Consider the following 72,089-nt stretch of genomic DNA (forward strand, 5'->3'; position numbering starts at 1 on the left):
TCTCTCTGGGGCCGCAATTGCCCCCTTCCGGCTCTGGCTGCCTGTCACTGGAGGGGGATGGTCTGCGGCCGGCCAACTGTGTTCAGTCCTTTGTTCTGTGAGCGGCCCTGATGGTGTCTTAGGTTAGGGTTTTTTGCATGGTAGCTATCCCACAGTCTGGTTTGCTAGCTCAAGTTAGTTCCTTCAGATTGCCCTTGGGGCATTCAGGCCCATCCTTACTCTAAGCAATGCAGCCCATGCCTCCCTGCCCAGCCCGCGCTTGCTAGTGGCAAATGCAGGCATCTGCGCTGCTTCTCCGCTGGGGGAGTTACCATTGGGCACGTAATCTATGGGTTTTAATTATTTATTTTTCCTCCCGGTTATGTTGCCCTCTGTGGTTCCAAGGCTTGCCACAGACTCAGCAGTGAGAGTGTTTCCTGGATTTTGGAAACTTCTTTCTCTTTTAAGACTCCCTTCCCAGGACGGATCTCCATCCCTACCTCTTTTGTCTCTCTTTTTGTCTTATATTTTTTTCCTACTTCCTTTCGAAGACAATGGGCTGCTTTTCTGGGTACCTGATGTCCTCTGCCGGCATTCAGAAGTTGTTTTGTGGAATTTCCTCAGTGTTCAAACGTTCTTTTGATGAATTTGTGAGGGAGAAAGTGATTTCCCTGTCCTATTCCTCTGCCATCTTAGGACCACCCCTGGAGAAGACTCTTGAGAGTCCCTTGGACAGCAAGGAGATCCAACCAGTCCATCCTAAAGGAGATCAGTCCTGGGTGTTCATTGGAAGGACTGATGTTGAAGCTGAAACTCCAATACTTTGGCCACCTGATGCAGAGAGCTAACTCATTTGAAAAGACCCTGATGCTGGGAAAGACTGAAGGCAGGATGAGAAGGGGACGACAGAGGATGAGATGGTTGGATGGCATCACTGACTCAATGGACATGGGTTTGGGTGGACTCTGGGAGTTAGTGATGGACAGGGAGGCCTGGCATGCTGTGGTTCATGGGGTTGCAAAAGAGTCGGACACGACTGAGCGACTGAACTGAACTGAACTGAATCTGACTTTATTTTACTTATATTTCCCTTTGAACTGTGGTGTTGGAGAAGACTCCTGAGAGTCCCTTGGACTGCAAGGAGATCCAACCAGTCCATTCTGAAGGAGATCAGCCCTGGGATTTCTTTGGAAGGAATGATGCTAAAGCTGAAGCTCCAGTACTTTGGCCACCTCATGTGAAGAGTTGACTCATTGGAAAAGACTCTGATGCTGGGAGGGATTGGGGGCAGGAGGAGAAGGGGACAACCGAGGATGAGATGGCTGGATGGCATCACTGACTCGATGGACATGAGTTTGGGTGAAATCCGAGAGTTGGTGATGGACAGGGAGGCCTGGCGTGCTGCGATTCATGGGGTTGCAAAGAGTCAGACACGACTGAGCGACTGAACTGAACTGAACTGAATCATCAGGGAGTCTAACCATCTTTTCACATGTGAATTGACTATTTGTGTTTTCTCTTCTGCAAATTGCAGTTTTTATTGTTAGTTTATTTCTCTAGGATAGCTTCTTTTTTCTCTCAATATGTATGATTCTTGATGTTCATTTTTTGTTATATATTACAAGTATTTTCTCCTAAGCTATCAATTGTCTTTTTTAATTTGTGGTGTAGTTTGATGTAATCACATTGGTCTTTCCTTTATATCTTGGGCTTTGTGTCTTTTGGTCCTGTTTAAGGTCATAAATATATATGCTTTATCTTTTTGCAATGCCTTTACAGTTTTACTTTTTATGTTTAATTTTTGAATCCATCTGCAACATGTTTGGGGATCCAGGTTTTGGGATTTTCCCCCCTCAAATTACTAGCTAATTATTCAAACACCAGTCATTTCTTTTCCCACTGATTTGAAACAGCATGTTTTCTTTTTATTTTTAAAGAACACCTATTAAAATGCCTTTTCTCCTTTTGATGTGTTAATGGGTCTGCTCCAAGAAGCTCATCTGTACAAATCACAAAGGAAACCAGTGAATGGTCCCACTTTCCTCAAGTGGGGCCACACCTGGAGAGTGTATTTTGGAGGCTGCTGGAAAATGGAAAGAGCAACTGGACTTCTCCTGAATTGGATACAAGCATCTAAACTGTGAAGGTATTCAGGAGGGAATGAAAAACCAAGAGAAAAGCAATTCTCAGATCACTTAGGCCAGAAGGCACAACCTCTTTATGATGGTCTTTCCAGACCCTGCTTATGAAAGCACTGGCCACCCAGGCACCATTGCACTGATACCCTCAAATCTTTGATATGTAGCCACCAAGAATTGAATGACAGTCCCATGCTCTTCACTAGATTCCTGTTTTTAGATTTGATGTGCAGCGACCAAGAGTCTCAGCTTAAAGAAGGATAGTGAATGGATCTTTCCCTGAGCACCTACCATATTCATCAGAGCAATACAAATCATGATTGAAGGTGCTATCACTCAGCTTTGCTTCCTGAAAAACTTTCCTCCTGTCTGTGAGGTCTTGAAACCATGTGTTATAAATGCACCATATCAATTTATTCCTAAGAAGTGAAGACTTCAGTTTGAATCTTATTTCAGATATAAATTTCAGATGAACTGTCTAATAAAGCATTAATAGCCCATTGCTTAGCATCAGATTTTTTCCTAGAGAAAGAAAATCTTTGTGTTTTGTAGGGAGAGATGAAAACTTTTTGATTATGCTTAAATTTTACTGCTTCTCTTACTGCTGCCAAGCAGAGGTGGGCTGAGGAACACTGTGGAGTCCTGAATTATATCCAAATTGAAATCCACCTCTGGGTTATATGAACAACCTTGTCCAAAGCTAAAGTGAAGGAATGTTTCTTCCCATGGTTTCTCCAAGCCCCCACTTCCCCACCATTGCCTTTTGCCTTAATCTAATGCCTCATAGAGTCAGACACGACTGAAGCGACTTAGCAGCAGCAGCAATGCAATATTTAATGGATTTTCTAATACTGAATCATTCTTGAAATTTGGAGTTAAGCCTGATTTTGTCCTGATGTATATCTTTGTTTTATATTTCTGGATTTGTTCGTGAATATTTCACTAGGCATTTTTGGCCTCCAGGTCTATATACATATATAGTAACTCTAGGAAAAGTAAACAGATTTCTGATGCATATGCCACCCATCCCTATCATAACACAATTTGGACAAATGAAGTCATTAACCAGTGTACTCGGGTTAGGATCTAGAATAGATTAAAGTATTTCCCCAAAAAATTAAAAAGGAAAAGTTACAAGGCTGAGAAAACTAGGTATTAATTTTTAAATATGAACTCCACTTAGTATGTGACTTGGTCAACAGGTGACCACATTTTTCCATTCAAGTAGTTATTGGTCATCCAAATCATTGCTCCTAAAAATGGGTTGACTTTGACCTGATGTATCTTTGTTTGCTTGATCCAAAATTTTACAATTTAATAGCCATGAAATTTATAACTCAAAGCCTATCCACAATAAGACAAAAACTTTTAAGAAATTAAGTCACCATTTAAATATCTATAATGTATATATTTATATGCATTAAATATATATATTTATAAGTATATATGAAATAACTATATAGTAAATATATGCATCTATTTTATAAGAAAGGAAATTAATCACTATAGGATTAAGACATTAGGTTCAAATTCTCAGCCAAGACAAATTCTTAACTGACCTCTGTACTTTTTGCCCACAAGGGATAGCTGCTGATTACTTGAGCTGATAAATAACAACACTATTTACCACTGTTCATGACAGAAGACAAATCACAGTTGTTCTTTTCATATGCAGGTTTTATTTTCAGCCCTTTACACTGAGCACAAACTCGCCTCTGGTTTCTAGACCTGTCGTGAGCAGTGGGCTGCTGCTCTTCTGCACATAATTCAGTGGATTTACCTTTTGTTTCTCATCACCAGCATTCACTCACTTATTCATCTAGGGTCCCTAACAAAGCACATACAAAGAGAAGAGGGCTTGTGGGTCAGACTCACTACCTGCCTGCCTGATTTTTCTGCACACAGATGAGATATTCCTGTACATCTTCCGGGGACCCTAGAATGAGGGGGACTCGTTGGTGAATGGCTTCAGGCTTCACGTCCAGCACGGGTTGGGTGCCTGTGGTCGCCAGGCCTCCCGCCTGCTCGATGATGTAGGCCACAGGATTGCACTCATACAGGAGCCGGAGCTGAGGAGAAACAGAGTCAGGTGGACAAGTGTTCCAAGTTGCCAAGATCCTCAAACCATGCACCTGAAGCTCCAGGAGGAATTCCAACTGCTGAGCCTCTGTCTCATTAGTGCGAGTACATTTGCCCTTCTCAGGGGAGCCGGCTGCCAGAGACCAACACTGTCCAGAAGGCTGGGTGCCCCAGCTGATGCTGATCACATATGTCTTTGGGGACACCTCCGGTCGACAGCTACCTGACCTTGGTGCTTATGAGAGACTTGGGAGTATCAGATCTTAGTGTTCACTCCTCACTAGTTCGTCAATGAGGTGAAGTGATTCTGGGTCCAGGTTAGGAGTCTCTACATGCCAGACCTTAAGGCCAATAGAGTCAAGCTTGGATGGGATCGGAGGGTCACCTAGAGAGTGCTAGGTGGTCTCTTAAGGTAACCACAATGTCCAGGATGGGAGGGAGGAACAGCTCAAGTGTCAACTTGGCTGAAGAGTTTTCTGGTGTTTAGATGACCTTTTCTTTTGACCCCTTAGACTGAGTTGCCTAGTCTCTTGTTGCTTGCTCTCCCACAGCATCCTGTACTTCCCCTTTCATGATAATCCTGACTGTGAGGTTTGTTTAACATCTGCCTTCCTCCTTGGATGCCCTCCCTTGAGGGCAGGGGAGGCATCTCTTAAGGTCGGTGTTTGTGGCATCTCATTCCTAGTACTGCCTGACATGTAGGAAGTGTCCAAACAGGGCTACAGTGTATGCTGCACAAGGGCTCCCAGTGGAGGGCAGAAATGGGGGGAAATCAGTTGTACCATTTTTTGCCAAGCCGGGTACATGGATCCAGTGCCTGTTCTGAGAAAGAAATGCCCTGCTAAAGGGCACTATGAGATGACTAGGTGTCAGTCCTGTGTCCAGTTAGTATATGGTGAGTTGAATTGAAATGGGCTGATTGAATGTCCTTTCTGGGTCTTTTTCTGTCATTATGTTTTGACTTCTTCCTCATCCCCTGACCCACAGCAGACACACGCACACACATCACATAGATTCAGGTGACGTTCTTGCTGCATGCTCTGACTCTATATCACACTATCCTCTCCTTCCTTCCCTCATAGGTATGAAATCTGTAACTTAAATTTCTTTTTCTGTAATCAGCTTTCAAAGTGATTGATCCCGCTCTGCACAACTTCTTTCCATTCTTTTCTTCATAGTTACATCTTGTGATGATTTTTAAATTATTATTATTTCAAAGAGAGGAACAAACTATTTCCAATCTGAATTGGAGAGCCAGGCACTGAGCAGAAAGTAAGTTGAAACTGTAGGGGGCATTTATTCCCATTTTGGGGAAACAGAATAGGATGCTTTTATTTGTACCATGTACTATAAAAAAATAGATAGATAGATAAGGACATGGATACTTACATCAAACTTACCTTGGAACCAAGTTTTGTTCTGACCTTAAGATACTGTTGTAGTAAACTCATTTTAAAACAGTGTCCAGATCTTCATGGTGCCTTTACCTGCAGGCTATGTAATCTATTTTTCCCCCACAATTAAAATCTACATTACTCTACAAGGACAATAGGAGGAGAAGTAGTCACACCCCACTACCCACCCACTCACACAAACATGGTCACAGAGACCATGAGAGCTAAAACATGGAGATCAGAACTCAGTGATACCTAGAGCCTGTTATATAGACTGAAGTAAATCAGAAAGAGAAAAACAAGTATCATGTATTAGCACATATATATGGAACCTAGAAAACTGGTACTGATGACCCTATTTGCAGGGCAGGAATAGAGACGCAGACACAGAGGACAGACTTGTGGACACAGCAGGGGCAGGAGAGGGTGGGACGAATTGAGAGAGTAGCATTGAAACATATGTATTACCATATGTAAAATAGATAATGGTAAGTCTCTGTGTAACACAGAGAGCTCAAACCAGTGCTATGTTGGGATGGGATGGGGTGGGGAGTGGGAGGGAGGTTCAAGAGGGAGGGGATATATGTATACTTATGGCTGATTCACGTTGTCATATGGCAGAAACCAACACAACACTGTAAAGCAATTATCCTCCAAATAAAATTTTAAAAAAGAAACCAATGGTACTTTGAATATGGTACTATGAATGTAGATCTATATATGCAGTTATATATTTTATGGAAATATTTTTGTAATTATATGTAGATATTTTCTGACTAATTTTAAATATCTTAATAATAGCTAGTAGTCTTAATGTTCTCCTTGTTAGAACTGAGTAGATGGCAAATGTGGTTCTACCTGAGAATTTCCACATCTTCTACTTGATCTCATGTAATACTCTTTAGCACTGTTCTGCTCATTAGATTTATCTGTCCAACAAGCTGATATACAAGAGCTAAACCATCACAGGAAGAGAAATGCCTCTCCAGTTTCACATGCTATGTTAGACTTCTTATCGTGGCTTTGAATCTGGCATTCCAATAATTCATATCGGATCGCCCACACTGAGAGATGCATATATGTGTGGCTAGTTGTTAGTGTGTCAGAGAATATGCAGACATTTATTTGAATTTGTCTTCTATACCTATGATTCTATGACTGCCTAAAAATCAGACACCTTTCCATGGCAGGGTCTATTCAAGATGGACGCATTAGGATCATAGGATTCCCACTTGATAACACAGGTATTTTAGGTTTTGTTTCATAAAGTTGCAATGAGATCTTCCCAGAGCTACCTTTACTGGTAGTTCAAAAGTTCTTAGCCTGAACTTCTGGGAACTCTCTAGGAAATTCTTGGGTCATCCTCAGGTTATTGTGAACCCCCTGACAACATATGTAATGTGTATGTTTACATGTAATAAGTTTCATGTAAGTTTCATAAGTTTCATTAAGTTCTCAAAAGGATCTATGATCCAAATCAGCTGGTAATGAAGCAAAAAGACACAGCATGTGGAAAGTGGGGGGATGAACACAGCTGATTCACCGTCAATTGAGGAGTGTGAGAGCCGCAGAAGTGATGGCCAGTGACAATCACCAACAACTTCAGCCTCCTCCTCCTCTAGACCTTCTACCACAACCTTAGAACTCTATTAATGGGATATATACTTCGTTTCTCTTCCACCTGCCCACTCACAGACAGATGGTAGCCAAAAACAGGCATGATGAGAAAGAGAATTGTGACCGGCTCCCTGAGCAGATTCAGCCAGCGGACAGAGGAGAGTTACCTTGCCCTTCGGACTTTTCTGGTTCGCTGGGTACAGGAAGATCCCTCCATAGACAAGGGTGCGGTGCACATCAGCCACCATGGAGCCCACGTACCTGGCCCCATAGGGAGCACTGCCGTCCTGGAGGATGGAGAGGGGAGAGGCAAGATGCAGTGGGTTTAGCAAGCAGTCAGCACCTACTTCAGGTGACTCATCCGGTGGGTGTGAGCTCTACATTCCAGGTCCTCTTTCCTCTACCCACCAGCTTAGGAATTGAAATTATTATGTAGCTGACCATTAGGAGTTCCCAAACCTCAACTAGTAATTGGACTCATTAAATGCTGGACTACTTAAAGTGAGAGACAATATGTGTCCTAACACAGAAGCTAATGGGGGGGGGGGGGGGGGGGGGGACCCACTGGAAAAAGAAGTATAAACAAACACCAACTGTTGGGCTCCTCTTTGAATCTCCTCCTTGGCCCTTACAGTTCAGAACACTTTTTAGCTTCTTGAAAACCAGATCCCCTTGAACCATGACAACTTTTGCACTTAGTGTAAGCAGCGTTTATCCACTGGTAAAATTATTTTAAATACTTTTAGAAATCACTCAAAGAAATAAAACAGCTTCCATGTAAACGTCAGTTTCATTAGTCTTATAATAAAAAGAAGATTTGCTCTGAAAGAAATAAGTCAAAGTTCATGATTTCCCTTACGTAGGGCATATCAGTAAGGCATGACTATCTCATGGAAGGGCTCCTTCAGGCAGGTTTGCTTTTTCCTCATTCAGTGACCCATGTGAGATTTCTGTGTCTAATCTAATAATTTTCTGACAGTACAAGGAAGCGCCAAAAATTTTCAGAGCAAATATCCAATGCTTTGGTGGAATCAGCCACTATAAAGTGCATTGATTTTATAGTCATTTATAAGCCAGACATCTCCAGTGTGTGACATCCTTGTGGAAAAGACTGTCTGCTTGATCTTGGCATCATACCCTGAGTTCATCCTGGTGTGGGGCAAAAAGTAGCTGCTGGGGAAATACTTTCTGAAGTGCATACACATGCAATATCTTGAAAGCACTATTCAAGTTGTATGTTAAAAATTACATGGAAGATTTTGCCTCCTCCATTTTATTTACATAATGATATTAAGTATACAAAACACCTTCAGATGCCAATTAAGAGATTTCTCAATAGGTAAAAGAATGCAGGTCTGAATTTAGGATAAAGAAAATGGACCAACTTGAGTAGCTCACAGGGTAAAGAGTCTGCCTGCATTTCAGGAGACCCAGATTCGATCCCTGGGTTGGAAAGATCCCCTGGAGAAGGAAATGGAAACTCACTTCAGTATTCTTGCCTGGAGAATCCCCATAGACAGCAGAACCTGGTTGGCTACAGTCCACGGGGTCGCAAAGAGTTGGACACAACTGAGTGACTTCACTTTCACTTTTTGAGGAATATTTAGAAAATAGAGTTGGTAACGTCCAGTAAATGATTAGTCATGAGCATAAGAAAGAGGTAATCCTCTGGATTCCCCAAACTTTGTTGGGAATGAATATGATGGTAGAGGCAGTATAGGTCCAGAGAAGAAAATCAGAAAGTAGTAAACTTGGGAGACGGTGTGTGTGTGTAGGTGGGGAGGTGTGTGTGTTTGTTTGTGTGTGTGTAAAGTGGTGGGGGGGTGGGGAATAGGAGGGTCAGAGTTGGATATGTAGAGTTCTAGGTGTCTGGAGGAGCAGGCAGATCTGAATCCTATGAGAAGAGACTAGATGAGATCACCCTGGGGGGACAAGTGTGAGCCGAAAGGTTTTTTGGGAATAGCGTACTATATGTACCAAGACAGAAGTGTAGGCAGAGCTATGGGAACTAATAAAAGAAGAAGATGGTTAGTCAGATAGATGGAAAACCAGACACAAGGCTAAAGAAGACAAGTTTCATGAAGGACAGGGTTGCTGTTGTTGTTTAGCCACCAAACTGTGTCCGACTCTTTTGCAATCCCATGGACTATAGCCCACCAGGCTCCTCTGTCCATGGGATTTCCCAGGCAAGAATACTGGAGTGGGTTGCCATTTCTTTCTCTTGGGGATCTTCCAGACTCAGGGATTGAATCTGTTTCTCCCACATTAACAGATGAATTCTTTACCACTGAGCCACCAGAGAAGCTGGAAAGGAAGAGTAAACAACCCTAAATGCCATGAGAGGTCAAGTAACATAAGGTGGAAACATGATGCTGGATTGTGTAAAAGAGGATTACAAAGGGCTGATATTGGAGCAAAGAGGGTTAAAGAGGGAATGAAAGGAAAGAAAAACTTTCAAAAAATGAAAACTTTCTTCCCACTTCTGGGTATTTATCCAAAAGAATTGGAAACAGAATCTCAAAGAGATATCAGCATATCCATGTTCATCAAAGCATTATTCACAATAGCCAAGAAGTGGAAGCAACCTAAGTGTCCATTGAGAGATGGATGGATAAGGAAAATGTGGTATATACACACAGTAGGATATTATTTGGACTTTGAAAAAAAAGTCTTGTCACTTGCTCAACTGATATCAAGCAGGGCCCTTTAGGGCTCCTGGGCACAAAGACCTTCTGTGTCCCCCATTTCTTTGATTATAGAAAGCAGCCTTCATTCAGCCTTCATGACCGTCCCTGAGTTACAAAGGGCAGATTCAAGCAGTTGTTAATCAGAAAAGGGAGGGGATGGAAGATCAAGGAGAAACAGTCAAGAGCAGCCTTGGGACAAGGTCCTGTTTTCCCCATTAAAGGATATGCACAACAATATCTTTGAACTATTTTGCAGATTCTGAAACCCCCACAGGTGAAAGAAGATAACAATTAATGATGGTATGCCACCCACAAGCATGTAGACCCCAGACCAGTTGGACCTGAAGGTTGATGATGCTGACTCCAACTTAGCCCACCACCAACCCCTCAGAAAAATGTCCACAAGCTGATCACGTCCTCTTTGGACAATTACTATGAAACTTCTCACTATCTTTTCCAAGAGGGGACACATGATTTTGACGGTATGAGCCTGCTGTGTCCCCCTTTGCTGGAAAGGCAATAAAACTATTCTTTTCTACTTCATGCCAAATTCTGTCTCCAAGGTTCAATTCAGCACCAGTGTACAGAGAAGCTGAGCTTTCAGCATCACAACATGGATGAAATTTGAGGACATTGTGCCAAGTGAAATAAGCCAGTCAAAAAAATGACAAATACAACATTATTTAACTTATATGAGGTATCTAAAGTAGTCAAATATATAGAAACACAAAGTAGGGGGGGGGTAGCGGTGGGGCAGCTATAGCTCATGAGGTTGCAAAGAGTCAGACATAACTGAGCAACTAACACACACAGAGAGAAATAAAAAGTTGCAGAACAGAGAATAACATTTGTCTTGTTGGAGTTTTATAGGAACATCACATCCTGATCTACCTGGGCAACTGCAAGAATAAAGGATCCTGACACAAAAAGTTTGCAACAAACAACCACATCCTCTCCCTTTCTAGTATAAAAGAGGCCTGAATTCTAACTCAGGCAAGATGGTGAAGAACATAAGCCACCCCATTTTGTTAAAAAAGACTCCATTTTAGAGTTCTGAGGAAAGAGTCTTTGGAAATCCCCCTGACCTCACCCCACCACCTGCGAGCCAATCAGATCCCAGATCAGGATCTCCTGACTTTACGTTCAGGACTTATGACCTGCCCGGGAAATTCGAATTAAGCCCAGGAAATGGGAATCAATCAGAACCCATCGCCAGCCCGGGAAATGAAAACCAATCAGAACCCAACACCTAACCCTTCCACAGAAGGTAACCAATTAGACGTCTCCCAACCCGGAAACTCCCATTTTTCAAATTTTTTGCGAGAGAATACCCTATATAAGCAATGTAACCCAGAGTTCAGGGCTCCTCTCCTTAGCCGCTGCATCGGTGATAGTGGGAGGCCCAGCTCAAGCTTGGTAATAAAAACTCTCTTGCTTTTGCATCGGATACCGGCTCCCTGGTGGTCATTGGGAGATTTCGCGACTTGGGCATAACATTTGGGAGCTCGTCCGGGATCTCCCATCGGCCCCGCAGAGAAACTGATCCGGAGAGTTATCTGCAGCTGGTAAGCTCTTCTCTGTCTCTTTGTTTCTGATAAGGCCTATTTTCTGAAGCCGGTATATGACTCAGGCGGACACGCTGGCAGGTCACCGGTGCAGGTCGTTGGGAGACGTCCCCGGCCCCTTCGGAGGGGATGGAGTACCCCTGTTCTCCATAGACGATAGTGGGTCGCTCCCGCTGAACGGCTGGAGGCTGTCGTCTTACTTTCAGTTTTGCCTCCGGACTCCCAGAGGTCTGTATCTTGTCTCTCTGTCTGTCTGTGTGGCTATCTGTACTGTCTGTGTTAATTTACCAACATCTGACTGATCTAGGAACGACGGGGCAAAGTCAATCTAGCCCTACCCCTCTATCCCTGATCACTGACCGTTTTAAGGAGGTCAAGATGTGCACACGTGACCTCGGTGTGGAAATTAAGAAAGATAAATTAATCACTTTTTGCAGCACGGAATGGCCAACCTTCCACGTGGGATGGCCCCCAGAGGGCACCTTTGACTTGGAAACCGTGCACTGAGTCCAAGACATCATCTTTCGACCACGGAGCGGACACCCTGACCAAGTTTCCTATGTCATAGTGTGGGAAGATCTCATATTGCACCCCCCTCCATGGGTAAAACCTTTCTTGCCTCAACAGGGATTCTCCACTGCGCAGGTGCTGGTGACATTTATAGGAAAGAACCTGAAAGATCCCAAGCAACCTGAACCAACGGCGCCACTGTACCCCATTTTACAAGGGGGAACGGAGGAAGAACTTCTCTTCCCACCCCCTTACCAACCTCTCGAGCCACCGCGGGCCCCTGCTATCCCTCCACCCAGGGCTGACGCACCAGAAGGGGGGCCCACATAAAATACTCGCCATAGGCCAGCCATGTCTCCAGCGGGGCCGGTAGACTCAACTGTTGCCCTCCCTTTACGAGTGGCCAGTCCCCCTGACGAGGAAGGGAACCAACCTCATCAATACTGGCCCTTCTCTACCAGTGACTTATATAACTGGAGATCACAGAATGCTAAGTTCTCAGATAACCCTAGAGATCTAACTAATCTAGAAACTGTGCTTTTTACTCATCAACCCACCTGGGACTGTCAACAGCTGCTCCCGATTCTCTTCACTACGGAAGAGAGAGAGAGAATACAGAATGAGGCCCGTAAATGGGTCCCAGGGGCAAATGGAGAACCCACCACTAATACAGATGAAATTGACACCTCCTTTCCTTTATCGCGACCTGACTGGGATTACAATACGGCACAAGGTAAGGAGAGGCTCTGGGTCTACCGCCAGACTCTACTGGGGGGCTCAAGGCAGCTGCACAGAAACCCACTAACCTAGCTAGAGTAGGAGATGTTCAACAAGGCCCCACTGAGAGTCCAGCTGCTTATCTGGAAAGGCTGATGGAGGCCTTTAGACAATACACGCCCATGGACCCAGAAGCAGAAGGCACTCAGGCTGCTTTGATAATGCATTTTGTCAACCAGGCAGCTCCAGACATCAGGAAAAAGTTACAAAAACTAGAACGCCTGGTGAAAAGAGTATCTAGGATTTAATAACAGTGGCAGAAAGGGTCTACAATACTCGAGAGACCCCCGAGGAAAAACAAGCTAAGGCAGCAGACTGCCAGACCCGCAATATGGCGCGCATCCTGCTAGTGGCAACAGTTCCTGATTTGGGAGAAAGGGAGCGCCAGCTGCACCACCTAGCGGCTGAAGGTAAGAGCCGCCCCCGTACGCAACCAGCATTAGGAAAGAACCAATGCTATGAAAAACAAGGAGTAGCAAAAGGGGTGCTGATGCAACACTTGGGACCTTGGAAACGGCCAGTGGCCTACTTGTCTAAACGCCTAGACCCCGTAGCATCAGTCTGGCCCCCATGCCTCCGCATGATTGCGGCAGTGGCCCTAATGGTCAAAGATGCAGACAAACTGACACTAGGGCAGGAGTTACATATTACCGCCCCCCATGCCATTGAGGGCATACTGAAACAACCCCCAGATAGATGGATCAGCAACGCTCTGCTGACCCACTACCAGGGACTACAGCTAAACCCCTCCAGGATCATCTTTCTACCGCCTACTGCTCTCAATCCAGCTACGTTGTTTCCTAACCCAGACTTGGAAGCCCTGATCCATGACTGCAGCGACATACTAGCCCAGGTGCATGGGACGCGAGAGGACTTGCAAGATTGCCCTCTGGCGGATGCTGAGGTCACCTGGTATACAGGCGGGAGCAGTTTCACTGGAGATGGACTCAGGTATGCAGGGGCGGCCATAACCACGGAAACCCAAATTGTGTGGCCGGAAGCACTACCTCCGGGTACTTCAGCTCAAAGGGCTGAACTAATCGCCCTAACCAAAGCCCTTCGGTTGGGAAAGCACAAAAAACTTAGCATCATTACTGATAGCCGATATGCCTTTGCTATTGCCCATATACACGGGGCCATCTACAGAGAAAGGGGACTCCTCACAGCCGAGAGTAAGACAATTAAAAACAAAGAAGAAATAAAAGCTCTCCTCTCAGTTTTATGGCTTCCTAAAAAACTAGCCATAATACACTGCCCGGGGCCCCAGAAGCCAGGCACCCTGATCTCAAGGGGAAACAACTTGGCGGACAGGGCAGCCAGGGATGCAGCCCAGAATACCGTGATGGAGGCCACTCTTCAGCTGCCTGGCCCTGGGAGCCCTCCTCTGCCAGCTTTGCCCAATTACTCAACAAGGGACTTAGACTGGATAAAAAGCCCGCCTATGGCCCAACAGCTGGCCAGGTGGGAGAGAGCAGCAGACAGCTCTCTAATCCTCCCAGAAGAACCCGGAAAGCAAGTATTACTAGGAATGCATCGTGCCACTCACCTGGGAACCTGCAAGATGCAAGACCTGATTAGACATGCCAAGATTACCACAAAAGATGTCAGGACGACAATAGAAGACAGCGTATCAAACTGCAAAGCATGCCAGCTCACGAACGCTGTCCCTCATCCGGCCAACCAAGGAATTAGAGAACGGGGGACAAGACCGGAGCTTACTGGGAAGGGGACTTCACTGAGGTAAAACCGGGTAAATATGGATACAAATACCTGTTGGTGTTCACAGATACCTTCTCAGGGTGGGTAGAAGTGTTCCCCACCAAGAGAGAAACAGCACAGGTGGTGGCCAAAAAGCTGATTGAAGATATCTTGCCACGGTTCGGGTTTCTGGCACAGGTGGGGTCAGATAATGGGCCAGCCTTCTTGTCTCAGGTAAGCCAGGGGGTAGCCCGGGCTTTGGGGGCTATATGGAAGCTGCACTGTGCCTATAGGCCCCAGAGCTCAGGACAAGTAGAAAGGATGAATAGGACACTTAAAGAGACATTAACAAAACTAGTTGCTGAGACTGGCAGGAACTGGGTGGCTCTCCTCCCCTTTGCCCTGTACCGGGTGTGGAACTCACCCTACCAACTGGGACTCACCCGTTTTGAAATCATGTATGGGATACCTCCCCCAATAATCCCTAACCTAAAGGCAGAAGTGTTAAAAGAAACAGATGATCAGAAGATGCTTTTTTGTCTCCGGTCCTTACAATATAACCTGGAAACTACGAAATGGAGAGACATATGAGGTGCTGAACCAGTCGACTGCCACGCACCCCATAAATACATGGTGGCCCGACTTATACTTCCACCTAAAAGAATTGATGGAGACCTCCTCAGCACGTGCTTATCTGCAAAAAGTGGGTTTCTATGCATGTCCTGGGCACAAAAAGGACCGGAGAAAGACTTGTGGTGGCATGCAGAGTCGTCACTGTAAGGCATGGGAATGTGTGACTTCAAATGATGGCTGGTGGAAATGGAGTGTGGCCAGGCTGTCGGACCTGGTCACGATGACTTTTGTAAATCCTATCACCTCAGACATGTGGAACAAGCGATTTACCGGTAGTTGCCCTGACTGCGACCTCGTCAAGGTCTCCTTCACTTCTGAAGGACAGAGGGACGTAAGATGGACATCAGGACTCGTCTGGGGTATACAGGGCCTCTGATTATCTTACTTTTGCTACTCACCTTCGGGCCGTGTTTATTGAACAAGTTAATGACCTTCATCAAGAGCCGCATCAATACGGCACAGCTTATGGTGCTCAGGTCCCAATATATGGCCGTACCAACACCCCCTTTAGCAGAAGAAAACATAGAGCTGGTCACAGACCCATGATTGGGTCTGTCCTGGGACCTTGAGAAGGGAATGAAGAACCTAAGAAATGGGAATCAATCAGAACCCATCGCCAGCCCGGGAAATGAAAACCAATCAGAACCCAACACCTAACCCTTCCACAGAAGGTAACCAATTAGACGTCTGCCAAACCGGAAACTCCCATTTTTCAAATTTTTCGCACGAGAATACCCTATATAAGCAATGTAACCCAGAGTTCGTGGCTCCTCTCCTTAGCTCCTGCGTCGGTAACAGTGGGAGCCCCAGCTCGAGCTTGGTAATAAAAACTCTCTTGCTTTTGCATTGGATACCAGCTCCCTGGTGGTCATTGGCAGATTTCGCAACTTGGGCATAACAATGGTTCTTTGGGACACTAGTCCACCATCTTCTTGGTCTGCTGACTTTCCTAATAAAGTCCTTATTCCTTGCCCTAACAACTAGTCTCTCGATTTATTGGCTTGTCATGTGGCAAGCAGTAACAGCTTGCACTCCTTAACATTACTTGGCTGTTCTGGGCCTCAGTTCCTTTATTTGTAAAATGAGGGTTGTGGTATTAATACTTATCTTGTAATCTGTTGGAGAACTGAATGAGTTAGTACATGATAAGCACTTGGAACAGACACAGGACACACAGCTAGAAGAGTGCAGTCAGGGATAGGAGAAACTGCCACTGGCAAGAGACAGAAATAGCAAAGGAGGACTGCTCTTTCCACAATGCTGGATGGTATAGAAAAGTGCTGGTCCACTTCCCATCTCCTTGGGGTGCGGCATGTGGAAGCAGAGCAGCCAGAACATAAAGACCCTGCCAGAAAGCAATGGCCTCCGGAAGAATGAGGAGTGGGAGGGACACTGCCTGCACACCCTGGAGATGGGCTTCTCAGGGCAAACCTATAGGACAGCAAGGGCACTTCTTTTCAAAACAGAATAGTCTATTTTCTCTCCTTTTTTTTAAGTGTAAGAGCAAACACTTCTTATTTAAACACTTATTATTTAAAATAAGGGAGAAGGAATCACAACATATTACACATTTTTAAAAGCTGACTCTTACTATACTAAACATAAAATCCAGAAAAAGAATATAGCATTTTTATTAATTAACTACTTGATATGCTTTTTCCCTTTCAATTTTCTTGGTTGCATACTCTTTGATTGCCTCTGCAAATGACAATGGTTTTTGTAATAATTTCTAGAAAGAGTTACAATGATCTCTTTTCAATGACATATTGCACATATTCATACATCAGAGAAAGTCAAGAGCTCTATAATATCAACTTCTAGAAACCTCTATTAACAAGATGGCACATTTTGAAGACATTTTATGCATATACACATCCTATATATACATACGTGTGTGCAGAAATACATTCACATGTATTTAATGGTGTAATCCATTTCATTGACTGCCTATCTTGTGGACGTGTCTCATTACCAATATATAAAACAGGACTTAAATTTCTAATGGATGAATAGCTGTGTGGCACAACACTTCACCTGAATATTATGAATATCCCAACCAGCCCTTCCTGTTGGATACTTCAGTTGTTCCTTCGTTGTTGTTATAAAGCAATGCTGCAGTGACATATCCTTGTTCATTTATCTCTGTTTCTATTTGATCAATTGGTTTTTTAGGATCATTTTCTGGGGGAAATTTAGGATTAACTGAGCCAAAAGATATGAATATTTAATATTGGAAATCATACTGTCAGATTGCCCCAGCCAGAAAAGTTGGGGGGTGAGGGGGACATTTAAGTTTCCTTTAACATTTTATAAGAGTACTTATTTTCCCACACCACTGAGCACTATTCATCTGTTGAATCTGTGCTAATCTCAAATGTGGAAATGATGTATTTTAATTTGCCTTTCTTTTTTATTAGCATCTCCCATGCTTTGCATGATCGTGCCCTTTGTCTGGTTTTCTGTTTGGGTGTTCATCCTTGTATTTGGGTCCTCGTGCAGTCAGACTCTTCACCTGTTGTTGGTTATACATGGGATGACTCCTTTGTTTCTCAGTTTGAAACTTCTCCTTCAAAGGGATTTATGGCTTTTTGTGTGTGTGTGTGCCTAAGAGTCTGGTTTTCCAGTGGTAAAATAAGTATCTTCCTTTATGGGTTTTGGAAGAGGTACCTTTTACCTTAGAATAGGAACCACTGTGAAATTATCACCAAGACTGGGAACTTGTAAATAAATAATTTTGACTTTATCAACCTCACAATCCATATCCTATTACTTCTGCCCTTAAGATACCTGATGGGTTTGTGTGTGATGACAAAGGAAAGATACCAGAAACTGCGCTTCAAAGATTTTTGCTTCAAGAACAAACAAGACAGAAAGAAGAAAACTTCAGTCTGAGGCAGCAGAGGTAGGTCCAGCACCCTGCTAGCTGAGTGCTCTGGACTCCATGGAATTCTGAGCACTTTTCTGCCTAGAGTTTGTGAAGGGCTTCCAGGGACAGCCAGGCTGGCACCTCACACCACTGTCCTTCCAGTCACTTCCAGTGTGGGTCAGACTTCACACTCTTGACCTGCAAACACTGTGACTCCCTCCCACACTTGTCTTAATAGGGCTTTTTGTATGGCAGACATACTTATTGGCTTGTTTGGGCTGTCTTAATAGCCACATGAAGTCCAGGACTCGGTGTTCACCCTTAGAGCTGAAGACCTTTCTAAAACTTGGAGTAAACACCCAGGTCCTGATTTTAAACCATGGGAAAGGGACCTTCACTTAAATATAACCGAGTGACCAGAATCTACACACATGGTAGCTCGGCAAAAAAATGAGATGCTCTGGCCTGAAACTCTGGATTTTGAAAAATTGGTCTCTGCCTTCTTCATAGATAATTTCTCCTGGATAAACTAACCTAGAGAGTAATACCTTTAGTAGGTAAATCTTAGCTATGAAAGAAAGATATTGATTGCTAATGAAGAAAGTCAGAGTCTGCCATGCTCACACTGGTCAAAGCCACAAACAGGGGCAACAACCTCTTTCAGCCAGCCCCCCACAGCCGTTTCCCAAACAGGAACCCACTGAGACAGTATTCTCCCTGCTTCTGTTTCAGGCTTTCTTCACTCACCTCAGGAAACTTCTTTTTCTGCACATATTCTGTGGTGGCAGCATCAAAATACTTGGCATAGCCCTCGTTGAGGCTGTAAATCTTTCCTTTCTTTTTAATCTTGACATCTTTTTCCACCAAGACAAATTCACCAAGAGCCTAGAAAGATGAAGGGAAATACCAGGAAGAAGAGAGATATCAGGAAACAGAAGTCAACAGCACACACTCCAATAACCAGAGAACAATAACTGAGGTGGGCCTGCTGAAAGGACCTAGGGGGTAGCAAGGTCCTCCTGTAGCCTGTCCAGTGATGTTTTTATGAGACTTACAAATAACAGGGACAATGCAGAGCCTGCACAGGTAGAACAAGCTGTAATATAACAAAAAATAAAATAATTCAAAGGAATAAGAAGGAAAGTTTCCCTTGTAACTCTCATTTGTAAAGAACCTAGCTGTATCTATCCCCTCAAGTTCTCATCCCCAGTTAATCCCTAATGTTTTCAGGAAGATTTGGGCCATCAACAATGAGAGAAAGAAGTTACACAGAAGGGATTTGTCATGAAAGTGGGGATGTAATTAGACCACTAATTTGTGGTCCAGTTATTTTATCTTAATGACTCAATCTTGGAAGCCATTCAAATTTTCTTGCATTCCTAGGGACTTCCCTGGTGGTCCAGTAGTTAAGACTTCATGTTTACAATTCAGGGGGCATTGGTTCAATCCCTGGTGGGGATCCTGAAAGCTGCGTGTCATAGCAAAAAAAAAAAAAAAAAGAACAAAATAGAGCAAAGTTCCTTTTACCCCAAGTATTCTTATACAGGGTAAAGAGGAAATCCCTTCAATCAGAAACTGTATTCACTTGGCATGAGGAATCATTGATAAAATTTATTTTAATCCTCAGAATTACTTATAAAAGTGCCCAGTCTCCCTATAGCCACCTGGTGCCTTTCTGCAGGGCATCCCTCAGGTATCTCTTTACCTGAGTGCTGGTGGTCTCATCTCTAGGGCTGCAATTAGCTAGCTGAAAATTCACTTTGAAAGGCTCAACGTCTCACTAAGTCATTAGGAAGGAAATCAAGACCTCGAAATCTAATCAGTTCTGATTAAACTTTGAAGGCTGAGAAAGGAAAAATCCCCCAAGATGACAGCTCACAGCTAGATGATTCCTAATGAACACTGACAACACTCCAACAAAGAGAAAAGGCTATGCTCACCATGTCTGAAATAAAACAATGACAAGGATATTAAACTGTAAAAATAACCAAACATGCTTCTTTTCTGTGAAATGTGAGTACTGACTGCTTTTTTACCAATGAATCATCACCCTCACTTTAACTTTCCCGCCTCCCAGATAAAAACTGAGATACAAAATCATTAATTGTACCCACATCTAGACAATACCCAATCCAGAATTGACCCTCTCTTTCTCAAACCTTCCTTAGAATCATCAAGCAAAAGCCCACGTTCTATATATAATAAGACCATGCCAACTTCCTCTCTCATCTGAATGAGACAGTTGAATGGCATCACCAACTTGATGGACATGAATTTGAGCAAGCTCTGGGAGTTGGTGATGGACAGGGGGCTTGGCATGCTGCAGTCCATGGGATCACAGATTTGGACAAGACTGAGCAACTGAACTGAACTGAACCCCCTCTCAGCATGAGGCCTCAGGGTTCTTCTAGAATGCCTTCTCCCAAGCTTAGTAAACCCAGCTTCTTAGGGAAGTTCTCGACAGTCTCTGGATCATGAACTTTAATAACCTGCTCTAGACATTTGTTGCTTTAGAGTAGCCCAGTGTGGAGTTCCACTTTTTAAAAGCACCTGAACTTCCTTTGAATAATTAACTCTTCCTATTGGATGCCAGTCTAGAAAGACTCTAAGCTGGACCTCCCCTAGCCCAAGGTCAAATACTTGACTTAGCTTGGCAAAATAATTACTCCTTCCTGGCATTTGAAACCTGAGTGAGAGACACAGCATCATGGGTGGTGTCCAGACCAGAGGCTGTGCTGTGGGACTGGTCCTGTGAATCCTCCCTCCTAGACCTGCCCATCTCTAACCTGGGGCCTCAGCTTTTCCGTTAATGCACTAACACCCTTTACTTAGTTATCCAAGATCCTTGACTCTTTTAGTTCAGTCACTCAGTCGTGTCTGATGCTTTGCAACCCCTTGGACTGCAGCATGCCAGGTTTCCCTGTCCATCACCATCTCCTGGAGCCTGCTTAAACTCATGTCCATTGAGTCAGTGATGCCATCCAACCTTCTCATCCTTTATCATCCCCTTCTCCTCCTGTCATCAGTCTTTCTCAGCATCAGGGTCTTTTCTAATAAGTTGGCTCTTTCCATTAGGTGGCCAAAGTATTGGAGCTTCAGCTTCATCATCAGTCCTTCTAATGAATATTCAGGGTTGATTTTCTTCAGGATTGACTGTTTGTACTCCTTGCTGTCCAAGGGGCTCTCAAGGGTATTCTCCAGCACCATGAAGATCAAGACAGATACACAACTGTTGTCTAAATAATGTCTTCACTTGTTTATCCACCCCAGGGCTGGGAATGTGGACACTCAGGCCCCTGGTGAGGTGTTCTCTATTGTGGGGTAAAGATGGTTGTGGAGCCTTACTCCAACCTGGAAAATACATACCTTTGTTCTGACTGGGATCACTAGCACCCACTGTGTATACAAATGGCCTTCCACAACTTGGACAAGAAGGCACCTGATGATCAGGCACCATATCCCTGCCATTTCAAAATTATATCTGTCATATGTAAACAAATACCTCTCATTGTGGCTTAGACCACAGTTGAGTGTTTGGTTAAGTGAGGTAGTCCCTCTGTACCTGAACAAAATCTGTGCTCTGACAAAATCAAATTACCAGCCCTTCACACTAGCAGATTAGAGAGGCTCTGGTTGCCCCACCAAGGAACTTTGTCCTGTGAGGCCCTGCCTGAGTAACATGCAGGCCACCCTCCATGGTTTTCTATCTGTAACAAGTGCCATATGCTGCTTCAACCTCTCAGACAGGTCCTAAGCTTCATACATAGGGTCCTTGTTCAAGTGTCCTTTGTGGGTTTTCAGGCTAATGAAGAAAGCTCAGCAGAGAGCATGTGACAATTGATACAGGAGGGAAGTGGACAGGGTACAGTCTTTAAAAGAATGACATAATACAAGGACACAAAATAAACTAACTAGAATCAAACAGGTCCAAGATGGCAGACAGAGTCAACTTTCACTAGACTTTGAGCCTCAGTGCACATTAGCAAACTAAATGATACACCCACAGGCACCATGACCAGAGCTGTGTGCATTCGCGTGCATCAGCATGTAAACTCCTGACAGATAATTTCTGTTTGACCAGTGCATTATCTCCCTCCACTGCCTAGAATGGTATCTGAGGGCTCACTGGATGCTCAATCAGTTCAGTTGCTCAGTCGTGTCTGACTCTGCCACCCCATGGACTGCAGCACACCAGGCCTCCCTGTCTATAGACAACTCCCGGAGTCCACTCAAACTCATGTCCATTGAGTCGGTGATGCCATCCAACCATCTCCCCCTCTGTCGTCCCCTTCTCCTCTTGCTTTTAATCTTTCCCAGCATCAGGGTCTTTTCAAATGAGTCAGTTCTTCGCATCAGGTGGCCAGAGTATTAGAGTTTCAGCTTCAACATCAGTCCTTGCAATGAACACTCAGGACTGATCTCCTTCAGGATGGACTGGTTGGATCTCCTTGCAGTCCAAGGGACTCTCAAGAGTCTTCTCCAACACCACAGTTCAAAAGCATCAATTCTTCAGCACTCAGCTTTCTTTATATTCCAACTCTCACATCCATATGTGACTACTGGAAAAACCATAGCCTTGACTAGACAGACCTTTGTTGGCAAAGTACTGTCTCTGCTTTTTAAAACACTGTCTAGGTTGATCATAACTTTTCTTCCAAGGAGTAAGCATCTTTTCATTTCATGGCTGCAGTTAGCATCTGCAATGATTTCGGAGCCCCCCAAAATAAAGTCAGCCACTGCTTCCACTGTTTCCCCATCTGTTTGCCATGAAGTGATGGGACCAGATGCCAAAATCTTCGTTTTCTGAATGTTGAGTTTTAAGCCAACTTTTTCACTCTCCTCTTTCACTTTCATCAAGAGGCTCTTTAGTTCCTCTTCGCTTTCTGCCATAAGGGTGATGTCATCTTCATATCTGAAGTTCTATTGATATTTCTCCTGGCAATCTTGATTCTAGCTTGTGCTTCATCAAGCCGAGCATTTCTCATGCTGTATTCTGCGTAAAAGTTAAATAAGCAGGGCAAACTAAGGAGCCTCTTGATAAAAGCAAAAGGGGAGAGTGAAAAAGTTGGCTTAAAACTCAACATTCATAAAACTAAGATCATAGCATCCAGTCCCATCACTTTATGGCAAATAGATGGGGAAACAATGGAAACAGTGGGAGATTTTATTTTGGGGGCTCCAAAATCACTGCAGATGGTGACTGCAGCCATGAAATTAAAAGATGCTTGCTCACTGGAAGAAAAGCTATGACCAACCTAGACAGCATATTAAAAGCAGAGACATTACTTTGCCAACAAAGGTCCATCTAAAGCTATAGTTTTTCCAGTAGTCACATATGGATGTGAGAGTTGGACTATAAAGAAAGCTGAGTGCTGAAGAATTGATGCTTTTGAACTGTGGTGTTGGAGAAGACTCTTGAGAGTCCCTTGGACTGCAAGGAAATCCAACCAGTCCATCCTAAAGGAGATCAGTCCTGAATATTCATTGGAAGGACTGATGCTGAAGCCGTACTCCAATACTTTGGCCACCTGATGTGAAGAACTGACTCATTGGAAAACACCCTGATGCTGGGAAAGATCGAAGGCAAGAGGAGAAGGGGACAACAGAGGATGAGATGGTTGGATGGCATCACCAGCTTGATGGACATGAGTTTGAGAAAGTTCCAGGAGTTGTTGATGGACAGGGAAGCCTGACGTGCTGCAGTCCATGGGGTCACAAAGAGTCAGACACGACTGAGCAACTGAACTGAACTGTACTGAATCGTTCATTCTAGAGGGCCCCCCAAATCATTAATTCTCAGAATAGATACCTTGCTTCTATGAAATGATGGATTAGCTTGATCATAGCATTACAAAAGAGTTTCATAGTTAGCAAGTAAAAGTATGTGTAGTAAATTTATTGTTTATTGTTTTTAATATTTTCCATTGACATGAAAAATTTTAAGAACAGTTGATCTCCTGAACATTTTTAATGTACATTTGCCATGAAGGCTCAATCTTTGTTTTTGAACTCTGTGTCTTTATCCAATTACTTCTTCCAAACAGCACTGTGTTATATTTTTCATCTACCCAGAGGTGGTGCTTCTTCTTCTTCTGCTACTGCTATTTTATCATTGTGAAAAGTGTGGAGAATAACACAGTATCTGATAAAACAGCTTTCTACCAGTGACTCATCCTTTTGGGAAAAACATGTATATTAGGGGACATCGTCCAAACTGGTGTCCAATAGGGTACCAGTAGTCCAATAGTCACATGTAGTTATTTAAATTAATTAAAATGAAATAAAATGTAAAAACCCAGTTTCTCAGTCACACTAACTCACTGCAAATGTTCAATGGTCACAGAAGGCTAGTGGCCACCATACCAGACAGCATAGATTACAGAACATAACCATTATCACAGAAAATTCTATTGGATGGTGCTACTGTAAAGAATCCATGTTTGGGACTTCCTTGGTGGTTCAGAGGTTAAGATTCTACACTTCCGATGCAGGGTCACCAGCTGGATCCCTGGTCAGGGAACTAAGACCCTGCATGTTGCACAAAGCGGCCAAAAAACAAACAAACAAACAAAAAGAATCTATGTTTCTGTCTGTAAATTGGCAGCATTGGGATTCTTAAGTCATTGTATTTCCACAAACCACAGAAGCTGAATATATTTTTTTGATAATAAATTCTTTACAAACAGGGCCTGAGTGATACATTTGACCATGTAGAACCCCTCAAATACCCTCCCATGAACAGAGATCTTAATGTTTTTAGATGATGCTGTTGGTCCCCCAAACTAGACTCCCTGACCCCCAAAGCAAGTATTAGGAATAACCAGTAAATTATCCCAGGGGACAGAATTAAAGCACAAAGGCTCATACTTCATCACTAGGTACCTACTGGGTCAAGCATGAAGAGGTCCACTCCTTGCCCTGTGGAAAGAGCCACCAGGGTTGCACTTCCATAGAGTGCATAGCCAGCAGCCACAATGTTGCGACCTGGCTGCAGGGCGTCCTTTTCAGAAGGCTCATCCTCTGAGGTCTGCAAAAGAAAAAGAGAAACATTACTGTCTCTGGATAGAGCCCTTTGCCAGAGGCAGCATCACCAACTCGATGGACATGAGTTTGAGCAAGCTCTGGGCATTGGTGATGGACAGGGGCGCTTGGTGTGCTGCAGTCCATGGGACTGCAAAGAGTCAGACACCACTGAGCACCTGAACTGAACTGCACTGCACTTCAGATCTACTTGAATCATGGAAGAAAGTGTGGTTATCAGATTTTCAAGCTGCAGTAAAGGTAGCTGGAGGAAACAAGTTGCCATGTTAATGACTAGGTCTAGCTGAGCCATTGCAAAGGCCATTCTTGGACTTCTCCATTTCCTGAACATAGTTGTCTCCATCCTGCCAAGAACAGCATGCCAAGGTGTTAAAATCACAACCTCTCTTAAAAATCATGAGCCATGCTCTATAATGATTAAAATGACCAAGGTCATTGAGCTCTGATTTTGTGCAATATCTCATTCTACATACACAACAGCACTCTGAGATAGGTATCTTTATGGTCTCCATCATCCAGATGAAAAACTCAGAGCCTGTGTGATTGGATAATTCACCCAACATCAAGCGGAGCTGGAATCAACCCAGGCTGTTGCCTCTTCAAGGCCCTGCCCCTGCCTGTTCCCACCCCCAGGGCCCAAGTCTACCAATCTGGACATTTTCTTGATGAAGCCTCTTTTGTTAGCTAACAGTGTGCATGGAAGTGGGAATTCAGTGAGACAGGATGAGGCAGGCATCCAAGGAAGAAGCAGTGAAGGTTCTTGATGGAAGGGGAGAGCCACGTGGATTTCACAACCTGCTTTTCCAAGGATCTCTTGAAGGGCTTGTCCTTCCCTATCTTCTTATGCTCAAAAAAACAAGGAATCAAATCTTATGAATTTGGAAAAAAGGAGAGTGAACTTCTTGCCCCCACTGTAAGGAGCTGATTGGATGGGGGAAGGAGAGGCAGGAATATGGCCACTGGGGTTGCTCAGTTCTTTTTCCACCATCGTCTAAGATTCTGACTACACTGCACACACTTTGGAAGCAGTGGGGGAGAGGGGAATGTTTGCAGGAACACTCGGGCTCTGGTTCTACACCTTAACATCATTATGGATGGCAAGTGTGAGAGGAGCTTTGAAAGAAAAGTGAATGGGCAGATCTGAATGAACTGTTTTCAGAGCAACAGATCCAACTAGCTTCAGCTTCAAACACTGAGCAAATAAGTATGACATATGTGACAAGTTGAAGCTCCAAACTTGCTTCCCAAAGATCACCATACCCAAAGACTGTGGTGCTTCCTATGCAAGGATCAAATCAAAAATTGTTGGCCTTACTCTTTTTGTCATTCGATTTTCTCCCATCTGTTTACTAGAGTAACTACCACAGATATTCAGCTGGAGGCTGTGTTCTCTCTAGACACCAGTGAGTTTTGGCTAAAATGTTAGGGGAAACACTGACTGAAACCACCCACATTGGTCAGGCACAATAGTAACCACTTGCATGAGTTATTTAAGCCAGGAAGTCCTAAAGGAACACAGAACTAACAAGCCACTACCAACTGGAAGAGTTGGGAAAAGGTCAAAAGGAGATACCACATGTCCTATCAGCCTCTCAAAATCTTCCTTGCTGGAATCCATCTTGGCTGAGCAATGTGTGCACCAGTAGGCCAAAGTCAGAATGATTGGCCAGAGATGACCAGAAAATTAATCCCATCCCCATAAAACCCAAGACTGAGGCTGGGAGCTATGTGGCAGAGCAGCCCTGGGTTCCTCCTCCCTCTTGCTCATAACCGGGGCATCCCTTCCCAGTAAAGTCTCTTGCTCTGTCAGCACGTGTGTCTCCTTGGACAATTCACTTCCGAGTGTTAGACAAGAACCCACTCTTGAGCCCCGAAGGGATCTCCCTTCCTGCAACAAAAAGACAGATCCAGAAATACTACATAGAGATTTCTTCAGGAGTAGAAAATTCCAGAGAACTGGAAACTGATGGAGGTGAAAGATAACACATTTAAAGTTAGAAAGACAGACTTGGTGATTATGTTCATAGGAAAGAGAATGATAGTGAGCTTGAATATTACACACACATTGGAAACATGTCCATTATGATAATTAACTCCTGAAAAAAAAAAATTTGGTGGTGGGGGTGGTGGTGGGGGGGGGGGGGGGCCATGCCATGTGGCTTGTAGGATCTTAGTTCCCCAACCAGGGATTTTAACCTGGGCCCCCAGGAGTGAAATCATGGAGCCCTAACTACTGAACCATCAGGAAGCTTCTTAAAAAAAATTTCAAGGTAAAAAAATAGGTTGTAATTATATGAGATTTTATATCTTTCAAAGTACTGTCAGGGAGAAAGAAATTTTCCTCTACCCTTTTAAGTTCTTCAGGCTTTTCTAAGAATTATATTGATATGAGAAAAATTAACAGGGAAAAAAAAGGTTTAGTAATATGTAGACATGGGAGAGACCCAGGAAAACTGTAACTCGCCAAAATGTCTAAAGCCCTCATCATCAGTTAAAGACCAAAGAGGATGTTGGAGGTAGTGGCTTGGGACTTCAGAGGTGAGGAAGGCACACGGAGATGGAGAAGCAAATGTTTGGTAAACAAATGTTCCCTGGACCCTGAGGAGACAATCGGATACAGAGTGCAATTCTAACAAACAGATTCTGCTAAGTTCCTCCCAGTCTACAAGCCTAGTTTCATACTATGATATTGATAGTAATAGCTCCCTTCCAGAAACAAGATCTTACTATCCACATTGTTTTAGGCAACTGGGGTGTAGATTAAAGGTTCTTCCTGAGTCTTTCAGGCCTTAAAAATAATCAGCCTAAATGAATTTTCATGCCATGGAGACAATTTCTGGGGTGGAAAATTTTGCTTCCCTATGGCACAGCACTTTCTCATTATGTTTTATGAAACAATGAAGAGGCTCTATAAAATTTTTTTGAAAGAGAACTTTTGTTTTTCAAGGAGAATTTTTCTCTTCTTCTGAAAGAGAAGAGACGGAGGTCAGAAAGGTACACAGCATCTTGAAACCAGACAGTGATAAAGCTGGGGCTTGACCTAAGTCTCTTAGTGGGAAGCCAGCGTTCTTTTCAACAGCACTTGGAATATGGGACCAAGTTTGCTGTCTGCTAGTAAAATCACAATGACTTTTCTTTTTTTGGCCATGCTGTGCAGCTTCTGAGATCTTAGTTCCCCTCTCAGGGATTGAACCCCCATGCTTGGCAGTGAAAGCACAGAGTCCTAACCACTGGATGATCAGGGATTCCCTTAAGGCCTTTATTTTTACACCAAATTTTATCCTTCTTTTTAAAGATGCCACATTCCTTTTAATATTTTTGTTATTTTCATATTTTCTCAGGACTACAAGAACCACTAAAAATTAAAACAGTATATTCCCTTTAATATTTTTCCTTACTTTAACAATCTTGCATTCTTTCTAACCCTTTTTTTTTCTTGCAGCTAGATACATTTTCATCCAACTTGCACATGTACTCTATAAATTCGCTTTATTTCCAGATTCCCAGGCCACATACAGATTCTGAGAACCAGGATCTAGAGAAATGATTCTCAATGTGGCCAAGCAGCAGCATTATCACCTGGGATCTTGGAAATGCAAATTCTTGAACCTCACCTCAGGCCTACAGAAATAGAAACCCTGGGCCACCAGAATCAACCTGTGACACTAAAGTGTGGGAGCTACTGCTGTACAGCATGATCTCTTAAGAACTTTCAGCAAAGTGGAAGTCAAAGGCAGAATTGGATTTTTTATTAAAATCTTTAGTTTTCCCCATTGAAGTTTATGAAATATCTTCATTTTAGTCATCAGAAGGATTACATTTTCTGTGTATGAAACCAGAGTTCTGTTTTCTGATTTCTCCCAAACTAGAGCCTATTCTTTCTCAGAGCTGTGATCCTGCAGCCTCTGCTTGGCATCACACCTTGTCCTTGGTCCTCTAGACTCTGCACTGGGGCTTGAAAGGAACCACCCCTCCCTCTTTGGCTTCTCTGGCTTTGAATTACAAATAGACCTCACTGGCCTTCAGTTCAGTTCAGTCTCTCAGTCATGTCCAACTCTTCGTGACACCATGGACTGCAGCATACCAGGCCTCCCTGTCCATCAACAACTCCCAGAGCTTGCTTAAACTCATGTCCATGGGTCGGTGGTGCCATCCAACCATCTCATCCTCTGTCGTCCCCTTCTCCTTCTGCCCTCAATCTTTCCCAGCTTCAGGGTCTTTTCAAATGAGTCAGTTCTTCACATCAGGTGGCCAAAGTATTAGAGTACAGCTTCAGCATCAGTCCTTCCAATGAATATTCAGGACTGATCTCCTTTAGGATGGAGTGGTTGGATCTCCCTGCAGTCCAAGGGACTCTCAAGAGTCTTCTCCAACACCACAGTTCAAAAGCATCAATTCTTTGGTGCTCAGCTTGTTTTATATTCCAACTCTCATATCCACACATGACTACTGGAAAAACCATAGCTTTGACTAGATGGACCTTTGTTGGCAAAGTAACGTCTCTGCTTTTTAATACTCTGTCTAGGTTGCTCATAGTTTTTCTTGCGATGAACAAGCATCTTTTAATTTCATGGCTGTAGTCAGCATCTGCAATGATTTTGGAGCCCCCCCAAATAAAATCTCTCACTGTTTCCATTGTTTCCCCATCTATTTGCCCTAAAGTGATGGGACTGGATGCCATGATCTTAGTTTTCTGAATGTGGAGTTTTAAGCCAACTTTTTCACTCTCCTCTTTCATTTTCATCAAGAGGCTCTTTAGTTCACTGGCCTTAGAAAAATTTAAACAATACTTTCTAGACCCAAGGCTTCCCTCCAGCTATTGCCCCATCTCTGTCTTCATCTAGGTTCTGGAATGGAAAACATCTGTCTACACTGGTTATCTCCCTTCTCCTGTCCTCACTGCAGGCTGCCACTAAATTGGGCATACATTTTCCAGTCTTCCTCTTACTCTGCCTCTTGGCAGCAATGGATCCAGTGACTGCTATCTCATTCATGAGATGTGTCTCTCCTGAGCTTCTGCCCACTTCCCTCTTTTCTGAATTTCTTTCTAAGACTCTCCATGTGCCTCTCATTTGCTTTTGCCAACGCCCGTTCTTTTGACCTTTTAAATGTCAGTGCTCCTCCTGGTTCTTCCCCGCACTCAGAATATCCAGCCAGAACATCTAAAGAACTTTCTTCATTGCCACCTTGTGGAATGTGGTGACTCCAACTGGCCCACTCTGCTCCATAAATCTGTTTGGGACTACAGCATTCTGGTGAATATCCACATAGAAGTTATTGGGTGACCATCTTTCCTCCATCACTGGCTAGAGAACAAGAGAAAACTGGGAAGGTGAGATGAGAGACTTCAAGGGAAAAAACTCTCCTGGCCTGACCTTCTCTGGTCCAGTCCCTCTCTGAAGCTTTGGGGTCTCCTGACTCATCCCTGACATTTATAACAGAATCCTAACTAATAAAGCTCTTTTCTCTTTATATTCTACACACTTCTTGGCCATTTCACCTGCAGCCAAAATTCTAAGCCCCACACAGATGCTGTCTCCCAGACCTACCGCTCCATCTCCCCTGAGAGCCCAGCCTTGGAGCCACCTGCCCACCAGACATTCCTGCTCAGGTATTCCATAGACGCTTCAATCTTAACATGTCTGAGATCGACTTCTCTGCCCCTTCTCACCCACTCCCCCCCAAATTCCTGATCTTCTCCTACTGCTGCCCATCTTGACAAATGGTTCCTGGAGCAACTTGAGTGTCACCCTCCCCACCATCTCCTGACCATCCTCCTCGCCCTCATCTATAGCCTTTCAATCATTCAGTCCAGTCAGTCCTGCTAGCTGTCTCTGCAGGACCATGCCTTCCTCTCTATCCACCCCCACCACTACTTGGTCTGAACAAACCATCACCTTCTGCCTGGTCTCCTGACTTCATCCTCACCCTGCCCTCACCTATGGCCCTTCTCTTCTAGAAACATTTCACTGACTTCCCACTGCCTTGGCGTCCAATATTCCTAACTCCTTTTACCAGGTCTTCCAAGACCTGGCCCCTGCTGGCTGACCAGCCTTGTCAAACACCATCCTCTGCCCCTCTAAACCCAGGCCCTGTGCTACAGCAACACCAAGCTTATTTTCTCTTCTTGGACACTCCATCCTGCATGTGAACTCCGGGACTCTGCCTGTGCATTTGTTTCTAGTCAGAATGGCTCTCTTCTTTCTCCCATACCCTTTGCCTGAGGAACTCATAGTCAGCCTTCAAGTTTCAGGTAAAGCATCAGCTTCCCCATGGAAGCCTTCCCGGACTTCAACGTTTGGTCTTCTGGGTACTCAATGCTTTTCCTCTGACACTCCCAACATAACTCATTAGCATGATTGCTGTCTGGCTTCCTAAATAGACTGTTAGCTCCATGCTGGCAGTTTGACTGTCTTGTTTACATCTGCTTTCCTACCTCCTAGTGCAATCTGGCCCATGGTTGTTGCATTTAGGTCATACACACATGCTGCTGCTAAGTCGCTTCAGTCGTGTCTGACTCTTCACGACCCCATGGACTGCAGCCTACCAGGCTCCTCCACCATGGGATTTTCCAGGCAAGAGTACTGGAGTGGGGTGCCATTGCCTTCTCCATCATACACACATATACACACATATACATATGCAAATTTATTCACACTCATATATACTTTTTCACCAGTATTCTGAATAGTCTATTGTATGGACACCCCAAATTTAATCATTCTCTGTCACTTAAAGTTTAGGTTTTTCCTAAATTTAAAAAACATTTTTGGACTCCCTGGTGATCCAGTGGTTAAGAGTCTGCCTGCCAATCCTGGGGACACAGGTTGCACAGGGAGATTCCACATGCCAGCAGGCAAATAAAACCATACATCACAACTACTGAGCCCACATTTTAGAGCCGGCAAGCCACAGCTACTGAAGCCTGCGTACCCTAGACCCCGTGCGCTGCAACACGAGAAGCCACAACAACAAGAAGCCTGCACACTGCAACTAGAGAGCAGCTCCCTCTTGCAGCAACTAGACAAAGCCTTCACGCAACAATAAAGACCCAGCACAACCAAACATAAAATAAATTTTTTTAAAATTTCTTTTAAGTTTTTACTTAAAAATAATTATATATCCACAGGAAGTTGCACAGGTAATACAGAGAGATCTTGTGTACCTTTCACCCAATTTCCCCAAATAGTTACATTTTACATATTTTATGATAGTACAATACTAAAACCAGGACCTGACATTGGTATTAAGTGCATGTATAGCTCTACAGCATTTTAACATGAGTAGATTATGTACACACCACCACATAAAGATACAGCACTTAATTTGCATTTTCCTAATGACGTGATGTTGGATGTTTTTCATGTGCTTATTTGCCAAAAAACTTATCTTACCTGTTCTGTGACATGTCTCTTCATATTCCATGGTCTAAGTGAATCAGAACACAAAAAATGTTTGGCATTTTTACAGTTGAGTTTTGAAAGTTCTTTTATATTCTAGGTATGAGTCCTTTGTCAGGTATGTGGTTTACAAATATTCTCTATAGTTTTTATACTCATCCCCTTAACAGAGCTCTTTGCAGAGCAAAAGTTTTTAATTTTAATGAAATCCAACTATTATTTTTAAAAATTTTATGGATCATAATTTTGGAATTAGGTCTAAGAACTTAAACCCTAATTCCTAGAGATTTTTATCTTATGTTTTACTATAATTTTTTTAAAGTTTTACATTTAGGGAGTTCCCTGGTGGCTCAGTGGTTAGGATTCCAGGCTTTCACTGTAACAGCCCAGGTTCAATCTCTGGTCAGGAAACTAAGATTACACAAGTTGTGTGGTGGGGCAAAAAAAACAATTAAAGATAAAATTTTAGGACTTCCCTGGTGGTGTAAATGCAAATCTGCCTGTCAATGCAGAGGACACCAGTTTGATCCCTGTTCCAAAAAGATCCCACATGCCTCGGAAGAACTAAGGCCATGTGCCACAACCACTGGGCCCGTGTTCCACAGCTCAGTGCTGCAACTACTGAGCCCACTCGTCTAGACACCTACTCTCTGCACAACAAGAGAAGCCACTACTTCGTAAATAAATTTATTTGTACTCTTTTTTTTTTTATGTGTGTGTTAGTCACTCAGTCATGTCTGAATCATTGCGACCCCATGGGTGGTAGCCTGCCAGGCCTCTCTGTCCATGGGATTTCCCAGGCAAGAATACTGGAGTGGATAGCCATTTCCTTCTCCAGGGCAAATTCCTGACCCAGTGATTGAACCCAGGTCTCCTGAATTGCAGGCAGATTCTTTACCATCTGAGCCACCAGGGAAGCCCACTCTTTTTTTTTTTTTGGAGATTCCACATATAAGCAGAAATAGAGTTGCAGACATGAAAAATAAACTTATGGTTTGTTGTTAGTGGTGGTCAGTCACTAAGTAGTATCCCACTCTTTGAGACTCCATGGCCTGCAGCATGCCAGGCCCCTCCATCCTCCTCTATCTCCCTGATTTTGCTTATATTCATGTCCATTGAGTCTGTGATGCTTTCTAACCATCTCATCCCTTGCCACCCTCTTCTCCTTTTGCCTTCAATTTTTCTCAATCATCAGGGTCTTTTCTAATGAGTCTGCTCTTACTATCAGGTGGCCAAAGTATTGGAGCTTCAGCTTCAACATTAGTCCTCCCAATGAATATTCAGGGTTGATTTCCTTTAGAATTGACTGATTTGATCTCCTTGTAGTCCAAGGAACTCTCAAGAGTCTCTTTCAGCACCTCGATGCAAAAGCATCAATTATTCAGCACTCAACATCTTTAGGGTCCAACTCTCACATCCATACCTGACTACTGGAAAAATCATAGCCTTGACTATATGGACCTTTGTTGGCAAAGTGATGTCTGTGCTTTTTAATACACTGTTTAGGTTTGTCATAGCTTTCCTTCCAAGGAGCAAGTGTCTTTTAATTTCATGGCTGCAGTCACCATCTGCAGTGATTTTGGAGCCCAAGAAAATAAAATCTGCCACTGCTTCCACTTTTCCGCCTTCTACTTGCATGAAGTGATGGTATTGAATGTCAAGATCTTAGTTTTTTGAATGTTGATTTTCAAGCCAGCTTTTTCACTCTCTTCTTTCACCTTTATCAAGAGGCTCTCTACTTTCTCTTCACTTTCTTCAATGAATGATATCATCTGAATATCTGAGGTTGTTGCTGTTTCTCCTGGCAATCTTGATTCCAGCTTGTGATTCATCCAGCCTGGCATTTTGCATGATGTACTCTGCATATAAGTTAAATAAGCAGGGTGACAATATACAGCCTTGTCATACTCCTTTCCCAATTTGGAAACAGTCAGTTGTTCCACTTCCAGTTCTAACTGTTACTTTTTTTAACCCACATACAGGTTTCTCAGGAGACAGATAAGTTGGTCTGGTACTCCTATCTCTTAAAGAATTTCCCACAGTTTATTGTGATTCACACAGTCAAAAGCTTCAGCATAGTCAATGAAGCAGAAGTAACATTTTTCTGGTACTCCATTGCTTTCTCCATGATCCAAAAAGTGTTGGCAATTTCACCTCTAATTACTCTGCCTTTTCTAAATCCAACTTGTACATGTGGAAGTTCTTGGTTCACATACTGTTGAAGCCTAGCTTGAAGGATTTTGAGCATTATCTTGCTAGCATGTCAAATGAGTGTGATTGTATAGTAGTTTGAACATTTTTTGCCATTATCCTTCTTTGGAATTGGGATGAAAACTGACCAGCAGTCCTGTGGCAACTGCTGAGTCTTCCAAATTTGCTGATATATTGAGTGCCGTAGTTTAATAGCATCATCATTTAGGGTTTTAAATAGCTCAGCTGGAATTCTATCACCTCCACTAGGTTTGTTCATAGTAATGCTTCCTTAGGCCCACTTGACTTCACGCTCCAGGATGTCTGGCTCTAGGTGGGTGACCACACTACTGTGGTTATCTGAGTCATTAAGGCCTTTTTTATATAGTTCTATGTACTCTGGCCAACTCTTCTTAATCTCTTCTGCTTCTGTTAGCTCCTTATCTTTTCTGTGCTTTATCATGCCTATCCTTGCATGAAATGTTTTCTTAATATCTCCAGGTTTTTTTTTTAAGAAATTTCTAGTTTTTCCCATTCTATCATTTTCCTCCTTCTCTTTGTATTGTTCATTTAACAAGGCCTTTTTATCTCTCTTGCTTTCTATGAACTTTGAATTCAGTTGGGTATATCTTTCTCTTTCTCCCTTGCCTTTTGCTTCTCTCTTTTCCTCAGTTACAGCTGCCTCAGACAACCACTTCGCCTTGTTGCATTTTTTTTCCTTTGGGATGGTTTTGGTCACAGCCTCCTATACAGTGTTACAAATCTCCATCCATAGTTCTTCAGGCACTCTGTCTACCAGATCTAATACCTTTAATCTGTTGGTCACCTCCACTGTATAATCATATGGGATCAGATTTAGGTCATACCTGAATGGCAGATGGGTTCCAAATCAGAAAAGAGTGCATCAATGCTGTATATTGTCACCCTGCTTATTTAAATTATAGGCAGAGTACATCATGAGAAATGCTGGACTGGATGAAGCACAAGCTGGAATCAAGATTGCCAGGAGAAATATCAATAACCTCAGATATGCAGATGACACCACCCTTATGGCAGAAAGTAAGGAAGAACTAAAGAGTCTCTTGATGACAGTGAAAGAGGAGAGTGAACAAGTTGGCTTAAAGCTCAACATTCAGAAAACTAAGATCATGGCATCCAGTTCCATCATTTCATGGGAAATAGATGGGGAAACAGTGGAAACAGTGGCAGAGTTTATTGATTGGGGCTCCAAAATCACTGCAGATGGTGACTGCAGCCATGAAATTAAAAGATGCTTGCTCGTTGCAAGAAAAACTATGACCAAACTAGACAGCATATTAAAAAGCAGAGACATTATTTTGCCAAAAAATGTCCATCTAGTCAAAGCTATGGTTTTTCCAGTAGTCATGTATCGATGTGAGAGTTGGAATATAAAGTGAGCTGAGCACAGAAGAATTGATGTTTTTTAACTGTGGTGTTGTAGAAGACTCTTGAGAGTCCCTTGAACTGCAAGGAGATTCAACCAGTCCATCCTAAAGGAGATCAGTTCAGTTCAGTTCAGTTCAGCTGCTTGTCGTGTCTGACTCCCTGCAACCCCATGAAACACAGAACGCCAGGCCTCCGTGGCCATCTCCAACTCCCAGAGTTTACTCAGACTCATGTACATTAAGTCGGTGATGCCATCTAACCACCTTATCCTCTGTCGTCCTCTTCTCCTCCTGCCTTCCATCTTTCCCAACATCAGGGTGTTTTCCAACGAATCAGCTCTTCGCATCAGGTGGCCAAAATATTGGAGTTTCAGGTTGAACATCAGTCCTTCCAATGAACACCCACGACTGATTTCCTTTAGGAGGAATCTCCTTAGAGTCCAAGGGACTCTCAAGAGTCTTCTCCAAAAGCACAGTTCAAAAGTATCGATTCTTCAGCACTCAGCTTTCTTTATAGTCCAACTCTCACATCCATACATGAGTAATGGAAAAATCATAGCCTTGATTAGATGGACTTTCGTTGACAAAGTAATGTCTTTGCTTTTTAATATGCTGTCTAGGTTGGTCAAAACTTTCCTTCCAAAGAGCAAGCATCTTTTAATTTCATGGCTACATTCATCATCTGCAGTGATTTTGTAGCCCCCAAAAATGAAGTCTGACAGTGTTTCCACTGTTTCCCCATCTATTTCCCATGAAGTGATGGGACCGGATGCCATGATCTTCGTTTTCTGAATGTTGAGTTTTAGCCAACTTGTTCACTCTCCACTTTCACAGTCATCAAGAGGCTCTTTAGTTCTTCTTCACTTTCTGCCAGAAGGGTGGTGTCATCTGCATATCTCAGGTTATTGATATTTCTCCCGGCAATCTTGATTCCAGCTTGCGCTTCCTCCAGCCCAGCGTTTCTCATGATGTATTCTGCATATAAGTTAAGTAAGCAGGGTGACAATATACAGCCTTGACGTACTCCTTTTCCTATTTGGAACCAGTCTGTTGTTCCATGTCCAGTTCTAACTGGTGCTTCCTAACCTGCATACAGCTTTCTCAAGAGACAGGTCAGGTGGTCTGGTATTCCCATCTCTTTCAGAATTTTCCACAGTTCATTGTGACCCACACAATCAAAGGCTTTGGCATAGTCAATAAAGCAGAAATCGATGTTTTTCTGGAACTCTCTTGCTTTTTCTATGATCCAGCAGATTTTGACAATTTGATCTCTGGTTCCTCTGCCTTTTCTAAAACCAGCTGGAACATCTGGAAGTACATGCTTCATGTATTGCTGAAGCCTGGCTTGGAGAATTTTGAGCATTACTTTACTAGCATGTGAGATGAGTGCAATTGTGTGGTAGTTTGAGCATTCTTTGGCCTTGGCTTTCTTTGGGATTGGAATGAAAACTGACCTTTTCCAGTCCTGTGGCCACTGCTGAGTTTTCCAAATTTGCTGGCATATTGAGTGCAGCACTTTCACAGCATCATCTTTTAGGATGTGAAATAGCTCAACTGGAATTCCATCACCTCAACTAGCTTTGTTTGTGGTGATACTTCCTAAGGCCCACTTGACTTCATTTTTTTATCTCAGTTTTATTTATTCATTCATTTATTTTACTTTACAATATTGTATTGGTTTTGCCATACATCAACATGAATCCACCACAGGTGTACATGTGTTCCCCATCCTGAATCCCCCTCCCACCTCCATCCACATCTCATCCCTCTGGGTCATCCAGTGCACCAGCCCCGAGCACCCTGTATCATGCATTGAACCTGGACTGACGATTTGTTTCACATGTTATAATTTACATGTTTCAATGCCATTCTCCCATATCATCCCACCCTCGCCCTCTCCCACAAAGTCCAAAAGACTGTTCTATACATCTGTATCTCTTTTCCTGTCTCACATACAGTGTTATCGTTACCATCTTTCTAAATTCCATATATATGCATTAGTATACTGTATTGGTGTTTTTCTTTCTGGCTTACTTCACTATGTATAATAAGCTCCAGTTTCATCCACCTCATTAGAACTGATCCAAATGTATCCTTTTTAATGGCTGAGTAATACTTCATTGTGTATATGTACCACAGCTTTCTTATCCATTCATCTGCTGATGGACATTTAGGTTGCTTCCATGTCCTGGCTATTATAAACAGTGCTGCGATGAACATTGGGGTACACATGTCTCTTTCAATTCTGGTTTCCTCAGTGTGTATGCCCAGCAGTGCGATTGCTGGGTCATATGGCAGTTCTATTTCCAGTTTTTAAAGGAATCTCCACACTGTTCTTCATAGTGGCTGTACTAGTTTGCATTCCCCACAACAGTGAAAGAGGGTTCTCTTTTCTCCACACCCTCTCCAGCATTTATTGCTTGTAGACTTTTGGATACAAGTCATTCTGACTGGTGTGAAATGGTACCTCATTGTGGTTTTGATTTGCATTTCTGTGATAATGAGTGATGCTGAGCATCTTTTCATGTGTTTGTTAGCCATCTGTATGTCTTCTTTGGAGAAATGTCTGTTTAGTTCTTTGGCCCATTTTTTGATTGGGTTGTTTATATTTCTGGAATTGAGCCGCAAGAGTTGCTTGTATATTTTTGAGATTAACTCTTTGTCCATTGCTTCATTTGCTATTATTTTTTCCCATTCTGAAAGCTGTCTTTTCATCTTGCTTATAATTTCCTTTGTTGTGCAGAAGATTTTAATTTTAATTAGGTCACATTTGTTTATTTTTGCTTTTATTTCCAATATTCTAGGAAGTAGGTCATAGAGGATCCTTCTGTGATTTATATCGGAGAGTGTTTTGCCTATATTTTCCTCTAGGAGTTTTGTAGTTTCTGGTCTTAAGTTTAGATCTTTAATCCATTTTGAGTTTATTTTTGTGTATGGTGTTAGAAAGTGTTCTAGTTTTATTCTTTTATAAGTGGTTGACCAGTTTTCCCAGCACCACTTGTTAAAGAGATTGTCTTTTCTCCATTGTATATTCTTGCCTCCTTTGTCAAAGATAAGGTGTCTGTAGGTGATTGGATTTATCTATGGGCTTTCTATTTTGTTCCATTGATCTATATTTCTGTCTTCGTGCCAGTACCATACTGTCTTGATGACAGTGGCTTTGTAGTATAGTCTGAAGTCAAGCAGGTTGATTCCTCCAGTTTCATTCTTCTTTTTCAAGCTTGCTTTGGCTATTCGAGGTTTTTGTATTTCCATACAAATTGTGAACTTATTTGTTCTAGCTCTGCAAAAAATACCATTGGTAGCTTGATAGGGATTGCATTGAATCTATAGATTGCTTTGGTAGTACACTCATTTTCACTATATTGATTCCTCCGATCCATTAACACGGTATATTTCTCCAACTATTAGTGTCCTCTTTGATTTCTTTTACCAATGTTTTATAGTTTTCTATATATAGGTCTTTTGTTTCTTTAGGTAGATATGTATCTATGTATTTTATTCTTTTCATTGCAATGGTGAATGGAATTGTTTCCTTAATTTCTCTTTCTGTTTTCTCATTGTTAGTGTATAGGAATGCAAGGGATTTCTGCATGTTGATTTTATATCCTGCAACTTTCCTATATTCATTGATTAGCTCTAGTAATTTTCTGGTGGAGTCTTTAGGGTTTTCTATGTAGAGGATCACGTCATCTGCAAACAGTGAGAGTTTTACTTCTTCTTTTCCAATCTGGATTCCTTTTATTTCTTTTCCTTCTCTGATTGTTGTGGCCAAAACTTCCAAAACTATGTTGAATAGTAGTGGTGAGAGTGGGCACCCTTATCTTGTTCCTGACTTTAGGGGAATTGTTTCAATTTTTCACCATTAACGATAATGTTTCCTGTGGGTTTGTCATATATAGCTTTTATTATGTTGAGGAATGTTCCTTCTATTCCTGCTTTCTGGAGAGTTTTTATCATAAATGGATGTTGAATTTTGTCAAAGGCTTTCTCTGCATCTATTGAGATAATCATATGGTTTTTATCTTTCTATTTGTTAATGTGGTGTATTACATTGATTAATTTGCAGATATTGAAGAATCCTTGCATCCCTGGGATAAAGCCCACTTGGTCATGATGTATGATCTTTTTAATATGATGTTGGATTCTGTTTGCTAGAATTTTGTTAAGGATTTTTGCATCTATGTTCATCAGTGATATTGGCCTGATCAGTTTTCTTTTTTTGTGGCATCTTTGTCAAGTTTTGGTATTAGGGTGATGGTGGCCTCATAGAGTGAGTTTGGAAGTTTACCTTCCTCCACAATTTTCTGGAAGAGTTTGAGTAGGATAGGTGTTAGGTCTTCTATAAATTTTTGGTAGAATTCAGCTGTGAAGCTGTCTGGTCCTGGGCTTTTGTTTGTTGGAAGATTTCTGATTATAGTTTCAATTTCTGTACTTGTGATGGGTCTGTTAAGATTTTCTATTTCTTCCTGGTTCAGTTTTGGAAAGTTGTACTTTTCAAAGAATTTTTCCATTTCTTCCTGCCCATTTTATTTGCATATAGTTGCTGATAATAATCTCTTATGATCCTTTGTATTTCTGTGTTGTCTGTTGTGATCTCTCCATTTTCATTTCTAATTTTGTTGATTTGATTTTTCTCCCTTTGTTTCTTGATGAATCTGGCTAATGGTTTGTTAATTTTATTTGTCTTCTCAAAGAACCAGCTTTTGGCTTTGTTGATTTTTGCAATGGTCTCTTTTGTTTCTTTTGCATTTATTTCTGCCCCAATTTTTAAGATTTCTTTTCTTCTACTAACCCTGGAGTTCTTCATTTCTTCCTTTTCTAGTTGCTTTAGGTGTAGAGTTAGGTTATTTATTTGACTTTTTTCATGTTTCTTGAGGTAAGCCTGTGTTGCTATGAACCTTCCCCTTACCACTGCTTTTACAGTGTCCCATAGGTTTTGGGTTCTTGTGTTTTCATTGTCATTCATTTCTATGCATATTTCAATTGTTTTAAATTTCTTCTGTGATTTGTTGGTTATTCAGAAGCATGTTGTTCACCCTCAATATGTTGGAATTTTTAATAGTTTTTCTCCTGTAATTGACATCTAATCTTACTGTATTGTGGTCAGAAAAGATGCTTGGAATGATTTCAATTTTTTTTTTTTTTAATTTACCAAGCCTAGCTTTATGGCCCAGGATGTGATCTATCCTGGAGAAGGTTCCGTGTGCACTTGAGAAAAAGGTGAAATTCATTGTTTTGGGGTGAAATGTCCTATAGATATCAATTAGGTCTAACTGCTCTATTGTATCATTTAAAGTTTGTGTTTCCTTGTTAATTTCCTGTTTAGTTGATCTATCCATAGGTGTGAGTGGGATATTAAAGTCTCCCACTATTATTGTTAATTTCCCCTTTCATACTTGTTAGCATTTGTCTTCCATATTGCGGTGCTCCTATGTTGGGTGCATATATATTTATAATTGTTATATCTTCTTCTTGGGTTGATCCTTTGATCATTATCTAGTATCCTTCTTTGTCTCTTTTCACAGCCTTTATTTTAAAGTCTGTTTTATCTGATATGAGTATTGCTACTCCTGCTTTCTTTTGGTCTCTATTTGTGTGGAATATCTTTTTCCAGCCCTTCACTTTCAGTCTGTATGTGTCCCTTGTTTCAAGGTGGGTCTCTTGTAAACAACATATATAGGGGTGTTGTTTTTGTATCCATTCAGCCAGTCTTTGTCTTTTGGTTGGGGCATTCAACCCGTTTACATCTAAGGTAACTATTAATGAGTATGATCCCATTGCCATTTACTTTATTGTTTTGGGTTTGAGTTTATACACCCTTTCTGTGTTTCCTGTCTAAAGAAGATCCTTTAGCATTTGTTGGAGAGCTGGTTTGGTGGTGATGAATTCTCCCAGCTTTTGCTTGTCTGTAAAGCTTTTGATTACTCCTTCATATTTGAATGAGATCCTTGCTGGGTACAGTAATCTGGGCTGTAGGTTATTTTCCTTCATCACTTTAAATATGTCCTGCCATTCCCTCCTGGCCTGAAGAGTTTCTATTGAAAGATCAGCTGTTATCCTTATGGAAATCCCCTTGTGTGTTACTTGTTGTTTTTCCCTTGCTGCTTTTAATATTTGTTCTTTGTGTTTGATCTTTGTTAATTTGATTAATATGTGTCCTGGGGTGTTTCACCTTGGGTTTATCCTGTTTGGAATTCTCTGGGTTTCTTGAACTTGGATGATTATTTCCTTCCCCACTTATGGACGTTTTCAACTATTATCTCCTCAAGTATTATCTCATGGTCTTTCTGTCTTCTTCTTCTGGGACTCCTATGATTCCAATGTTGGGACATTTGACATTGTCCCAGAGGTCGCTGAGATTGTCCTCATTTCTTTTAATTCTTTTTTCTTTTTTCCCCTCTGTTTCATTTATTTCTACCATTCTATCTTCTACCTCATTTAGCCTATCTTCTGCCTCTGTTAATCTACTGTTGGTTCCCTCCAGAGTATTTTTTTATCTCATTTATTGCATTATTCATTATATATTGACTCTTTTTTATTTCTTCTAAGTCCTTGTTAAACCTTCCTTGCATCTTCTCAATCCTTGTCTCCAGGCTATTTATCTGTAACTCCAATTTGTTTTCAAGGTTTTGGATCATTTTCAGTATCATTATTCAGAATTCTTTATCAGGTAGATTCTTTATCTCTTCCTCTTTTGTTTGGTTTGGTGGGTTTTTATCCTGTTCCTTTACCCCACTTGACTTCATGTTCCAGGATGTCTGACTCTAGATGAGTGATCACACCATTATCTAGGTTGTGAAGATCTTTTTTGTATAGTTCTTCTGTGTATTCTTGCCACCTCTTCTTAATATCTTCTGCTTCTGTTAGGTCCATACCATTTCTGTCCGTTATTGAGCCCATCTTTGCATGAAATGTTCCCTTGGTATCTCTAATTTTCTTGAAGAGATCTCTAGTTTTTCTCATTCTACTGTTTTCCTCCATTTCTTTGCATTGATCACTGAGGAAGCCTTTCTTATCTCTCCTTGCTATTCTTTGGAAATCAGTCAGTCCTGAATATTCATTGGAAGGACTGATGCTGATGCTGAAGCTGAAATTCCAATACTTTGGCCACCTGATGTGAAGAACTGAGTAATTTGAAAAGACGCTGGGAAAGATGGAGGTGGGAGGAGAAGGGGATGACAGAGGATGAGATGGACATGAGTTTGAGTAAGCTCTGGGAGTTGGTGATAGACAGGGAGGCCTGGCGTGCTGCAGTCCCTGAGGTTGCAAACAGCTGGACTTGACTGAGTGACTGAACTGAACTGAACTGAACTGAACGGCCTAGGGGTTTCCGCTACTTTTTTCAATTTAAGCCTGAATTTTGCAATAAGGAGCTCATGGTCTGAGCTACAGTCATCTCCAGGTCTTGTCTTCACTGACTGTATAGAGCTTCTCCATCTTTGGCTGCAAAGAACATAATCTGATTTCAATATTGACCATCTGGTGATCATGTGTAGAGTCCTCTCTTATGCTGTTGTAAGAGGGTATTTGCTCTGACCATTGCTTTCTCTTGACAACACCCTGTTAGCCTTTGCCTTGTTTCATTTTGTACTCCAAGACCAAACCTGCCTGTTACTCCAGGCATTTCTTGACTTCCTACTTTTGCATTCCTTATTTTTACAATCCCCTATGATGTAAAGGACATCTTTTTTTTGGTGCTAGTTCTCAAATGTGTTGTAGATCTTCATAGAACTGGTCGACTTCAGCTTCTTCACCATCAGTGGTTGGGGCATAGACTTAGATTACTGTCATGCTGAATGGTTCACCTTGAAAACGAACTAACATCATTCTGCCATTTTTGAGGTTGCTCCAAAGTATTGCATTTCAGACACTTTTGTTGACTATGAGGGCTACTCCATTTCTTCTAATGGATTCTTACTCACAGTAGTAAATATAATGATTACCTGAATTAAATTCACCCATTCCCATCCATTTTAGTTCACTAATTCCTAACATGTAATGTTCACTAACATCTACTAAGAAGCGGATGTTCAGTCTTGCCATCTCCTCCTTGATCAGCGACTTCATTCTTTCTGAACCTGTTAGTAATTGCCCTTCATTCTTCCCCAGTATCATATTAGACATCTTCCAACCTGGGGCGGGGGGAGGCTCATCTTTTAGTGTCATATGTTTTTATCTTTTTGTGCTGTTCACAGAGTTCTCCTGGCAAAAATACTGGAGAGTGTTGCCATTGCCTCCTCCAGTGGACCACATTTTGTCACAACTCTTCACTATGACTCATCTGTCCTGAGTGGCCCTGCACAGTATGGCTCATAACTTCACAGAGTTATGCAAGCCCATTCGCCATGACAAGGCTGGTACCAGTGACAAGAGCATTCACTTCAATTTAATCTGATAAAAATAAGATAGTGCTGTTTTTTCAACTTGGTCAACTTGATGGGTGGAAAAAGAAAGATACTTGCTTAAGTTTCCATTTTGTATAATTAATAAAGTAAAATTTTATATATTAATTGACCATTTTATTCCTTATTTTGTAAGTTGCCTGTTTCACGTCATTGGTTACTTTTCTATCTAGATAGTCATCTTCTTATTGTTGATTTTGGGCTTCCCAGGTGGCGCTAGTGGTAAAGAACCTGCCTGCCAATGCTGGAGACATAAGAGACTTGGGTTCAATCCCTGGGTCAAGAAGATCCCTGAAGGAGGGCTTAGCAACCTCCAATATTCTTGCCTGGAGAATCCCACGGACAGAGGAGCCTGGTGGGCTACAGTCCATAGGGTAGCACAGTCGGACATGACTGAAGCAACTTAGCATGCAGGCAATGTTGATTTATTTTTTACATATGAAACATATAAATGCCTTATAGGTTGCAAACATTTTCCTCAATTGTCATCTGCCTGTTGATTTTATTTACAGTGTCTTTTCTTTTGCAGTTTTTTTGGTAATTAGAGCTCTGAAGAGACCTGCTCTCTCACTAGAGCATTAAGCAATATTGTCCCCCTGCTTTAGCAATACAATCAGAGAAAATCTGTGGTTATTTGGACTAGTCTTCAGAGCCTGTGTTTTACTTAAATTTTAAGACAAAATCTCTGTGTTCAAAAATCACCAAAATCCATATGTGAATAGCCCATATTATATATAATAATATTCTTCTCTTTTTCATTTCAGACTTCATTTTTTTAGGACAGGTTCAGAATCACAGAAAAATTGTGGGAAAGAAATAGAGATTTCCAACATATCTGCTGTCTGCACACATGCACAGCTTCCTTCATTATTCCTTTTCATTTTTAAATCAGTTGGTCTTAAGACGTTATTAAGACCATCATAAAAAAGGAAAAGGCAAAAACCGTTTGCAGATTATACCTAGAATAAGGGATGAATATCCAGAATATATAAAGAATTCACACAACTTAATGGCAAAAAATACAAACAATCTGACCAAATAGACATTTTTCCAAAGAAGACATACAAAGGGCCAACAGGTACATGAAAAGGTGTCCAACACCACTAACCATCAGGGAAAGGCAGATCAAAACCACAATGAGAGATCACCTCACACACAGAAGGACTAAATAAAAAAGATGAGAGAAGACACATGTTGGTGAGGATGTGGAGAAAACGGAACCCTTGTGAACTGCCCGTGGGAATGTAAACTGGTACAACCACTATGGAAACCAGTGTGGTGGTTCTTCAGAAAATTAAAAATAGAACTATATATAATTTCCAGGAATTATACTTTTGGGTACATACATGAAGGAAATAAAACCACTATTTCAAATATACATACATACATATATAAAATTCAACCATGAAAAAGAAGGAAATCCTGCAATTTGTGATGATATGAATGAATTTTGACAGTGTTATGCTAAATGAAATAAGTCAGAGAAAGATAAGTACTGTATGATCTCATTTACATGTGGACTCAAAAAAAAAAAAAAAAACCAACTCATAGAACAGATTGGTGGTTGCCAGAATCAGGGGATGGAGATAGGTGAAGTGAGTGAAGGTGGTCAAAGGTACAAACATCCAGTTATAAAACAAATAAGTCCTTGGGATGTAATAGACGGCATGGTGACTACAGTTAACAATACCACACTGTGTATTTGAAAGCTGCTATGGGGTTTCAAAGCAATACGGGAGACCCAAGTTCGATCCCTGGGTTGGGAAGATCTCCTGGAGAAGGAAATGGCAACCCACTCCAGTATTCCTACCTGGAGAATCCCAGGGACGGAGGAGCCTGGTAGGCTACAGTCCGTGGGGTCACAAAGAGTCAGACACAACTGAGCAACTTCACTTCACTTCTTCACTTCACTTCATGGGGTTTCCCTGGTGACTCAGGTGATAAAGAATCTGCCTGCAATGTGGTTCAATTCCTGGGTTTGGAAGATCTCCTGGAGAAGGAGATAGCAACCCTCTCCAGTATTCTTGCCTGGAGAACTCCATGGACAGAGGAGCCTGGTGGGCTATGGTCTATGGGGTGGCAAAGAGTCAGACATGACTAAGCAACTAACGTCAGAGTAGATCTTAAAAGTTCTCATCACAAGAACAAAAAACTGTAACTATTGAGAGGATGGATAGTAACTATTTCATTGAATTTTGCAAACAACTTCAGTGAGCCTGGAAGCAAGCTCTTCTCAACAGGAGACCAAGCCAGCTAACACCCAGATTTTGACCTTATCAGATAGAGCTCAGCCATGGTGTCAGACTTCTGACCCAAGAAGTGGGACACAATAAATGGGTGTTGTTTTAAACTTCTAAATGCATGTGAATTCTTACAGCAGCAACAGAAAATGAATGCAATAAGATTTGAGACACATAAGGAAGGAACACAGGCGCCTTCAGATGTCGCTTGGAACCTAACTCCATGTCTGACATTTGTATCACATCCAGATTTTCAAAACAAGGTCCCATGTATCCTCTCACCCTACCTTCCCATGAACACTGAGAAGAAGGCTGAGGGAAAATACCAACTCGGGTCTTCAATGAGGATCCTGAAGCAGAGGGAGGTTCATAGCTTGCCTGTCGTGGTATGTCTGGTTAGTGGGAAGACAAAGGTTAGAACTCCAGACTCGTGGCTCTGAGCCCAGGAACCTTCCTGAAACCATCAGAGGAAGGAGGTGTTAAAGAGCAGACTGTTTGCTTACCTTTCTGTAGATGGCAAATATGGTTCCAATGGAAGCCAGGCAGTCGATGTTGGAAGATCCATCCAGCGGGTCAAAGCAGACCACGTATTTCCCCTACGTGCACAGAAGACAGAACACCTGATCGACGCAGGTCAATATACTGCGTAAGTCAACACTCTGTCCCAGTCAACACACTCTGTGTAAGTGGCTGAGTCTGGCAGGTAACACCCCATCAGAAGCGACTTAGAGCAAAGGGATATCCTTATCAAAAATTACAATTACTTAAGGAATGAAGAGCATATCCACATATATTAATTGTGCAGTTCAGAACTCACTTGCCCATAAATAGATTACCTGATGCCCACACGGGGTGAAGGAGGTCCCACCTATCCCCAAATATCTTTGCTCCCACCTACTCTGGCTTCATCCTCCCCTCCTACCTGGGACCACTGGGAACTTGGAATTGCTGAAGGTGTGAGAGGAACTGGTCTGAACTGGGCACCATGCTGGAAGGAGTTGGAGAAGCTAAAGATAAACTTGGGCAAGTTCTACCTAAGTCCATAGTAACGTTGTTATTGAATTATTGATACATCGCGCTTCTCCCCAGACAGGCTTTCTTCATTTGGGCATGTTTTTATCAAAAGAAAACTTCAGAATAAGGTCCCAGGGCCTCTGGGCCTCTCTTATTAAGATAGCAGCTGTATGTAAGTACATCAAGAGAATAAAAGTATTCCTTTGGGTTTTGCCGCATCTGCCTTTCCTTTCTGACTTGAAGATCAGAAGACCAGGTGGGGTCCTGAGATATCAAGCCCCTCATGTCCACCCACGCTGCTGTCACAGACAAGTCAGTGGAAAGAAATCACCAGATACATTTTACTGACCTCCTAGGTACAAGGTTCTATGAGAGCCTTAATGATGGGGACTGGGGTCTCCTGGCTCATTAAATACTGCTAGTACAACATCAAGTAAAATGGGAGTCATTTCTCCCACTGCTTAGCTACTTTTCCCCTGACTTTCCAATGAGTAGTGCCCTAGATTAATTTGGCTTTCCTTTCTTTCCTTCCTTCTTTCTCAATAGGAGATGGGAGTAGGGGAGTGGAATCCATAAACTTGGAAATCTCTCATTCTCCCTGTAGATAATCCAAATCAGCTCATTCATTCATGCATGCATGCATTCAGCAGTTATTTGTTCAACATCAAGCACACACTGGAGAATGTTCAGGAGCTGATGTGACAGTTGAGTTGAGAATAATAGGTGTGACTTAGCCTGAATTACGTGAGACAACAAGTACAAAGGACTTTTGCACAATCCCCAGTATACAGTAAGTGTTTAATAAATTTGGCTTTACTTTTTCCATCCTTTCAGCTAATCATAAAGTAATGGCACCTTGTCCCCAAGATCCAGTGTATAAAACAAGAGCCAACAGTGCTGGCATTTATGTGGTATTACTGTATCACAACTGAACATGGGTTGAATTTTTGGCCACGAATTTTTTAAAAAATGAACTGTGGAACCTTACTGAATATAGACCCTCCCCAGGCATGCCATGAGCTAAACAAGTTTACCATTGTATTAAGGCAAGAGCAACAATCTTTACAATTTCGTTTCTGTTTTAGTCTAACAGGTTGTCAGGCATGAGGAAATCTCTGCTATAACCAAACCCCCTTGGGGAAGGGGTGAGGATTGTGGGGATGAGAAGAGTAAAAGACCAAAAATATCTTTCTTCCCAGAAACTCTACTTTTTATTGGACCTGATTTTCAAGCTTCAAAACATTGGGACTTGTTACGAGTACATTAGGTGAAAACCCAAGATGAACCCTGTCCACGGATAAGTGTCGGTAAAGCACTCTGATTTATTTCCTGAATGAATCACTTCCTTATTATGGAGTCTCTTTGACTAAACAGCATAAAACTTCAAAGTAAAGAAATATGCAAACCATGGTTTCTGGAAAACAAAAATTAAGCAATAGAGGAAAATCCCAGAAACTAAAATAAAGCAAGGCAATCAAAGATTCTTCCCAGTTCAGTTGCGACCTCCACTGGTGAATAGAAGAACCTCAGCCCGGCTGCCACACGTACCCTCTTCTCCTTGGAGGTGATAATGGCTTCTTTATTCTCTTCCGACACCAGGACGCAGGTGCTGTAGGAAGACTGGAGCATGTTGATCACCAGGGCGTTGGATAACACATCCAGCTTCTTCACCTCATCCCCCGTCACGTTCACGCTTCCCGCGATTCCGTACCTAAGACGGCAAAAAGCTGGAGGAAATCAGGAAGGGAGCCCAGACTCCAGGGAAGATGCCAGGACGCCAAGACACCTCCCCTGCATCCCTTTTCCCTTCAGGGCTCCAGGGTCTCCAGAGTATAAATACGACCGAGTGCGTCCTGTCTCACAGCGCTGGTTCTTACCCTGGCTTGGGGCCACTGTTGCAAGTTCCTAGTCATCCCAGTAACACTACAGAATTCAGTCTTACTAATGTACAACTCTGCCCCACCTCCACCTCCTTTGGGGCCCTGAAAGACGGAGGGGGAGTTCATAAAGTCAGACACATCGCCATAATTAAAAACTTTAAAAAGTAAAGGACTGTGGATTTCCAGCCTTGGAATTTCTAGTATTTGTTGATTATCCTCAAATAGTGGCCTGTTGGGCTGAATTAAAAACTGTTCTGCTGTAGCCTGGCATTACTTGAATAAAGAAGGAAATTAGAGATAAAATTTAATTTGGTTCTTTATTACCATTACCAAGCAATATAAGAAAGAATACCAGTGTAAAAATTGTATTTGGGTGCTTTGGGTTATAGAGGATTGTGATCTAGTCTCCGGCTCCCGTCCTCGTGGGTAGGAACCTTCTAAAAAGCCAGTCAGATCACCCCCATCTCTCCCAGAGTCCCCAGGTCCCCCATACTTGGCTGCAGACCCCATCAAGGAAGCCCTGGCCCCACACTTGGCCTCGCCGCTTAGCCTTTCACCTTCAGCCTCTGGAACCCTGTGTGGGCACACACCTGCCTTCCATGGACTCCTGGTTCACTGTCCCCTGGCTTCATGCTCATCTCTCCATGAGCCACATGGCTATCACTCCCCTCCAGACTTCCACATTGCAACAGCCACAAAGGTCCTGAGGCCACCAGCACCCCGCAAGCTGCTTCCCTCCTTCCCACCTTCAGTCATGGGGTGTCCCCCCACCCCATGGGAGTGCTTTCTGCCCACCAACAGCTTAGCCCTCCTAACATCTTCCAGAAGCTTCCCTGGTCCCACCACATACCAGACACAGCTCTGTCAGCCCTTCCACAGCAACTCACAGTCTGTTCATGGGAATGTCCTCCCTGCTGGACTGTCTGCTCACTGAAGGCAAGAGCTGTGCCTCACTGTGCCTGTTTCCACAGTGCTCAGAGGCTCAGTATACCTTCACTGAATTACAAAGAATGGCTGGCAAGAAAGTAATTCCTTCCTCTTCTTTTTGTTAACACCATTTATTTATTGAAGGATTCTTCAAGTGTTTTTGACAAGTAGCCAGGGTTGAGAGTCACTGATTTACCCTAAACCGGGAGACAACTCATTTCCCATCCCTTCCCCTGACTGACAACATCTCCCCTCTCCCCAACAGGTGTCCCCCATCACTTGATGTCTCACGTGATGAGATCTGCCTTGGAAAATGATGCTGGTAGACTGACCTCAAAGACTGTACCTTCTACTTCAAAATAAAAGCAAACAAGCACACAACAATGACAAAACTAGATTGTTCTGCATCAGTGTTTACAGAGTTTACAAACCCTGTGAACTCAGTTTTCTTGTTTAATGCAGGGGTGCCGAGGGCCTGTGGGTGGTGGGAAAGAGAAACAGGCTCTCTGTTCAGTGTTTTGCAAACACCTCTCCCCAACACCACACTAACCCTGCCCTTACCCTACCTCTCAGGCCACCCTGTGCACCCTCCTTACAGGAACTGGGCATGTTGCTCTGTCTCCCTCCCTCCCCACAATCCCTCCATCAACACCTCTCCTTTCAGAAAGAATGGAAGCTCATTTACAAGAGATCTAATTGCCTGACAACTGCTCCAAGTTAGATCATGGACAGGAAAATGCTTTATAACCCATAGACAGTATCTTCTTACAGCTTTTACTAACATTAAGACTTTACTGACAAATTTTAAATGAATTTTTCTGCATTTTGACATTAGGAAGCTGTGGAGAGGATTCTGGGGACAGCATTCCCAGAATGCTAGTGTTCCCTTCTTCCTACAGCAGGAAGCAGAGAAAAAAGAAAAATATGAGACTCTGATCAATTTTGCATTTATGGAGCATGTGCCTAGAAATATCTTCCCCAAAAGAGGAAGCCCCCTAAATGAGAAAGAGACAGAAATATCTGAACTAGCAGAACACACGGTCTCTGTCAAACTGAAGAATCCTGCCTCTGCCCTCTGATGAAGTGTGAAATTCTGACATTTTGTTTCCACAGGCTGCGCCTGCCACCTAGTGGTCAGTTTGCAACATCGACCTGTTAGCCCGCAAATTTCCCCAGGTTTGGACCTGATTTTGAGCAATCTCTGGGAGTTGGTGATGGACAGGGAAGTCTGGTGTGCTGCAGTCCATGGGGTCGCAAAGAGCCGGATATGACTGAGCGACTGAACTGAACTGGACGTGGAACCCAACGACCTCAGATATGCAGGTGATAGCACTCTAATGGCAGAAAGGGAAACGGAACTAAAGAGCCTCTTGGTGAGGATGAAAGGGGAGAATGAAAAAGCTGGCTTGAAGCTCAACATTCAAAAAACTGAGATCATGGCATCCTGTCCCATCACTTCATGGCAAATAGTTGAGGAAAAAAGTGGAAACCGTGGCAGATTTTATTTTCCAGAATCACTGCGGACAGTGACTGCAGCCACAGAATCAAAAGACACGCTCCTTGGAAGAAAAGCCATGACAAATCTAGACAGCATATTCAAAAGCAGAGACATCACTTTGCCAACCAAGGTCCATACATTCAAAGCTATGGTTTTTCCAGTAGCCATGTATGGATGTGAGAGTTGGACTATAAAGAAAGCTGAGTGCTGAAGAATTGATGCTTGTGAACTGTGGTGTTGGAGAAGACTCTTGAGAGTCCCTTGGACAGAAAGGAGATCAAACCAGTCAATTCTTAAGGAAATCAACACTGAATATTCATTGGAAGGGCCAATGCTGAAGCTGAAGCCTCAATACTTTGGCCATCTGATGTGAAAAGCCAACTTATTGGAAAAGACCCTGATGCTGGGAAAGATTGAGGGTAGGGGGAGAAGGGGATGACAGAGGATAAGATGGTCAGATGGCATCATCAGCTCAAGGGACAAGACTTTGCGCAAACTCCAGGAGATGCTGAAGGACAGGGAAGCCTCTCATGCTGCAGTCCAGGGAGTCTAAGAGTTGGACACGACAGCGACTGAAGAACGAATAATGAACACTTACTGAGCATTTATTATGGGGCTGGCAATGTCAAAATCATCATCACATGGGCTTGCTAAGCCTTACAACAGCCCCACAATTTAGTTAGAGGCTATTAGTATCCAAGTCATTTTACATTTTTACAGTCCCTAGCGAGAGTGGGTCATTGACTATAATCAGACGGCATGAAAAACCAAGTCAGAGGAACACCTGAATCATCCAGTCCCTAAGTCCACTTCCTCTGGACACTGCATGACCATGAAGTCAGAGTTCTGCAGCAATTAGCCACAAACTCTGCCCTGCCCAGCCCCCTGCACAGGGGAGCCCATTCAGGTGAGTAACACTCAGCAGCCAGCCCGGGGAACTGCTCTACCCACAGCCCCGCTCACCATCAGGCAGGAGCAGAACAGGGGCAAGTGGCTGTGGCTCGCATTCACGAAGGTCCTTAAAGGTGGAGTTGGCCATTAGTGCCAAGTGAGGTGCTTAGACAGTTAAAGCAATACACAGAGAGAAGGGAAGCCAGTAACAATCTCCTCTGACTTGGAGCTCATCACTGGATTACTGGGTCACGAAACCTTACACTAATAAAAATAAATTCTGTGATTATCACATTGTTTTGGGTGTTAAAAGTGCTAAGTTGTTAAGAATAAACATTTTTTACTTTTTTTTTTTTTTTTGGTCCCTTGGCTGTCAGGATCTTAGTTCCCTGACCAGGGATCAAACCCATGCACCCTGCAATGGAACCACAGAGTCTTAATCACTGAGCCATCAGGGAATGCCCAAGAATAAATATTTTAAATTATTGGATTTGGTTATTTCTTCATTTTGGAATAATAATAATAATGAATGATGGGGTCTCTTCATCTGAGAGGACCTCCATTGGAATTGCTACCAGGAAAGTGGAAACCCAAAGACTGATCCTTTTCACCACAGACTGGAACCGGACCCTTGGCTGTGAGGATCAGCAGCACAGCCTGAACTTGGCCTCCTGGGCTTGGGTGAAGCACCAAGAGAGCAAAGTGGAAGAAGGCCCTTCATTCCCCACTCCTAGGCCAGTGCCTCCCAGCGTCCTACATACCAAGTGGACAGAAGCTTGAGTCACAGGGAAGAAATAACAACTGGTTTTAAAAGCAAAACACTTCTTTCAACAATGAACAGGAAATGGACGACGGGCTTTAAGATTTGGTAAATGAGAGAAAAAAAGATTCGGTAAATGATTTCTAGCTCCTGACAACTAGGGGCAAAGGTCGTGACAATAAAACCACTCCTATCTGCCCAGGGCGTCAGGAGTCATCTCAAGTCCCCCGCCAGTCGCTTTGTGCCAGTGAGAATGCAAATAAGAGTCACTGTGTCAGAGGTGGGCTTCTTTGTTGGCTCAGAGGGTGAAGAACCTGCCTGCAGTGCAGCACACCCAGGTTCAATCCCTGGGCCAGGAAGATCCCCTGGTGCAGAAAATGGCAACCCACTCCAGTATTCTTGCCTAGAAAATTCTGTCGACAGAGGAGACTGGTGGGCTACAGTCCATGGAGTTGCAAAGAGTCGGACACAACCAAGCAACTAACAGATTTCAGATTTAACTCAGGATATGTTTTCATGGAACAAGCCCCTGAGCTTGTCATTAGAATACACAGCGACTAGAAAAATGATGTTTTTTTCCTCCATAGCATGTCTCCAAGAATTTTGTGCCTTTCCTGAGACAAGTCAAAAGCCTCCTTATCAAAGCACACCTGGCAGAAACTTGCAAGGCCATTTCCCTGCAGGGTTGTGTGCTGGTTAATACTTTTGACCCAGTTTCCGGCCCAGACTCCTGCAGCTCTGCCCACCCCCACCAGACCGGGGTCGCAACGTGTCGTCGGGGATCTCACTCACAGATTGGCCAGGCCCGCCTTACGCACAGCTGAGGAGATGGCTTTGATGGCCGTCAGCATGGAGTTGAGCAGCTGCGTGAGCTCCCCGGTGCCTTTGGCCTGACGTCCCTTTTCCATAACATAGCGGGTCAGGGTGAGCATGTCCGTTTCGAAGGGGCTTCTGTCCCCCATGGCGGCAGGTTATTTTTCAGATTCTTTTCTCACTGCAGAAGAAAGCCTTATCTCTAAGGGCTGATCAGTGGCTCCGCAGTATCAGAGCTAATTAGAAATCTGTACCTTGGTGCCAGGACCTTTAAGGGAAAGTGCCTCAGACCACGTGGTTGAGATAACTGGGCGAGCCCTCAAGGAAACCTCTCTGGCTGGCTGACCTGAAGGCTGCCAAGGCACCAGAAGTCAGCTGTAAATAGAACCTGGAACACAGACCTGCTTTTTCTTGATGAACTTTTTTACTTTAAAGACCCTAAGAAGCAATCATTTGGTAACAGGTAGAGACAAGAAATCCAGCCACTAGAAAAATGATTCATAAAACTCTTATTCAAAGACTCAAAAGTATTCTTCACATGTACTTCCTGCAGGGTTTCATTCCTTCATGGGGCAGGAGTCAGACTGGCAGATAACTTATCTGGGGTATAGGTCACATAACAAAATATTGGCAACCCGCTTAGCCAGGCTTCTTTCATATGTTTGAAAAGGATGCTTTTTAATTCCAAAAAGGTCTATATGACTGAATGGATATTTATAGCTGATATTCAAATCTGGAAGAAAAAAAAATTCCCAGCACAGTGCCTAACACCAGAGTTACTTTATTAATTTTTTAGTTTTTCAGTTTCTCTACATTTGTATTTTCAAAACAAAATTCATACTTGCTTATTGAAAAGGAAACACTATGGAAATGGCCCATCCTCTAAACCACCCCATAGAAATAGCTGCGTTAGAGCTGGTGGGGTCTGTATTGGTAATGGGCTTCCTTGTGGCTCAGACAGTAAAAAAATCTGCCTGCAATGCAGGAGACCTGGTTTCAACCCTGGACTGGGAAGATCCCCTGGAGGAGGGCATGGTAACCCACTCCAGTATTCTGGCCTGGAGAATCCCCATGGACAGAGGAGCCTGGGCAGCTACAGCCCATGGGGTCGCAAAGAGTCAGACATGACTGAGCAACTACGCACGCACAGTATTAGTAATACGCACCTCAGGCAGGGGTGTGGGTGGGGCCTGCACAGGGTGGTCCAAGCACTTTCTCCAGGAGCAGAGAAACCTGGCTCCAGGTTCCAGGCTAACCTTCTGCTAGCTGTACAGTTTGGAAAAGCTCCTGAAGCCTCAGTTTCCTCACTTATAAGTGGTGAAAACAATAAAACATCAACGTTTACAGAGTGATTGTGAAGGTTAAAGTGATAAGGTATGCTTGTCACACAGTAGGTGCTCAATACTATTACCTTTCCAATTTTTTGGTGTCTGTATAACTACTAGGTATACATATACAATTTCACTTTACAAAATAGGACAATATGCACATTGCTGGGCAATTTGATTTTTTTCCTTTGACAGTTACTTCCATTGGAATGTGTTTAGCTGCAAGTAATAGTAAATATAGAGTGATTTAAATATGTGGGAAGTCTCACATATTTTTCTCTGAGGCAGCAGCTGGCATTCATATAGCTGGTCAAAAGTTCTGTTAGGAACCTCTCTGTCTCCTCTCTAATCCTTGGCCAGCGGGCTTTTGCCTCCATGCCACATCTCATCAGCACAAAACGGCAACTGCAGCTCCAAACATCTAGCTCACACTGAAGATTCGGAGAGGAGTAGGCAGCTTCAACCACATTAGTTCTCTTTTATTTGGAAATAAATAAGTAATTCCCCGGAAACATCCATTACCACCCCTCACCGCTGTCCCAAGTAACCTTCCACTTATGTAGCATTGGCCAGATGGGTGATGCTTTTCTGCAAGAGTTGGACACTGGTATTGAATCAACCAGTCTCAAGTGTCTACCACAGCAAAACCTCTTTGTGTCAATACATAGAGACATACTGCATTCCCATGTGTGGACAGTTAGATTTTTTTTTAATGTTTGTTCTTCCAACAGTGCTGTACCAAGCTTCCTAACCTTTGTGCCAGGGCTTGTGTGAGGGCTTCAGTAGGATACAGCTGTAGAAGATGAACTGCTGTGTCACAGCATTTTAATTTCGACATCGCCAGGATCTAAATGTCTTTAAGAACATAAGAAAACTATCTTTTTCTTCCCCAAGAGTTTCTGGGAATTGTGAGGACTGTAGAATGGAACTTTCTTTGGTCCTCATGTATCATGTTACCATCAATAAGTAATCAGTTTTGTCCTTCGCACGGGAGATCAACCATAATTCTTCAGACATAATTATAGAAAGGGCAGTGGCTGGATATTAGGCTATCTGGGTCAGTAACTGGCTGTAACTGAAGAGACTGGCCTGGTTCCTTGGTTTCCAGGTTTCCTTTGAAGTTGAACATCGTCATCTGATTAGGAGGGATTCCCCCACGGTGGTACAAAACAATGCCACTCAGAGTGGACTGTCACATCTCTTCTAGAGAAATGAATGTGTACGTTCACGCCAAAACCCATTCATAAATAGTTATGACAGCTCTATTTATAATTGTCAGAAACTGCTAACACCCAAATGCTCCTCAGTGGTGGTAAAGAAACTGTGGTATTAATAGATGCACAAAATAGAACAATATTCAGCAATGAAAAGGAACAAATTATTGGTATAAACTGCATGTGGCACTGGGATGAATCTCAGAGACCTTATGCAGGTGAAGGAAGCTAAGCTTAAATGACTATATGCTGTAGGATTCCATTTATATGATATTTTAAAAAAAAAACAAAACTATAGTCAGAGACCAACTTCATTGTTGCCAGGGTAGTTGGTGTGGGCAAGGAGGATGAAACAGGGAATTCTTTGCTGATGGAACTGTTTTGTATCCTGATTGATTATGGTGATGGCAACTTGAACCTACACATGTGTCAAAATTCATAAAACTATTCATTTAAAAAAAATCATTTTATTGTAAAGTGAAACTCTATGCCCATTAAACAATAATTCTCTCTTCCCCCTCAATCCCTAGCCCCTGGCAGCCAGCATTCTACTTTCGGTCTCTACAGATTTGATTATTCTAGGTACGTCGTATAAGTGGAGTCATATAATATTTCTCATTTTGTGGCTGAGTCATATAATATTTCTCATTTTGTGGCTGGGTTATTTCACTCAGCATCATATTTTCAAGGTTCATCCATGTTGTAGCATGTGTCTGAAACTTCTTTTTTAAGGCTGAATGATATTCCACTGGTGGATATATCACATTTTGTTTACCCATTAATCCATTGAGAGCCGGTTTGATTGTTTCCACCTTTTCCTATGAATAATGTTATCATGACCATAGTAGGACAAATACATGTTCAAGTCCCTGCTTTCAGTTTTTTGAGGGTACATACTCAGAAGTAGAATTGCTGGGTCATATGGTAACTCTCTGTTTAACTTCTTGAAGAATCACTGTACCATTTTCCATAGAAGCTGCACCATTTTACTTTCCCGCCAGCAGTGCACAAGAGTTCCAGTGTGTAGACATCTTTGCCAAGAATTTTTCTCAAAAATTTATTTATTTGTTTTTATTTTTGGCTGTGCTGGGTCTTTGTTGCTGCAAGCAGGCTTCCTCTGGCTGTGGTGAGTGGGGACTACTCTCTAATTGAGATGTGCAGGCTTCTTATTGCAGCGGCTTCTCTTGTTGCAGAGCATGGGCTCTACAGCATGTGGGCTTTAGTAGTCTTGGTGCACAGGCTTTGTTGCCCTATGGCATGTGAACTCTTCCCAGACCAGGGATTGAACCTGTGTCTCCTGCATTAGCAGATGGATTCTTAACCACTGGACCACCAGGGATGTCCATTGTGTTTGTTTATTTTTAACAGCCATCCTCATGGGTATGAAATGGTATCTTATTGTGTCTTTGACTGGCATTTCCCTGATGATTGGTGATGCTCAGCATCTTTTCATGTACTTATTAGCCTTTTTAGTTTCCTTTTATTATGTTTTCTGAAAGTATTTGTTCACAAGAGATTAGAAATGAAAGTAACAGACTATTGCTTTATCACAGGCACCCAGGGTTGATAATTTGAGGATAGGAGGGAGAGTATTGGTTGGTGTCACCTCTAAGCAGTCAACCACTCCTTTATAAAGGGATTCAAGGCAGAGGCTGCCAACTTCCAGCCTGAGCTAGGCTGCAGCAGCAGTCCCACCCCTTTGCAGCCGCATTTAAATGTCAGAAGTTTGAGTTACCCAGTGGTCTAAGATTGCAGCTGATGACCTTTCAGCAAATGCCAAAGTTCTTTCAGGGCACATGACAGGGTGAAAACATATTAGGAGCTATGGTGAAAGACCGGAGGAAGGGAGAAGAGCATCCAGATCACATTTATTTCAGTGCTAAGGATACACTGGTGACCACAAAGCTATCTCTGGCCTTGCTCTGCTTAGTGAAAAATGCTCACAGACCTAAGTCTAATAAAGACAAGCAGATCCTTCTAATAGCTGGGAGGATCTCATTTCTGCCTCAGGGCCCTCCACCCAAAGGCAGTGATCCAGAATGTAACTTTAGACTATCACCTGAGGGACTATTCTTTGTTAGCAAAACTCTGCTAAAATGCTTTAAGTATACTCTCTCATGTAATCCCAACATAGTTTCTTATCTTACTTTGTTTCTGAAGTTTTCAATCAGAGAAGATTTTATTATAACAAAACATGTGTTTAATTGCTCAGTCCTGTCTGACTCTTTGCAACCTCATGGACTATACCAGGCTCCTTTGTCCATGGAATTTTTCAGGCAATAATATGAGAGTGGATTGCCATTTCCTGCTGGAGGGAATCTTCCTGACCCAGGGGTTGAACCCCCATCCCATGCATCTCCTGCATTTGCAGGTGGATTCTTTACCACTATGTGGCCTGGAAGCCCTATCACAATGTCATCAGGTAAAACTGGAAAAAAAAATGTAATGCAAAAAATTATGCAATTATGGCAAAATGTGTCAGAATATCTACACACTTGTCCCCATAGGACTATCAGTTCAGTTCAGTTCAGTTGCTCAGTCATGTCCGACTCTTTGCGACCCCATGAATCGCAGCACGCCAGGCCTCCCTGTCCATCACCAGCTCCCGGAGTTCACCCAGAATCACGTCCATCGAGTCAGTGATGCCATCCAGCCATCTCATCCTCTGTCGTCCCCTTCTCCTCCTACCCCCAATCCCTCCCAGCATCAGAGTCTTTGCCAATGAGTCAACTCTTCACATGAGGTGGCCAAAGTACTGGAGTTTCAGCTTTAGTATCATTCCTTCCAAAGAACACCCAGGGCTGATCTCCTTCAGAATGGATTGGTTGGATCTCCTTGCAGTCCAAGGGACTCTCAAGAGTCTTCTTCAACACCACAGTTCAAAAACATCAATTCTTCAGGCCTCAGCCTTCTTCACAGTCCAACTCTCACATCCATACATGACTACTGGAAAAACCATAGCCTTGACTAGACGGACCTTTGTTGGCAAAGTAATGTCTCTGCTTTTGAATATGCTATCTAGGTTGGTCAAAACTTTTCTTCCAAGGAGTAAGCATCTTTGAATTTCACGGCTGCAGTCACCATCTGCAGTGATTTTGGAGCCCAAAAAAGTAAAGCCTGACACTGTTTCCACTGTTCCCCCATCTATTTGCCACAAAGTCATGAGACCGGATGCCATGATCTTCATTTTCTGAATGTTGAGCTTTAAGCCAGATTTTTCACTCTCCTCTTTTACTTTCATCAAGAGGCTTTTGAGTTCCTCTTCACTTTCTGCCATAAGGGTGGTGTCATCTGCATATATGAGGTTATTGATATTTCTCCTGGCAATCTTTATTCCAGCTTCTGCTTCTTCCAGTCCAGCATTTCTCATGATGTATTCTGCATAGAAGTTAAATAAGCAGGGTGACAATATACAACCTTGACGTACTTCTTTTCCTATTTGGAACCAGTTTGTTGTTCCATGTCCAGTTCTAACTGTTGCTTCCTGACCTGCATACAGATTTCTCAAGAGGCAGGTCAGGTGGTCTGGTATTCCCATCTCTCTCAGAATCTTCCACAGTTTATTGTGACCCACACAATCAAAGGCTTTGGCATAGTCAATGAAGCAGAAATAGATGTTTTTCTGGAACTCTCTTACTTTTTCCATGATCCAGCAGATGTTGGCAATTTGATCTCTCGTTCCTCTGACTTTTTTAAAACCAGCTTGAACATCTGGAAATTCACGGTTCATGTATTGCTGAAGCCTGGCTTGGAGAATTTTGAGCATTACTTTACTAGCATGTGAGATGAGTACAATTGTGCAGTAGTTTGAGCATTCTTTGGCATTGCCTTTCTTTGGGATTGGAATGAAAACTGACCTTTTCCAGTCCTGTGGCCACTGCTGAGTTTTCCAAATTTGCTGGCATATTGAGTGCAGCACTTTCACAGCATCATCTTTCAGGATTTGAAATAGCTCCACTGGAATGCCATCACCTCCACTAGCTTTGTTCATAGTGATGCTTTCTAAGGCCCACTTGACTTCACATTCCAGGATGTCTGGCTCTAGATGAGTGATCACACCATCATGATTATCCGCATTGTGAAGATCTTTTTTGTACAGTTCTTCTGTGTATTCTTGTCACCTCTTCTTAATATCTTCTGCTTCTGTTAGGTCCATACCATTTCTGTCCTTTATCGAGCCCATCTTTGCATGAAATGTTCCCTTGGTGTCTCTAATTTTCTTGAAGAGATCTCTAGTCTTTCCCGTTCTGTTATTTTCCTCTATTTCTTTGCATTAATTGCTGAAGAAGGCTTTCTTATCTCTCCTTGCTATTCTTTGGAACTCTGCATTCAGATGCTCATATCTTTCCTTTTCTCTTTTGGTTTTCACTTCTCTACTTTTTCAGCTATTTGTAAGGCCTCCCCAGACAGCCATTTTGCTTTTTTGCATTTCTTTTCCCTGGGGTGGTCTTGATCCCTGTCTCCTGTACAATGTCACGAACCTCATTCCATAGTTCATCAGGCACCCTATCTATCAGATCTAGGCCCCTAAATCTATTTCTCACTTCCACTGTATAATCACAAGGGATTTGCTTTAGGTCAAACAAGAGATGGCAATAGTGAACGTCAACATTCTAGGAATCAGCGAACTAAAATGGACTGGAATGGGTGAATTTAACTCAGATGACCATTATATCTACTACTGTGGGACGGAATCCCTCAGAAGAAATGGAGTAGCCATCATGGTCAACAAAAGAGTCCAAAATGCAGTACTTGGATGCAATCTCAAAAATGACAGAATGATCTCTGTTCGTTTCCAAGGCAAACCACTCAATATCATGGTAATCCAAGTCTATGCCCCAACCAGTAACGCTGAGGAACCTGAAGTTGAACGGTTCTGTGAAGACATACAAGACCTTTTAGAACGAACACCCAAAAAAGATGTCCTTTTCATTATAGGGGACTGGAATGCAAAAGTAGGAAGTCAAGAAACACCTGGAGTAACAGGCAAATTTGGCCTTGGAATGCAGAATGAAGCAGGGCAAAGACTAGTAGAGTTTTGCTAAGAAAATGCACTGGTCATAGCAAACACCCTTTTCCAACAACACAAGAGAAGACTCTACACATGGACATCACCAGATGGTCAATGGCGAAATCAGATTGATTATATTCTTTGCAGCCAAAGATGGAGAAGCTCTATACAGTCAACAAAAACAAGACCAGGAGCTGACTGTGGCTCAGATCATGAACTCCTTATTACCAAATTCAGACTCAAATTGAAGAAAGTAGGGAAAACTGCTAGACCATTCAGGTATGACCTAAATCAAATCCACAGGACTATAGTACTTACTATATACCTGCTGCTGCTTCTGCTAAGTCACTTCAGTCATGTCTGGCTCTATGCGACCCCATAGACAGCAGCCCAGCAGGCTCCTCCGTCCCTGGGATCCTCCAGGCAAGAACACCGGAGCAGGTTGCCATTTCTCTCTCCAATGCATGAAAGTGAAAAGTGAAAATGAAGTTGCTCAGCCGTGTCCGACTCTTAGTGACCCCAGGGACTGCAGCCTATCAAGCTCCTCCATCCATGGGATTTTCCAGGCAAGAGTACTGGAGTGGGTGGCCATTGCCTTCTCCGACTATATACCTGAGCACTGACCATTGAACGCTGTGCTAAACCTCTTCACATAGGGATTGTTTCTTTGAGAGACCACATCTTCCTTTTCTCATGCCTCAATTGGCTTGATGCTTAAGCATCAGCTTTGTAGGTTAACAGAAAACAAAGATAAAAAGTAAAGAAAACAATTTCTACTTTACTATAACATAGTAATACCAAGTCTAGCTTTCAATGTATAAAAATATGAAGCAAGTGCTGTATACATTCTTCAAATGCAAAAATGAAGTTAAAGTGGGACTGGCATATACCCATATTTTCTTTTCTTTTCTTTTTAAAAATTTTTACTTATATATCTGCATCAGGTCTCAGTTGCAGTTTGCAGATTTTTCTAGTTGCAGCACACCGGCTTTACAGCGTGTGTGAACTCCCTGGCCAGGGATCCAACCAGAGTCCCCTGCATTGGAAGGCAGATTCTTAACCACTGACATGCATGTATGCTAAGTCGCTTCAGTCATTTCCAACTCTTTGTGACCCTGTGGACTGTAGCCCTCTGTCCATGGGATTCTTCAGGCCAGAATACGGAGTGGCTTGCCATGCCCTCCTCCAGGGGATCCTCCCAACACAGGGATGGAATCCCCGTCTCTTGCATCTCCTGCACTGGCAAGTGGATTCTTTGCTTCTGGCGCCACCTGGGAAGCCCCCTTAACCACTGGAACACCAGAGAAATCCCTGAACTTATAGGTTAATTATTTGGTACCCACTACACCATTTACCTATATTCTCATGATACTATGCTTTTTAAAAAATTTTTAAGGCTTTACATTTTAGGGTAGTTTAGGTTGACAGCAAAATTGAGAGGAGGTACTGAGATTCCTCATTTCCCAATGTAACCACACATGCACAGTCTCCCCTGTTATCAACATCACTCACCAGAATGGTATGGGGTTTTGTTCACTTTTTTTTGTTGTTTTTTTACAAAGAATGAACCTACATTAGCACAGCATTATCACTCAAAGACCATAATCTACCTTAAGGTTGTTGTTGTTGTATATTCTGGTATATTCTCTTGGTGTTGTATATTCTGTGAGTCTGAACAAATGTATAATGACATACACCTATTATTATAATATATGTGGTATAATATGTGATATATATCACACAGAATAGTTTCACTGCCCTAAAAACCCTATGTGCTCTGCCTTTCATCTCTCCTCGCCACCTTACCCCTGGCAACCACCGATATTCTTATTGCCTCCATAGTTTTGCTTTCTCCAGAATGTCAAATAATTAGAAGCATACAGAAGATAGCCTTTTCAGATTGGCTGCTTTCATTTGGAAATAGATGTTTAAGATTTCTTCATGTCTTTTCATTGCTTGATAGTTCATTTCTCTTAACAATGAATAATATCCTATTGTCTAGATATACCACAGTTTAGTTATTCACTCACCTACTAAAGGACATCCTGGTTGCTATTGCCTGCTCATCTTTATCAAAGATCAGTTGACTGTATTTATGGGGGTCTATTTCTGGTCTCTCTGTTCTGTTCCATGGTCTATTCTTTTGCTAATACCACATTGTCTTAATTACTATAGTTTTACCTTAAGTCTTCAAGTCAGGTAGCATCAGTCCTCCAGCTTTTTCTTCTCATTCAATATTGTGTCTCTCCATATAAATTTTAGAATCAATTTGACAATATTTATAAAATAACTTGACTGGAATTGCATTGAATGTATAGAACAAGTTGGAAAGACATGACATCTTGATAATATTGAGGCTTTCTATCCATTGATTTAGTTCTTTGATATTATTCATCAGAGTTTTAAGATTTTGTTTGTTAGACTTACACTATTTCATTTTTCAAGGTGTCAATATCAATAGAAATATTTCTAATTTCAAATTCTACCTGTTCATTATTGGTATGTAGGAAAATGGTTTACCTTTGTATAATATCCTTGAAGCCTGCAACCTTGCTATAATTGTTTAATAGTCCCAAGAGTGTTTTCTCTGTGTGTGTGTGTGTGTGTGTGTGTATCAATTCTTTTGGATTTTCTACATAGACTACAATGTCATCTGTGAACAAAAGCACTTTTCTATCTTCCTTCCCAATCTGTGTATCTTTTATTTTATTTTCTTGCCATATTGCATTAGCAAGAAATTCCAGTATGACATTGAATAAGAGAGATGAGAGGGAACATCCTTGCCTTGTACCTGATCTTAACAGGAATGCTTTGAGCTTCTCATCATTAAATATAATATTATCTGTAGGGTTTTTGTAGATAATCTCTATCAATTGAGAAAATTCCCTTCTATCCCTGGTTTACTGAGAATTTCTATCTTAAATGGGTTTTGTCAAATGCTTTTTGTGCATCTATTGATATGATTATGTGATTTTTCTTTCTTAGTCTGTTATGTGATTTTCATTACTTAATTTTCAAATGTTGAGCCAGTCCTGCGTACCTGTGTAAGTCCCATTTGGTCATGGTATATAATTATTTTTACAATTTTTTAATTTGATTTGCCAATATTCTGTTAAGAATTTTTGCATCAGGGAGGTCCTAAGATGGCAGAGGAATAGGACAAGGAGACCACTTTCTCCCCCACAAATTCATTGAAAGATCATTTGAACACTGAGCAAATTCCACGAAACAACTTCTGAATGCTGGCAGAGGAAATCAGGCACCCAGAAAGGCAGCTCATTGTCTTTGAAAGGAGTTAGGACAAAATATAAAAGATAAAAAGAGAGACAAAAGAGTTAGGGATGGAGACCCATCCCAGGAAGGGAGTTTTACAAGAGGAGAAGTTTCCAAACACCAGGAAACCCTCTCACTGGCAGGTCTGTGGGGAGTTTTGAAATCTCAGAGGGCAACATAACTGGGAGGAAAAATAAATAAATAAATAAAACCCACCAATTATGTGCCTAATGGCAACTCCCAACACAGAAGTAGCCCAGACGCTCGCATCCACCACCAGCAAGCAGGGGCTGAACAGGGAGGCATGGGCTGCATTGCTTAGGGTAAGGACCAGACCTGAATGTCCTGAGGGAAATCTGAGGGAGCTAATGTGACATAGCAACCCAAACTATGGGATAGCCAGAGAGGGAGAGAGAAAAGAGAGAGAGAGAACTATTCCCACAAAAAGTCCTAACCTAAGACACTGCCGGCCACTCACAGAACAAAGGACTGAGCGAATACCAGAGGAGAGCTAGCCGGCTGCGGACCAGCCCATCCCCCACAGGAGGCAGGGAGGCAGGCGGGCGGCAGCCAGAGCTAGAAAGGGGCAATCTCGGCCCCAGAAATGGCATCCTCTACCAAACTGCGAGCAGGCTCCTAGCTGCTAACCAAGACTTCGTGGGATTCTGGACAGTTGACGTCTGCTGGGAGGGTTGCAGCCAGAGATCAGCTGCCCACAAGAGACATACAGCACACCTGAAGCAGCGCGACTGCTGCGCACGCAGGAAGCCAAGCGGCTGGGACTGGGGAGGCAATAAGATGCACTGTACCTGGGAAGAGTGCGCTCACCAAGTACCTGGTTGCCTGAGCTGCTCAGACCTGGGAAGGGCACAAAACGCAGGCCCAACTGAGTCTGTGCCTTTGTGGAATACCCGAGAACCTGAACCTGAGTGGCTTAGACCTGGAAAGTGCACACAACCCAGGGCCTATTTTAGACAGTTCCCCTGCAGAGCAACCTGGAGCCTGAGCAGTGTAGACTAGGAAAGCACACATGCCATGAGCAGGGGTAAACCCAGTGTGGCCGAGACACTGTGAGCACTCCCCACACACGCCAATGATACTTGTTTGCAATGTTCCTCCCTCCCCACAGCACGACTGAACAAGTGAGCCTAAATAAGTGACCACCTTTGTCCGCTTGTGTCAGGGCAGAAATCAGACACTGAAGAGACCTGCAAACAGAAGCCAAAATAAACAGAGGGAACCGCTTTGGAAGTGACAGGTGCAACAGATTAAACTCCTGTAGTTAGCACCAACTACATTGGAAAGGGCCTATAGATCTTGAGAAGTATAAGCTGGAACAAGGAACTATCTGAAACTGAACTGACCCCATACTGCCCACAACAGCTCCAGAGAAATTCCTAGATATATTTTTACTATTATCATTTTTTTAATTCCTCTATTACTCCTTTAATTTTCATTTTTATAACCTACTATTACCTTGCAAAAAAAAATCCTATTTTTAAAGCAAACTGCATATATATATTTTATAATTTTTTTGATTTTGCTTTGTTTTTTTAATATTGCATTTTTGAGAGTCTAACCTCTACTCTAGATTTTTAATCTTTGCTTTTTTGTATTTGCTATCAATTTTGTACCTTTAAGAATCCAATCGTCAGTACCCATTTTTACATAGGAGTGTGATTACTCTTTCCCCCTTTTGACTCTCCTTTTTCTCCCCCAGGTCACCTCTATCTCCTCCCTCTCCCTTCTCTTCTCTGTGAATCTCTTTGTGTGTCCTGGGCTGTGGAGAACACTTAGGGAATTGATTACTGGCTAGATCTGTCTCTCCTTTTGACTCCCCCTTTTCTCCTCCTGGTCACCTCTATCTCCTCCCTCCCTCTTCTCTTCTCTGTATAACTCTGTGAACCTCTCTGAGTGTTTCAGATTGTGGAGAGCACATAGGGAGTTGATTACTGGCTAGACTGCTCTCTCCCCTTTTGATTCCCCCTCTTCTCCTTCTGGTCACCTCTATCTCCCTCCTCTCTCTTCTTTTTTCCATGTAACTCTGTGAACCTCTCTGGCTGTCCCTCACTGTGGAGAATCTTTTCACCATTAACCTAGATGTTTTATCATCAGTCCTGTATGGATGGAGAAGTCTTGAGGCTACTGTAAGAGTAAGGCTGAAAACCAGAGGCAGGAGGCTTAAGTCCAAAACCTGAGAACACCAGAGAACTCCTGACTGCAGGGAACATTGATTGATAAGAGCTCATCCAAAAGCCTCCATACCTACACTGAAACCAAGACCCACTCAAGAGCCAACAAGTTCCAGAGCAAGACATACCATGCAAATTCTCTAGCAATGCAGGAACATAGCCCTGAGCTTCAATATACAGGCTGCCCAAAGTCACACCAAACCCAAAGACATCTCAAAACTCACTACTGGACACTTCATTGCACTCCAGAGAGAAGATATCCAGCTCCACCCACCAGAATACTGATATAAGCTTCCCTAACCAGGAAACCTTGACAAGCCACTCATCCAGCTCCAACAGGGAGGAACCTCCACAATAAAGAGGAAACACAAACTTCCAGAATACAGAAAGGCCATCCCAAACACAGCAATCTAAACAAGATGAAAAGGCAAAGAAATACTCAGCAGGTAAAGGAACATGATAAATGCACACCAAACCGAACAAAAGAGGAGGAGATAGGGAGTCTACCTGGAAAATAATTCAGAATAATAATAGTGAAAATGATCCAAAATCTTAAAAACAAAAGGGAGTTACAGATAAATAGCCTGGAGACAAGGATTGGGAACATGCAAGAAATGTTTAACAAGGACCTAGAAGAAATTTAAAAAGACTTAATCAATAATGAATAATGCAATAAATGAGATCAAAAACACTCTGGGGGGAAACAACAGTAGAATAAAGGAGGCAGAAGATATGATAACTGAAGTAGAAGATAGAATGTTAGAAATAAATGAAGCAGAGAGGAAAAAAGAATTAAAAGAAATGAGGACAACCTCAGAGACCTCTCGGACAACGTTAAATGCCCCAAGATTCAAATCATAGGAGTCCCAGAAGAAGAAGACAAAAAGAAAGGCCATGAGAAAATACAAGAGGAGATAATAGTTGAAAACGTCCCTAAAATGGGGAAGGAAATAGTCACCCAATGCCAAAACTCAAAGAATCCCAAACAGGATAAACCCAAGGTAAAACACCCCGAGACACATATTAATCAAATTAACAAAGATCAAACACAAAGAACAAATATTAAAAGCAGCAAGGGAAAAACAACAAATAACACACCAGGGGATTCCCATAAGGATAACAGCTGATCTTTCAATAGAAACTCTTCAGGCCAGAAGGGAATAGCAGGACATACTTAAAGTGATGAAAGAAAAAAATCTAAGACCCAGATTACTGTACCCAGCAAGGATCTCATTCAAATATGAAGGAGAAATCAAAAGTTTTACAGACAACAAAAAGCTGAGAGAATTCAGCACCACCAAAGCACCTAGTCAACAAATGCTAAAGGATCTTCTCTAGAAAGAAAAAACAGAAACGGTGTATAAACTTGAACCCCAAACAACAAAGTAAATGGCAATGGAATCATACTTATCAACAATTACCTTAAATGTAAATGGGTTGAATGCCCCAACCAAAAGACAAGACTGGCTGAATGGATACAAAAACAAGACCCCTATATATGCTGTCTACAAGAGACCTGCCTCAAAACAAAGGACACATACAGACTGAAAGTACAGGGCTGGAAAAAGATATTTCACGCAAATGGAGACCAAAAGAAAGCAGGAGTAGCAATACTCATATCAGATAAAATAGACTTTAAAACAAAGGCTGTGAAAAGAGACAAAGGACACTACATAATGATCAAAGGGTCAATCCAAGAAGAAGATATAACAATGGTAAATATATATGCACCCATCATAGGAGCACCGCAATATGTAAGGCAAATGAAAACAAGTATGAAAGGGGAAATTAACAATAACACAATAATAGTGGGAGACTTTAATACCCCACTGACACCTATGGATAGATCAACTAAAGAGAAAATTAACAAGGAAACACAAACTATAAATGATACAATAGAGCAGTTAGACCTAATTGATATCTATAGGACATTTCACCCCAAAACAATAAATTTCACTTTTTTCTCAAGTGCACACAGAACATTCTCCAGGATAGATCACATCCTGGGCCATAAATCTAGCCTTGGTAAATTCAAAAATAATTGAAATCATTCCAAGCATCTTTTCTGACCACAATGCAGTAAGATTAGGTGTCAATTACAGGAAAAAAACTATTAAAAACTCCAATATATGGAGGGTAAACAACACACAGCTGAATAACCAACAAATCACAGAAGAAATCCAAAAAGAAATAAAAATATGCATAGAAATGAATGACAATGAAAACACAAGAACCCAAAACCTATGGGACACTATAAAAGCAGTGCTAAGGGGAAGGTTCATAGCAATACAGGCTTACTTCAAGAAACAAGAAAAAGGTCAAATAAATAACCTAACTCTACACATAAAGCAACTAGAAAAGGAAGAAATGAACCCCAGGGGTTAGTAGAAGGAAAAAAATCTTTAAAATTGGGGCAGAAATAAATGCAAGAAACAAAAGAGATCATAGCAAAAATCAACAATTCTAAAGGCTGGCTCTTTAAGATGATAAATAAAACTGACAAACCATTAGCCAGACTCATCAAGAAACAAAGGGAGAAAATTCAAATAAACAAAACTAGAAATGAAAATGGAGAAATCACAACAGACAACACAGAAATCCAAAGGATCATAAGAGACTACTATCAGCAATTATATGCCAATAAAATGGACAACTTGGAAGAAATGGATAAATTCTTAGAAAAATACAACTTTCCAAAACTGAACCAGGAAAAAATAGAAAATCTTAACAGATCCATCACAAGTACAGAAATCAAAACTGTAATCAGAAATTTTCCAGCAAACAAAAGCCCAGGACCAGACAGCTTCACAGCTGAATTCTACCAAAAATTTAGAGAAGAGCTAACACCTATCCTACTGAAATTCTTCCAGAAAATTGCAGAGGAAGGTAAACTTCCAAACTCATTCTATGAGGCCACCATCACCCTAATACCAAAACCAAACAAAGATTCCACAAAAAAAGAAAACTACAGGCCAATATCACTGATGAACATATATGCAAAAATCCTTAACAAAATTCTAGCAAACAGAATCCAACAACATTAAAAAGATCATACATCCAGTGGGCTTTATCCCAGGGATGCAAGGATTCTTTAATATCTGCAAATCAATCAATGTAATACACCACATTAACAAATTGAAAGATAGAAACCATATGATTATTTCAATAGATGCAGAGAAAGCCTTTGACAAAATTCAACATCCATTTATGATAAAAAAAAAAAAACCTCCAGAAAGCAGGAATAAAAGGAACATACTTCAACATAATAAAAGCTATATATGACAAACCCACAGCAAACATTATCCTAAATGGTGAAAAACTGAAAGCATTTCCCTTAGTCAGGAGCAAGACAAGGGTGCCCACTTTCACCACTACTATTCAACATAGTTTTGGAAGTTTCAGTCACAACAATCAGAGAAGAAAAAGAAATAAATGGAATCCAAATTGGAAAAGAAGTAAAACTCTCACTGTTTTCAGATGACATGATCTTCTACATAGAAAACCCTAAAGACTCCACCAGAAAATTACTAGAGCTAATCAATGAGTATAGGAAAGTTGCAGGATACAAAATAACAGAGAGAAATCCTTTGCATTCCTATACACTAACAATGAGAAAATAGAAAGGAATAAAGGAAACAATTCCATTCACCATTGCAATGAAAAAAATAAAATACTTAGGAATATATCTACCTAAAGAAACAAAAGACCTATATATAGAAAACTATAAATCACTGGTGAAAGAAATCAAAGAGGACACTAATAGATGGAGAAATATACCATGTTCATGGATCAGAAAAATCAATATAATGAAAATGAGTATACTACTCAAAGCAATCTATAGATTCAATGCAATCCCTATCAAGTTACCAATGGTATTTTTCACAAAACTAGAACAAATAATTTCATAATTTGTATGGAAATACAAAAAACATAGAGTAGCCAAAGCAATCTTGAGAAAGAAGAATGGAACTGGAGGAATCAACCTGCCTGACTTCAGGCTATACTACAAAGCTACAGTCATCAAGACAGTATGGTACTGGCATAAAGACAGAAATATAGATCAGTGGAACAAAATAGAAAGCCCAGAGATATATCCACACACCTATGGAGGACACCTTATCTTTGACAAAGGAGGCAAGAATATACAATGGAGAAAAGACAATCTCTTTAACAAGTGGTGCTAGGAAAACTGGTCAACCACTTGTAAAAGAATGAAACAAGAACAGTTTCTAACACCATACACAAAAATAAACTCAAAATAGATTAAAGATATAAACGTAAGACAGAAACTATAAAACTCCTAGAGGAAATCTCCTAGAGGAAAACATAGGCAAAATACTCTCCAGCATAAATTATAGCAGGACCCTCTATGACTCACCTCCCAGAATATTGGAAATAAAAGCAAAAATAAACAATTGGGACCTAATTAAACTTAAAAGGTTTACACAGAGAAGGAAACTATAAGCAAGGTGAAAAGACAGCCTTCAGAATGGGAGAAAATAATAGCAAATGAAGCAACAGACAAAGAATTAATCTCAAAAATATACAAGCAACTCATGCAGCTCAATTCCAGAAAAATAAATAACCTAATCAAAAAATGGGCCAAAGAACTAAACAAACTAAAGAACTAAAGAAAGACTAAGGAACTAAACAGACTAAACAT

The 72,089-nt window shown here is 42.2% G+C and overlaps 1 protein-coding gene across 1 annotated transcript; it reads right to left on the bottom strand.

Annotated features, from left to right (window-relative positions):
- Window positions 1-3,773: 3,773 nt before the first annotated feature.
- On the bottom strand, window positions 3,774-54,662 carry FBP2 (fructose-bisphosphatase 2). The gene is made up of 7 exons (XM_052644725.1): window positions 54,388-54,662; window positions 49,188-49,350; window positions 47,129-47,221; window positions 24,830-24,970; window positions 18,691-18,828; window positions 7,375-7,494; window positions 3,774-4,186 (listed from the first exon to the last, which is right to left on the bottom strand). Exons 1-7 carry the CDS (start codon window positions 54,555-54,557, stop codon window positions 3,992-3,994), a joined length of 1,020 nt encoding a protein of 339 aa, XP_052500685.1. The 5' UTR covers window positions 54,558-54,662; the 3' UTR covers window positions 3,774-3,991.
- Window positions 54,663-72,089: the final 17,427 nt, after the last annotated feature.

The sequence above is a fragment of the Budorcas taxicolor genome, chromosome 8, assembly GCF_023091745.1.
Source record: "Budorcas taxicolor isolate Tak-1 chromosome 8, Takin1.1, whole genome shotgun sequence".
NCBI classification, from domain to species: domain Eukaryota; kingdom Metazoa; phylum Chordata; class Mammalia; order Artiodactyla; family Bovidae; genus Budorcas; species Budorcas taxicolor.

Excerpts from the sequence above, each read along its gene's own strand:
- FBP2 (XM_052644725.1), bottom strand. The coding sequence starts at position 54,557 with ATGGGGGACAGAAGCCCCTTCGAAACGGACATGCTCACCCTGACCCGC. Across the intron at positions 47,222-49,187 it reads TCACCTCCAAGGAGAAGAGG|GGGAAATACGTGGTCTGCTT; the intron begins GTACGTGTGGCA and ends CTGTGCACGTAG. Across the intron at positions 24,971-47,128 it reads TATTTGCCATCTACAGAAAG|ACCTCAGAGGATGAGCCTTC; the intron begins GTAAGCAAACAG and ends TTTCTTTTGCAG.